At 46.9% G+C, this 72,089-nt stretch overlaps 1 protein-coding gene across 2 annotated transcripts; it reads left to right on the top strand.

Moving 5' to 3' along the window:
- The first annotated feature begins 12,518 nt into the window (after positions 1-12,518).
- MED17 (mediator complex subunit 17) lies at positions 12,519-64,388 on the top strand. 2 transcript variants are annotated; one of them, XM_073582992.1, is made up of 12 exons: positions 12,519-12,874; positions 21,776-21,942; positions 26,995-27,214; positions 28,017-28,153; positions 29,470-29,554; positions 29,874-30,026; positions 44,907-45,037; positions 45,133-45,317; positions 49,171-49,308; positions 49,825-49,942; positions 60,656-60,815; positions 64,101-64,388. In XM_073582992.1, the coding sequence occupies exons 1-12, from the start codon at positions 12,643-12,645 to the stop codon at positions 64,304-64,306; spliced, it is 1,932 nt and encodes a 643-aa protein (XP_073439093.1). In that variant the 5' UTR covers positions 12,519-12,642; the 3' UTR covers positions 64,307-64,388. The 2 variants fall into 2 exon arrangements, 1 of the variants encoding a protein (XP_073439093.1); XR_012233683.1 differs by lacking the exons at positions 12,519-12,874; positions 21,776-21,942; positions 26,995-27,214; ... (6 more) ...; positions 49,825-49,942; positions 64,101-64,388 and adding an exon at positions 54,622-59,319 and having other exon boundaries at positions 60,656-60,783.
- The last annotated feature ends 7,701 nt before the right edge of the window (positions 64,389-72,089 follow it).

The raw sequence follows: 72,089 nt of genomic DNA, 5'->3' as shown, positions 1-72,089 counted from the left end.
CATTTATATAACTTACATTCTGACCCGCAGACCCGTCAACCTACTCAGGTAGCAATCGATTCATATCTGCAATCAGTTAATTTACCGCGTGTATCCCAAGAACAATTATTATTGTTAAATGCCCCATTTAAAGAAGAGGAGATCAAAAAAACTATTATAAGCAGTAAGCTACACACCGCGCCTGGTCCGGATGGACTGTCAAATGAATATTATCGCACTTTTCAGGAACTTCTGGCCCCATATCTATTGAGGTTGTTTTCAAGTTGGCGGGATTCAGGCAAAGTTGCTGCCCTTAATTTGGAAGCTACTATTACCACTCTCCCTAAGCCAGACCCCTGATAGTCCTGGGAATTTTAGACCCATTGCTTTATTGAATTGTGATTTAAAGATATATACCAAATTGCTAGCCTCCCGCCTTCATTTGATAATCCCCTCTCTTGTCTCTCCTGACCAGGTCGGTTTTGTGGCTGGCCGGGAAACCACGGATGGTACCCGACGAATGTTGAATCTCATTAGGGTGGCGGAACTGTCGGGCCTTCCCAGTGCATTCCTGTCCTTGGACGCTGAGAAGGCCTTTGATAGGGTGCACTGGGGATATTTGGGAAGTGTTCTTAGGAAGTTTGGTTTGGAGGGCCCCATCCTTTCGGCGATTTTAGCCATATATTCCACCCCATCAGCCAGAGTCCTAGCCTCTGGGTTTGTATCTACCCCCTTTTGATCACTAACGGGACGCGACAGGGATGCCCACTATCCCCCATTATATTTTCATTATGCATGGAGCCACTTGCGGAGAAAATCCGTCTTAACTCTGGTATCTCAGGTCTGATGGTGGGCCCGGCTGCTCACAAGATCGGTCTTTACGCGGACGACGTTATCATAGCCTGTGTGGACCTGGAGCGGTCATTTTCGGCCGTCATGGTTGAACTAGAGGAGTTTGCGTCAGTATCCTATTACAAATTGAATGCATCCAAATCAATGGTATTCCCTGTCGCGGTCCCTTTGGTTACCAAAGCTGAATTAGAGAATAAGTTTCCCTTTCGTTGGACTGATCAGGTTATCCCTTACCTTGGTATAAAGCTTACACACTCTCAACATATCATAGAGGCGAACTATACTGCTTTATTCAGACAGATAAAGACCGAGCTGGACACCTTACATCTGTTTATGACCTCCTGGGTGGCTAGAATTAATATTTTCAAGATGAAAATTCTCCCCAAGATATTATATTATTTCAGATGTCTCCCTTTGAGGGTCCCAAGCAAAATTATAACAAACCTTCAGCGCTTAACAAATACATATGGGCCCACAAAACTCCTCGAGTGGCTAAGTCCCTTCTGTATTACCCTTATGATCTGGGGGGAATGGGATTGCCAAATTTGATGGTGTATTATAAGGCCTCAGTGGTAGCAGGGCTGCGGGATTGGTGGCAGCTAGATAAGGATCATAGATGGTTGCAAATCGAAAATTTCTATGCGACTAGAGGCTCCACCCAATTTATGTTAGAGGTTGAAGCCTTTGGGCAGCGGCCTTGTAATCTCCCTCTACCAACCATGTCTACTGCACTGCATTTTTGGAGACAGACGGTCCCGACTCTTATTAAAATCCCGTTAACTGAAGTGTCATTGAAGGCGCTAGAATTACATATCCCGTATATAGATTTACAGCCATGGGTACTGGCTGGGGTAAAATCACTTCATCAGCTGTGTGACGGCACAGCGATTAAGCCGTTTGACCTCCTAGTTGCAAAACACCCAGATATTCGACATAGATTTTATCAGTTTTTGCAACTAAGACATCTTATACACACTACACAACCGTCGTACTTCTTTAATTCTAACCTAGACCGTACAGTAAATGGCCTCTTCCTGATGCCCGGACCTAGTACTCACAATGTATCTATCTTGTATAGAGCCCTGAATGATCCTGACCCAGAGGTTAAACTGCAATTCATGAGACAATGGGAGGATGACTTGCAGGTCACCCTAGCGCCTGATGGGTGGCGGGAGGCGGTGTTAGAGGTTCGGAGAGTTTCCTCATGTTTAAACCAACTGGAACAATTGAAAAAAGTCCACTTACGCTGGTACTATTACCCAGTTAAAGTTGCTCACTTTGCCCTCAGTGCTCCCCATTGTGTTGGAGAGGCTGCGGTATGTTGGGGACACTTAGCCACATGTGGTGGTCGTGCCCGAAATTACTACATTTTTGGGCTAGCCTAGAGGACGTGATAGGTGAGGTAACTGGGATCCGGATGGCCTTACAACCCAGTATGGTTTTATTGCATATCGGTTTGGATGAGATCCTGTGTGTGTTCAGAGGAGTGTTCTCACATTTTATAGCCACTAGACTGGCAGTGGCATTCAAATGGAGAGTGGCCAGCGCTCCGACCATACAATTTGTGATTGACAGGATGAACCTTCATTGCCAATACGAAAGGGCTCTGGTATTATCTGCGTCATCTAAAAAGAAAAAGTCCCAGATTTGGGAACCATGGCTTGGTAGCCGTCTCTCCTTCAATCCACCGTGATGATGCTTGTGCTACTTCGATTCAGGGTCTGATATTCCCTGCCCGCGAGGAACCCTGCTATGTGTCTAGCTTATATGCCACTTTGATATTCAGGAACCTGCACTTTAGCAGGTCAGTTTCTGTTAAGACCTTTGATCTAAGTAATTTACAGTCGTATACTTAGGTGTACCTACCCCCTTTTCCCCCCTTATTCCTTGCCTCCTACGTTTGTACCTACCCCCTTTTCCCCCCTTATTCCTTGCCTCCTACGTTTGTACCTACCCCCTTTTCCCCCCTTATTCCTTGCCTCCTACGTTTGTATGTCTGTTTTCTTGATGTATTATTAATCTACTCTGCACTGTTTGCGGAATTGATGTGTTTTCCTGTTTAACTATGTAAAATTTCAATAAATATGATTTTGGAAAAAAAAGGTAATGGCGGACGTTGTATGTACAATAGAGGAACACACGGGGTTAACGCCACCTAGTGTGTACAGAGGCGGACTCTGTTACCTCACAGAGCCGACCGACCGCCAAACACAAATGCCGCAGCCTGTTTATGCTCACAGAGTTCGGCAATGTGAGCACTGGTGTATAGACACAGAACTCTACCCGAGACACTGGGTTAGAGTCCCTCTAGTCACACTAGTGCTCAACACCGCAACCGCGAAGCCTGACCAGACACATCTAGGATGCTGTGTCCTGTTAGAAGTCACAGGGTGCAGCTGAACGTTGCTTACCGCACAGCGCAGCTCTGGCGGACGCCACTGACCAGCCTAAACTCAGGCCTGGAAAGCGCATAGGACGCGCACGGCGCCACACTAACGGATGCTGCAGAACCTGCGGTAGCGTGGTGCCTTAGGTAGCTTGGCGCACACAGGCGCTAGCATGTGTGAGGAGCTGGGAGCACTGCGGCGATAGACAGTGCCACACAACACAGCGCTGACTCTGAACTCTAACCCTAATACCATGCGTATCAAAGGGAAGGGGTTTCATAATGAGTCATTCAGCGGTTCACAAGCATCCATCATCACACACATCTCTACCAAACACAGTGTATTTTAGCGCATGGCCGAGTGGCCATGCGAACCTTTTATAACAGCGTCCATCCGGGACCTTCCTGATGGTCCAATCCGAGCTGGAGAAGGACCTGAGCATGTGAACTCCGATCTCCAATGAGGGCATGCTCAGTAGACCGAAAGGAGGACTTAGTCCCTGGAGTAGTTCGCTGCTGACCAGCATGTGTTGCTATAGCTGGACCAGGGGTGGCAGCAGCAACCAAACCCACAGTGCTAGACTGAGCAAGATGCAGGGAATGTTCTGAGCAGGCTCCTCTGTGGCTGGAGAGGAATGGGAGACCGCAGAAAGCAAGGGTTGAGATTCCTCATGTGCAGAGGCAGGAACCCGACGCTTAACAGGGTGTCTATGATGCCCACAGTTATACTTTTAAAATATGTGGAACCCCAATGAGGAAATGTTTGTCAGCCTATGCACTGCGTGTATTGGCGTTCCAAGTCTAGGAGACACGCTCCTTTATATTGGGCAGAGGTTTTGATGAGGCCTTCATCAATGTCTCCTCATTCTTCGCCAGTAGATCACCAGGGTTAATGTTTTGTGTGCTGCTGCTATAGGCTATCCAATTTTTGGCAAGGGTGTCTCTGATGGCCATATTGTAGGATTAAAAAATGTACCCCCCATGGGGAAATGTTTGGCAGGCCATGCACTGCGTGTATGAGCATTACAAGTGTAGGAGAACCGCTCCTTTACATTGGGCCTAGTTTTTAATGAGGCCTTCCTTCATCAATGTCTCCTCCTTCTCCACCAATAGATGAACAGGGTTAACGCATTCTCTGCTGCTACAGGCAGTCCAGTTTTTGGCAAGGGTGTCTATGATGCCCATAGTATACTTTTTAAAAATGTGTACCCCCCCATGGGGAAATGTTTGTCAGCCCATGCACTCCATGTATGGGCGTTACAAATCTACAAGACCCCGTCCTTAACATTGGCCCTAGTTTTTAATGAGGCCTTCATCAATGTCACCTCCTTCTCCGCCAATAGATGACCAGAGTTGACGAGTTCTTTGCTGCTACAGGCTGTCCAATTTGTGGCAATAGTGTTTTTATGATGCCCTAGCATACGTATTAGGGGCCTTTTAGGCCCCCATGCTTACTTTTTTGCTATTATCTGCAAAATTACTTACGTTAGAATTTTGAAACTCCAGGTAATCCTCAAGTATGTCGTTGTTGGTAATATCCAGTTCATATAATTTTTTTCATAGGCATTTCGGTGTAACAATGCTTTTTTGGTGAAAACCACATCTGTACAGATTTGGGGCCTTTTTAGGCCCCCATGTATTTTTTATCATGTTCTCAGTAGTGTTTGTGTCTCAAGTTACTTTATTTGTACTCAGTAATGCTGGTGGAGGGGCCAGGGTGTGGATAATGCCATATGAGGATGTCATGTGATTTTTGGAGGGCGAGATAAGGCCATGACATCATCTCAGGTCCTTCTGAACACAGTAATGAGCTGTGTAGAGAGTAAGGCCTCTTTCACACTTCAGTTTTTTGCATCAGTTATAATCCGCCAAAAAGGCGGACAAGCGGATCCGTTCTCAACTGATGTGAACGGATGGCACAGGATCCGTTTTCAGACGGATCCTGAAAATGAAGAAATTTAAAGGAATCGCTGGCCGGGAAGGAGAGAGAGAGAGAGAGAGAGAGAGAGAATGTTTTTTTTTTGTCCGGCACCCAGGTTAAATCAGTGTTTTCAGGATCCGCCAGAGAAAAAAACGTTACAAGCTCCGTTTTGAAATTTTTGAGAATGGTGACGGACAGCAACTTTTGGCGGATCCTCACAAAAAACGGATGCAACGGACAGCAATCCGTCACAATCCGCCATTAATGCAAGTCAATGGGAAAAAAACGGATCCTCAAAAAAAATTTGAGGATCCGTTTTTTTTCAAAACCTGGCGGATTGTGACTGATTGTAAAAAACGGAAGTGTGAAAGAGGCCTAATGAGGACAGTATACACTGAGCTAATTGTGAAGGACCTGAGATAAGATAAGATGTTGGGAGGAAGTCTGATTCAGTTTCAGTTTCTACAGACATCCAGAGAATTGTATAACACCTAAAAGAAAGTATAAAAGGTAAGAGAAGGTGAGAGGAGGGAGGGGGCACTTTACACTTACAGTGTGTCACTCACAAGCAAAGAGTGGACAACCCTGTTTGTGTTCATTGTTTTTTCTTTTAGTTTGCTAACGTCTAGTCAGCAATGGCACAGTCTTCCTCCAAGCCTCTGAGTGACCAAGAGATTGAAGCAACTGTGTTTCAAAGTGATGATGAAAGTAAACTCTCTTTGTCCGATGACGAGTACCTGCCACCAGAGCATCAAACATCCTCAAGTGATTCTTCTTCTGATGATGAAGAAGTGAATACAGTGGATCCTCAAGAAGTGATAAGTAGTGTTATGAATGGCGGAACACGCTAAATAAAAATATAAATAAAGGGTGTTCGCCACTCGGGGTCCACCGTGCGGTGATGGAAAAACCGCAGCTAGAATAAGACAGAGCACTAAGGCGGTAATGTGCACGGGGTTAACTATCACCCAAGTGCACAAAGCAAGCTCTGTTGAAGTCACAGAGCTGCAAGTAGTAAATAACTACAATGGTGCTGAATCTGTTAACTGCACAGGTACTCAGCAACACACAAGCGGTAGATGAACAACGGAGTAGTTGTCTAACTGCACTACATCCACAAGGACCTACCGTATTAACTTGTGAGTAAAGCGTCGCAACTGTGAACGCACAAATAAGCTGCAACTGCAGCGCGGCGAGAATAGTGCCGCAGAGAGACACCGCTAAACGCAGGAGCGATATCAGATGCTAGCAGGTGATAATGGAGCATTGGCGCTGGCGCTAATACTGGCTATAGCTCATTCCCTCACACAGACGTAATAACCAAGGAAGGGAGCTTCAAATGAGTCATTCACCAGTCCATGCATCCATCAACAAACATACAGCAGCAAGCATGACTACACTAGCGCATGGCGGAACAGCCATGCGCACTTTTTATAGCAAACGGGACCTTCCGGAAGTCTCCAGAACTCTGAGCTAGACCAATGGAATCAGGAGCAGGACCGGAGCACCTGACTCCTGAACTCCAATGGGAGATCGTCCCACGAGCATGCTCAGAGGATGGGATGAAGGACTTAGCCTCCGGAGAGCGTTGCTGCAAAGCAATCTCCTCAGCAATCTCTTCTGCAGTGGACAGAGAGCAGGAGAATGCAGGATGTGAGGGTCTAGATTCCTGCATAGTCAGGGCAGAAATCTGACTCCTAACAAGTAGAACATCCAAAACGAATGTTTTTTGGGACAGTAATCCTACATTAGTTGGACGTTCTGCAATCCATAATATTGTGAGACAGGCTCAAGGAGCTGTGGGAAGTCCCAGTTACTTTTCCCCTAAAGACGTAGTTTGCACTTTTTTTATGACAATATTGCAGAAGAAGTCCTTTTATGTTCAAACCTAGAAGGAAGACGTATCGCTTCTGCAAAAAATAAGTCTTGGAAAAATATCTCAAAAGAGCAACTTTATGCATACATTGGAATTTTACTGCTGGCTGTGTGAAATTTGGAAAAAAAAAAATTTTGGGGGTGTTTTTGGTGAAAAATTATAATTAAAATTTTGTTTACTAATCATATTTTATTTAGCAGTTTAAAAATAAATTTGTAAAAGTTATATGTGTGTTTTTCCATATGATTTGCATGGGGGCCTAAAAGGCCCCCAATACGTTAATATGAAGATTTCTGATGTCACGCATACTAGGTTAATAATTTTAAGCCAAAATAAATGTTACTGCCCCCGGGGGAACATATTCTTCTAATTTATTCATTTATCCTGTGTTACATCCTCTTCTAACCGAGTGTATACCTCTCCAATATGAAAATAGACAAATCCTATTAGGTTACATTTGTATTTATATCCCTGTCTCTGAGCTGTTGCTAGGGCCAAACATATCTCGTTGAACACATTCTGGTTTCATATCTATGCACCTGTGTTCGCCCTACCCTTTTTAGTGTCTTTCATAGGTTGATTCATATTATTATTTTATCTGTTTGATTTGAGTATGATTTCTCATTGTCTCCTCATTAGCCACTACTAGATCACCATGGTTAACGCGTTCTTGCCTGCTACAGGCAGTTTAATTTTTTGCAAGGGTGTCCATGATGCCCATATTAGACTATAAAAAAATGTACCCCCCATGGGGAAATTTTTTTCGGCCCATGCACTGCGTGTATGGACATTACGAGTCTAGGAGACCAGCACCTTTGTAATGGGCCTTTATTTTTTTGGAGGCCCTCATCCATGTTTCATCCAAGGGGGGATTGTGGTGCGTGGACATTTGGGTCAAGGTGGCCCTTACATTCAAAGCATAAGGAAACTATATGGCAGGACCAACTGAAGACTGAAGTTGTTTATCATGTGGCCTTCCAGTATGTGCGTTCACAAGCTGATTGGAGTGCACGACTTGGTAGCAGGGCAGGCCTTGCTGTCAATGCATAAGGAAAGAGTACAGGAGTACAATATGCATAATGTGAGGTGGATTGTCCTGGGCCCTACCAGTATGTGGGTTCAAAGCCATATTGGAGTGCATATTACTTGGCAGCAGGGCAGGCCTGTCAATGCATAAAGAAAGAGTACAGGAAAACAAAATGCATAATGTGAGGAGGATTTTCCTGGGCCCTTCCAGTATGTGGGTTCAAAGTCATATTGGAGTGCCTATTACTAAGCAGCAGGGCAGGCCTTGCGGTCAGTGCATACAGAAAGAGTATGGCAGTACAAAATGCATAATGTGAGGTGGATTTTCCTGGGCCATTCAAGTATGTGGGTTCAAAGGCGTATTGGAGTGCATAATACTTGGCAGCAGGGCAGGCCTTGCGGTCAATGCATACAGAAAGTGTACAGGAGTACAAAATGCATAATGTGAGGTGAATTTTCATGGCCCCTTCCAGTATGTGGATTCCAAGGTGTATTGGGGTGCATATGACTTGGCAGCAGGGCAGGCCTTGCTGTCAATGCATAAAGAAAGAGTACGCGAGTATAAAATGCATAATGTGAGGTGGATTTTCCTGGGCCCATCCAGTTTGTGGGCTCCAAGGCATATGGGGGTGCAAATGACTTGGTAGCAGGGCAGGCCGTGCATTCAATGCAACATTTTTTATGGAGGCCCTCCTGGACATCTCGTGAAAGGGGTATTGGGGTGTGTCGTAATTCTTGGCAGCCCATCCACTCCCACGCACTGCATTGGCTGCAACAATTTAGGAGACCCACTCTTTAATAATGGCCCTTTAAGCAGATTAATGCTGCCTGATGTCCCTGTAAAAATAGGCTCTGTGACTTGGTCCCTCCTTCATAAATGAAACAAGATGTGTCTGCTTATGTGTCACACACCACATGGCCAGCTAGGGTTGGTAAATGTTACAATGACATTTCCCAGTGAATGCATTCGTTTTGGTTGAAAGCAATGTTAAAGTGGAAAAACGCTTCAAAAATGCTGCGTCTGAACATAGCCCAAGTGGGGGAGGAACATTTCGGTCAGGGGTTATTTATTTTGCCTTATATGCAAGTTAACCTGGACAGGATGTACCTTTCCCAGCAAAATCCATTTTGGTATGTTTTTTGGTGCACCGGTAAAAATGGCATGAAACAATTGGTTAAAGCTGTGAACTAGGAGCCAGAAACGCTTCCAGGGGCGATCCCCATGATGTCCTCGTGTCATTACAGCAGTGTTTCCATCATTTTCAGAAGTTTTTAGAGCTTAAAAGGACCCCCGGAGTAAAAATGCTCGGGTCTCCCATAGACTTACATTGGGCTCATTGTTCCTGAGTAGAGTTGAGCGACTTTGGTCGGATCGGGTTTCGTGAAACCCGAATGAAACAAAATAAGTTTCAGATGAAACTCATCCGACTAGAGCAAAACAAAGTCGGAGTTTCGTCCGAAACCCGACCCCAATGCAAGTCAATGGGAAATAAAAGTCGGACGAAACTCCGACTTTTTTTGCTCTAGTCGGACGAGTTTCATCTGAAACTTATTTTGTTTCATTCGGGTTTCACGAAACCCGATCCGACCAAAGTCGCTCAACTCTATTCCTGAGTATTTCAATTTGCTCGACCCGAACAACGAGCACCCGAGCATTTTAGTGCTCGCCCCATCACTATTCCTTGACATTGAAGAGGAGCTACATATAGACACAGCCAGCACTAAAATTGATTTTAAGCTATGGCCCAATTTATTCCATCAGTAGGGTACTTGTACATGTGAGTTTTACATTGTTAGGGCTAGCGGAATGCACAAATTAATATAAAGATGGTAAGGTGCGTTTGAAGCCCGGGGTCCACCATGGCGAGATGTTAACTGTTGCTCGGTAATTGCGGACACAAAATGGTGGTATCGCACTGCACACACGTGGGTTAAACGCCACCCGGTGTGTAGTTGCGACGAGCTACTTCACAGAGTCGCGGAACTGCAGAGCATATACCGTACCCTGTTTGCTGTCAAAGGGGACAGATGAATCAGCGCTAGTGTGCGGCCTCAAGACTCAGCCTCAAGGACGCGGGGTAAGAACCTCTCTACACCCACGAAGCGCACGGCGTCGCACCTTGTAGCTTAACGCCATGAATTAGCCGCCATGAATTAGCAGCACACGTCTGTGTACATTCTAACATCTTTGTTGGAAAGGCAGCTGTATTTTAACACCACGTCCTGTCTTGCATGACGTATGTATAGCGACACTTATGAGCATTATTCCTCATATATTATTTTTGTCAATTTGTCTTTCAGCCTGTCACTGCACTATTTCTAATATTTCCTTTCTAGTGTCTGTTTTTCATTAAAGATTATTAGCAAAATGCACCTAAACATAAAATGGTACAGACTAGTTCGCTCACAAAGTTCAACCACCTCTTATCCTGCTACACGTTTACGTACAGCAACATTTATGTGCTTTAGTCCCCCTTTTTCAGCTTCTGGTCCTGTCTCGTTTATGCTTTTTTTGTCTTATATTTCCTTTCTAAGGTGTCTGTTTTTAAAACAAAATCAAAAGCAGAACACACAAAGGGGCAAAAAAAATTCAGTTATGGTGGCACAAGCCTGAGAGAAACTGGTTCTAATCCCCAAAAAATGAGAAACAAAAGGCACCTTAAAAAGTATAAAGCCATTTTTTTTATAAAAAAAAATAGAGATGCTCACACTTTAGAGTGCGCATAAAGAATCAATTGAGTCACGCTCTAAAGACAAGCGCCTGTGCGGCACTGGAAGTTCAACATCATTTAATGTCCAGTACTAACTTTATTTGTAGAGTATTTTGTGAGGAATTGCACTTTTACACGCCTTGCATTTCTGATAAAGGGTTATATTCCCTTTATTATAGCTCTCAGTACTAATAATGGTTGCACTGGGTATTATTGTAATTGCTTTCTAACATTATGAATTAGCCGCATATGTCTGTGTACATTCTGACATCTTTGTTGGAGGGGAAGAAGAATTTTATATTAGCACTATGTTCCTTCTTGCTGGATATATACGTATGTTAGGGCTGGTGGAACGCACCAATTATAAAGATGGTAGTAAGGTGCGTTCGCTGCCCAGTGTCCACCGTGCAGAGATGTTAAAGGGAATCTGTCACCCTTTTTTTTTTGCCTATCAGCTGCCAGCATTGATATCAGGGGCTTATCTACAGCATTCTGCAATGCTGTAGATAAGCCTCCAATGTAACCTGAAAGAACGAGTTACGTTATGCTCACCGAGGTGGGTGGTCCAGTCCGGCGCCTCCCTTCTTCTTGCGATGCCGTCTTCTCCCCGTCCTGTAATGGCTCCGACGCAGGCGCACTGCTCTGCCCTGTTGAGGGCAGAGCAGAATACTGTAGTGCGCAGGCGTCGGGAGACGTCTGGTGCCTGCGCACTACAGTATTCTGCTCTGCCCTCAACAGGGCAGAGCAGTGCGCCTGCGTCGGAGCCATTACAGGACAGGGAGAAGAGGACGCCACCGCATGAAGCGTGGCGCCGCACCGTGACACTCATCGGACTGGACCTCCCACCCCGGTGAGTATAATATAACGCGTTTTTCTTCTCTTTCAGGTTACATCGGAGGCTTATCTACAGCATTACAGAATGATGAAGATAAGCCCCTGATGTCAGTGCTGGCAGCTGAAAGGCAAAAAAAAGGGTGACAGATTCACTTTAACTGCTGCACGGTAATGGCGGACACTAAATAACGTATCGCACTGGACACACATGGGTTTAACACCACCCAGTATGTTGTAGTGACGGGCTCTGTTGCTTCAGAGCCACGGTACCACATAACACAAAATGACGTACCGTTTACTGTCACAGGGCACAGCTGAGTCAGCGCTAGTGTACGGGCACAAGACTTTGCCCCAAGGACGCGGGGCAAGAGCCTCTCTAGACCCACTAAGCGCACGGCGTCTCACCTGCGAACACCACTAATAGACACTGGCTACTCCTACTTGGCGTTGATGCTAGCCCCTGACTCTGCCTCCTACCTGCACTATCAGCCTAGGCTCTAACTGGCAAGGCTGAACACAACACATGCGTACCAAGGGTAGGGGTTTCATAATGAGTCAGTCACCAGAGACATTCATACCTGCACACACCACTCACTCCATAGTGTCTATATTAGCGTGTGGAACTAGTTCAGCACACAAGGCTGAGAGGAAATATGGCGAAAGAGCCTGGGGCGCCAAACCAGGTGAGCTCCAAAAACAAGGCGGCCTGGAGTGCAGCGGCTCACTAACAAGCAACAGTCAGTGAGCGATATTATTTTTTGTGCCTCATTTTCCAGTCTCCGCAGGTGCCATTATGCAGTCACATGGCGCTGCTTCCCCTCCCTTGTACCCAATCCTATCCCTTGTGCTGCCCCCGAGAAAATGGCGATAAGCGCGCTTCCCCGGGTGTATATATACCCTATTCGGATCACGTGGTCCACTAGCGGTCACGAGGGACGCCGGCGCTCACGTGGTGCAGTGACGTCACTACGGCCGGTCACATGACTGTGATGTCATCAGTGGGCGCCGATTCTTCTTTACAGCGCTCATATCTGTATGTATATGTACCGGGTGGAGCATGTCCGGGGGGCCGCCTGTGCAGATCAGCATCGAGTCTTCCGCAGAGAAGCAGGTGCAGGAGGTGGGGCTGGATGGCTCGGAGACGTACGTGCAGCCGCTGTCTATGTCGCAGAACCTGGCCCGTCTGGCGCAGAGAATAGACTTCGGCCAGGACTCTGATGAAGAAGGGATCGGAGATGGCCTCCTTCCCCGGGAGAACGACTGGGGGGAGCAGCCGGAGGAGGAGGAAGGTGAGTACGCTGAGATCGGCCGATGTGACCGGGCATTTGACTTCTTCCCAGTGGCGTAACTACAGAGTTATGGGCCCCAGTGCAAACTTTCAAATGGGCCCCCCCATGCCAAAATACACAGACGTCTCCGCTCACATTGTACCCGCGCCTCCGGCAGCTTTATCGTTTTCCTCGTCCATGAGCCGTCACTAGCTGTGTGCGCAGGCTCAGTATTGTGTGCGCAGAAGTTTCTGCATCATTTCTTGGCAGCAAAAAAACAAAGCCTCTAAAATGTTGTGTTTTTCAGTGCATTTAGGCCGGGTGCCAACGATCCGGATGTGGCAGCGCTTTGGACACAGAGCATGTTCACTGCATCCAGAGCGTTGCCATTTATTGAACGCAGGTGACTCATCTGTGATCACTGAACCGGGCGGCTTCATCACCTCATGAGGAAGCTCTGCCGCTGTGCAATGATGGTGGTGATGAGGCTCTGCCGCTGTGCAATGATGGTGGTGATGAGGCTCTGCCGCTGTGCAATGATGGTGGTGATGAGACTCTGCCGCTGTGCAATGATGGTGGTGATGAGGCTCTGCCGCTGTGCAATGATGGTGGTGATGAGACTCTGCCGCTGTGCAATGATGGTGGTGATGAGGCTCTGCCGCTGTGCAATGATGGTGGTGATGAGGCTCTGCCATGATGGTGGTGATGAGGCTCTGCCGCTGTGCAATGATGGTGGTGATGAGGCTCTGCCGCTGTGCAATGATGGTGGTGATGAGGCTCTGCCGCTGTGCAATGATGGTGGTGATGAGGCTCTGCCGCTGTGCAATGATGGTGGTGATGAGACTCTGCCGCTGTGCAATGATGATGGTGGTGATGAGGAGGCTCTGCTGCTGTGCAATGATGATGGTGGTGATGAGGCTCTGCCGCTGTGCAATGATGGTGGTGAGGAGGTTCTGCCGCTGTGCAATGATGGTGGTGAGGAGGCACTGCCGCTGTGCAATGATGGTGGTGAGGAGGCACTGCCGCTGTGCAATGATGGTGGTGAGGAGGCACTGCCGCTGTGCAATGATGGTGGTGAGGAGGCACTGCCGCTGTGCAATGATGGTGGTGAGGAGGCACTGCCGCTGTGCAATGATGGTGGTGATGAGGCTCTGCCGCTGTGCAATGATGGTGGTGATGAGGCTCTGCCGCTGTGCAATGATGGTGGTGATGAGGCTCTGCCGCTGTGCAATGATGGTGGTGATGAGGCTCTGCCGCTGTGCAATGATCGTATGAGGAGGCTCTGCCGCGGTGCAATGATGGTGGTGATGAGGCTCTGCCGCTGTGCAATGATGGTGGTGATGAGGCTCTGCCGCTGTGCAATGATGGTGGTGATGAGGCTCTGCCGCTGTGCAATGATGGTGGTGATGAGGCTCTGCCGCTGTGCAATGATGGTGGTGATGAGACTCTGCCGCTGTGCAATGATGATGGTGGTGATGAGGAGGCTCTGCTGCTGTGCAATGATGATGGTGGTGAGGAGGCTCTGCTGCTGTGCAATGATGATGGTGGTGATGAGGCTCTGCCGCTGTGCAATGATGGTGGTGAGGAGGCACTGCCGCTGTGCAATGATGGTGGTGAGGAGGCACTGCCGCTGTGCAATGATGGTGGTGAGGAGGCACTGCCGCTGTGCAATGATGGTGGTGAGGAGGCACTGCCGCTGTGCAATGATGGTGGTGAGGAGGCACTGCCGCTGTGCAATGATGGTGGTGAGGAGGCACTGCCGCTGTGCAATGATGGTGGTGAGGAGGCTCTGCCGCTGTGCAATGATGGTGGTGATGAGGCTCTGCCGCTGTGCAATGATGGTGGTGATGAGGCTCTGCCGCTGTGCAATGATGGTGGTGATGAGGCTCTGCCGCTGTGCAATGATCGTATGAGGAGGCTCTGCCGCGGTGCAATGATGGTGGTGATGATGAGGCACTGCCACTGTGTAGTGATGGTGGTGATGAGGCTCTGCCGCTGTGCAATGATGGTGAAGATGAGGAGGCTCTGCCGCTGGATGATGATGGTGGTGGTGATGAGGAGGCCCTGCCTTTAGATGATGGTGGTGATGAGGAGGCTCTGCCGCTGAATGATGATGGTGGTGGTGGTGATGAGGAGGCCCTGCCTTTAGATGGTGGTGGTGATGAGGAGGCTCTGCTGCTGGATGATGGTGGTGATGAGAAGGTTCTAACTTTAGGTGGTGGTGATGAGGAGGCTCTGCCGCTGGATGGTGGTGGTGATGAGGAGGCTCTGCCGCTGGATGATGATATTCGGCTTATGAGCTGTAGTTTTATTGGCATCAGTTTTGCAACATTTTCCTGACTTATAATTCCAGTTTTGGAGGCTCTGCCCCTGTGCAATGATGGTGGTGATGAGCCTCTGCCCCTGTGCAGTGATGGTGGTGATGAGCCTCTGCCCCTGTGCAGTGATGGTGGTGATGAGCCTCTGCCCCTGTGCAGTGATGGTGGTGATGAGACTCTGCCCCTGTGCAGTGATGGTGGTGATGAGCCTCTGCCCCTGTGCAGTGATGGTGGTGATGAGCCTCTGCCCCTGTGCAGTGATGGTGGTGATGAGACTCTGCCCCTGTGCAGTGATGGTGGTGATGAGACTCTGCCGCTGTGCAATGATGGTACGAGGAGGCTCTGCCGCTGTGCAATGATGGTGGTGATGAGGAGGCTCTGCCACTGTGCAATGATGGTGAAGATGAGGATGATGATGGTGGTGATGAGGCTCTGCCGCTGTGCAATGATTGTGGTGATGAGGCTCTGCCGCTGTGCAATGATTGTGGTGATGGGGCTCTGCCGCTGTGCAATGATGGTGATGATGAGGCTCTGCCGCTGTGCATTGATGCTGGTGATGAGGCTCTGCCGCTGTGCATTGATGCTGGTGATGAGGCTCTGCCGCTCTGCAGTGATGGTATGAGGAGGCTCTGCCGCTGTGCAATGATGGCACGAGGAGGCTCTGCCGCTGTGCAATGATGGTGGTGATGAGGGTCTGCCGCTGTGCAATGATGGTGGTGATGAGGCTCTGCAGCTGTGCAATTATGGTGGTGATGAGGCTCTGCCGCTGTGCAATGATGGTGGTGATGAGGCTCTGCCGCTGTGCAGTGATGGTGGTGATGAGGCTCTGCCGCTGTGCAATGATGGTGGTGATGAGGCTCTGCCGCTGTGCAATGATGGTGGTGATGAGGCTCTGCCGCTATGCAATGATGGTGGTGATGAGGCTCTGCCGCTGTGCAATGATGGTGGTGATGGGGCTCTGCCGCTGTGCAATGATTGTGGTGATGGGGCTCTGCCGCTGTGCAATGATGGTGGTGATGAGGAGGCTCTGCCACTGTGCAATGATGGTGAAGATGAGGATGAAGATGGTGGTGATGAGGCTCTGCCGCTGTGCAATGATTGTGGTGATGAGGCTCTGCCGCTGTGCAATGATTGTGGTGATGGGGCTCTGCCGCTGTGCAATGATGGTGATGATGAGGCTCTGCCGCTGTGCATTGATGCTGGTGATGAGGCTCTGCCGCTGTGCATTGATGCTGGTGATGAGGCTCTGCCGCTCTGCAGTGATGGTATGAGGAGGCTCTGCCGCTGTGCAATGATGGCACGAGGAGGCTCTGCCGCTGTGCAATGATGGTGGTGATGAGGGTCTGCCGCTGTGCAATGATGGTGGTGATGAGGCTCTGCAGCTGTGCAATGATGGTGGTGATGAGGCTCTGCCGCTGTGCAATGATGGTGGTGATGAGGCTCTGCCGCTGTGCAGTGATGGTGGTGATGAGGCTCTGCCGCTGTGCAATGATGGTGGTGATGAGGCTCTGCCGCTGTGCAATGATGGTGGTGATGAGGCTCTGCCGCTGTGCAATGATGGTGGTGATGAGGCTCTGCCGCTGTGCAATGATGGTGGTGATGAGGCTCTGCCGCTGTGCAATGATGGTGGTGATGAGGCTCTGCCGCTGTGCAATGATGGTGGTGATGGGGCTCTGCCGCTGTGCAATGATTGTGGTGATGGGGCTCTGCCGCTGTGCAATGATGGTGATGATGAGGCTCTGCCACTGTGCAATGATGGTACGAGGAGGCTCTGCCACTGTGCAATGATGGTGAAGATGAGGAGGCCCTGCCGCTGGATGATGGTGGTGATGAGGCTCTGCTGCTAGATGATGATGATGTTGGTGGTGATGAGGAGGCTCTGCCTCTGGATGATGATGGTGGTGATGAGGAGGCCCTGCCACTGGATGGTGGTTGTGGTGATGAGGAGGCTCTGCCGCGGGAGGATGATGGTGGTGATGAGGAGGCTCTGCCGCTGGATGATGATGGTGGTGGTGATGAGGAGGTTCTGCCGCTGGATGGTGGTGATGGTGATGAGGCTCTGCTGCTGGATGATGATGGTGGTGGTGATGAGGTTCTGCTGCTGGATAATGATGGTGGTGGTGGTGGTGGTGATGAGGAGGCTCTGCCTCTGGATGATGATGGTGGTGGTGATGAGGAGGCCCTGCCACTGGATGGTGGTTGTGGTGATGAGGAGGCTCTGCCTCTGGATGATGATGATGGTGGTGGTGATGAGGAGCCTCTGCCGCTGGATAATGATGGTGATGAGGAGGGTCTGCCGCTGGATGAGAATGATGGTGATGAGAAGGGTCTGCTGCTGGATGATAATGATGGGATGAGGAGGGTCTGCCGCTGGATCATGATGGTGATGATGATGGTGGTAATGAGGAGGCTCTGCCGCTGGATGATAATGTGGTAATGAGGAGGCTCTGCCGCTGGATGATAATGATGGTGATGAGGAAGCTCTGCCGCTGGATGATGATGGTGGTGAGGAGGCTCTGCCGCTGGATGATGATGGTGGTGAGGAGGCTCTGCCGCTGGATGATGATGATGGTGGTGAGGAGGCTCTGCCGCTGGATGATGATGGTGGTGAGGAGGAGGCTCTGCCGCTGGATGACGGTGGTGATGAGGAGGCCCTGCCGCTGGATGGTGGTGGTGATGAGGAGGCTCTACTTTTAGATGGTGGTGGTGATGAGGAGGCTCTGCCGCTGGATGATGATATTCGTCTTATGATCTGTAGTTTTATTGGTATCAGTTTTGCAACATTTTCCTGACTTATAATTCCAGTTTTGGGGGCAGGTGCAGTGTTTTGTTTTGTTTTTTTTGTTTTTTTTTTCCCATTTAAAGGATTTCATAATTTTATACTTTTATGGACCTGGAGATACAAAATGTTTTTGTTTTGTTATTTTGCACTGGGAAAAGCATGATTCAAACTAGGGTCTTTGTTGCAGGTCCGTGATCTGTTTATTCTGTTTTTCAATTTACTGTTTGTATAAGAAATGTTTTGTTTTTGTTTGTTTTGAATACATACATACAAAAAAAAAAAAAAAAAAAAAAAAAAATCTGTCTTTTTCCCTCTCATGACACTCGGGGACTTTCATGACTTGCACCATATACTGTGATATTACAGCATTGCAATATCTTGTGCAATTACCGACCTCCAATGATCAGGATGCTCTGTCCGTCATTGACAACGGTGCTTACACTGTGTGCAGTGGCCTCCGCTCCTGATCCATGTACCAGCTCAATATGTGCACGGTGGATGATGGGAGGGGTTAAATCGGTGCACTTCATCGTAAGTATTTAGCTGCAGAATCTTCCCAGCAGAGGAGCGGCCGCCTCCGATCTCAGAATCAATGGGTGTTTTTTAGGGAATCTGTCACCTCATTCATTCTCCCCAAACCACAGGGCGCAGATCCCAGCAGCACCATCGGAGCCGGGTGTATTCGTTTCTGACATCCTCCAGTGGTTCAGGCAAAATATAGTTATTAGATAGGGTCGAGGCCTATAAGGCAGAGACCAGTACTGGTCCAGCTGATTGACAAGTGTGTCGCTATACAGTTGTGGCCAAAACTATTGACACCCCTGTAATTCTGTCAGATAATACTCAGTTTCTTCCTGAAAATGATTGCAAACACAAATTCTTTGGTATTATCTTCATTTAATTTGTCTTAAATGAAAAAACACAAAAAGAATTGTCCTAAAGCCAAATTGGATATAATTCCACACCAAACATAAAAAAGAGGGTGGACAAAAGTATTGGCACTGTTCGGAAAATCATGTGATGCTTCTCTAATTTGTGTAATTAACAGCACCTGTAACTTACCTGTGGCACCTAACAGGTGTTGGCAATAACTAAATCACACTTGCAGCCAGTTGACATGGATTAAGGTTGACTCAACCTCTGTCCTGTGTCCTTGTGTGTACCACATTGAGCATGGAGAAAAGAAAGAAGACCAAAGAACTGTCTGAGGACTTGAGAAACCAAATTGTGAGGAAGCATGAGCAATCTCAAGGCTACAAGTCCATCTCCAAAGACCTGAATGTTCCTGTGTCTACCGTGCGCAGTGTCATCAAGAAGTTTAAAGCCCATGGCACTGTGGCTAACCTCCCTAGATGTGGACGGAAAAGAAAAATTGACAAGATGTTTGGATGTTGGATAAAGAGCCTCGACTAACATCCAAACAAGTTCAAGCTGCCCTGCAGTCCGAGGGTACAACAGTGTCAACCCGTACTATCCGTCGGCGTCTGAATGAAAAGGGACTGTATGGTAGGAGACCCAGGAAGACCCCACTTCTTACCCCGAGACATAAAAAAGCCAGGCTGGAGTTTTCCAAAACTTACCTGAAAAAGCCTAAAACGTTTTGAAAGAATGTTCTCTGGTCAGATGAGACAAAAGTAAAGCTTTTTGGGCAAAGGCATCAACATAGAGTTTACAGGAGAAAAAAAGAGGCATTCAAAGAAAAGAACACGGTCCCTACAGTCAAACATGGCGGAGGTTCCCTGATGTTTTGGGGTTGCTTTGCTGCCTGTGGCACTGGACTGCTTGACCGTGTGCATGGCAAATGAAGTCTGAAGGCTACCAACAAATTTTGCAGCATAATGTAGGGCCCAGTGTGAGAAAGCTGGGTCTCCCTCAGAGGTCATGGGTCTTCCAGCAGGACAATGACCCAAAACACACTTCAAAAAGCACTAGAAAATGGTTTGAGAGAAAGCACTGGAGACTTCTAAGGTGGCCAGCAATGCGTACAGACCTGAATCCCATAGAACACCTGTGGAGAGATCTAAAAATGGCAGTTTGGAGAAGGCACCCTTCAAATATCAGGGACCTGGAGCAGTTTGCCAAAGAAGAATGGTCTAAAATTCCAGCAGAGCATTGTAAGAAACGCATTGATGGTTACCGGAAGGATCAACTTTATTCTCATTTGCACAAGGAAAGACTAGAAGCAATGGGATGAAACTGAATGGGAGGAGACACAGATTAGATATTAGAAAAAACTTTTTGACAGTTAGAGTGATCAATGAGTGGAACAGGCTGCCACGAGAAGTGGTGAGTTCTCCTTCAATGGAAGTCTTCAAACAGAGGCTGGACAGACATCTGACTGGGATGATTTAGCGAATCCTGCTTTGAGCAGGGGGTTGGACCAGATGGCCCAGGAGGTCCCTTCCAACTCTACGATTCTATGATTCTATGATTCTATGATTCTATGAAGCGGTTGGTCGCAGTTATTTTGGCTAAAGGTTGTGCAACCAAGTATTAGGCTGAGGGTGCCAATACTTCTGTCTGGCCCATTTTTGGAGTTTTGTGTGAAATGATCAATGTTTTGCTTTTTGCTTCATTCTCTTTTGTGTTTTTTCATTCAAGACAAATTAAATGAAGATAATAATACCAAAGAATTTGTGTTTGCAATCATTTTCAGGAAGAAACTGAGTATTATCTGACAGAATTGCAGGGGTGTCAATACTTTTGGCCACAACTGTAGAAGAGATCTGCTAATAACGGATTAGAGCAATGAGGGAAGAAGCCGGACCCTTTTATAAATGATATTTTCCTGAAATCCTGGACATTTTTAGAAATGAATATACCCGGGTGCAATGGTGCAGCCCTGCTCTAAGTTATGCTGCCCGCATTTTGGGCAAAAATCATAGAAAAAATCCTAAAATCAATACTTTATTATTAAAAGACCTGAAAAGGTCACACCACAGGGTGAACACAAGACCAAACAAAAAACCGTGTCCAATTATATATAACATATAATAGGGGAATTCTAGGGGTCCCTAATGCAGTCTAATGCTCACTCCTTCCTTGCCGCGGAGGTTGGCACCCTAGGGGGGACGTTGTGGCGCCCCCGCTCAACGATGTCTATCCCTAGAGACCCTATTATACCTTGCAGCCACTAGGGGATCCTTTCCCCGATAATAAAGGGACCCCTAACATTAGACAGAGACAAACCTACAATAAGGAGGACCCTAATCCCCAAAAGGATTAAAAACATAAGGAACACATTAATATGATTTTATTATGGTGACAAGTATTGATTTTAGGGTTTTTTTCTATGATTTTTGGTTTGAGACCCTTGGACATTGACACTGATTTCTGCCCGCCTTTTGGGCAACATGAATCAGGTGAGAGGTTCCCTTTTCAGTGGTCGCTGTTAGTGCTACAAATGATATAAATCGCTGTACAGGTGACTATAAAAAAAACTTTGTAGAAATCTGCTGCTTTCTCCACTGCTGAGCCACTTCATTCCCTGCATTCTGAACTCACCACCCACTCTAGGGAACAAAAAACTGCTTAAATGTTTCTTGGGTGTAATAGGACAGACTGTCAGCTCACTGAGGGATGTGATTACAGCTGAGGGGTTGTGTCAGCGTTGAACTTCATGGGTGTATTCCTCCCACACGTCCCAGATTTCTGCTTGATCGACAGTTTGGACAAGCAGTAACGTCGGCCTCTTGCGCTATGGCAGCGCATTGGTATCACACGTTAATGAATCAGATTAGTTGCGTTGTATTCGTGTGTTCTGGATGAAATGGTTAATTATGATTTCTGTTGCACTAATTATGGCCGTCATTCCCCTGTCAGGCCTGGTCAAATTCCAGCCATCGCTCTGGCCGTGGGACTCTGTGCGGAACCATCTTCGAGGCTCGCTGACGGAGATGTGTGTATTGTACGATGTGCTGACCGTGGTGAAAGACAAGCGGTACATGCACCTGGACCCTGTGTCCCAGGAGTCCCTGACCCCAAAGCAGGTAAGGACGCCCCAGGGGCCACTGGGGTGGTCAGTAGGCTCATTCTGTGTCTGCTTGCACGGAACAGAGACCCCTACGTGCACACCCCCAGGAAGGAAGAAACGCACGTCAGGGTCTCTGTTCCCTGCTCTCCAGGCCACTTTACAGGTTATAGTTATCTATTATTCATGGCTATTTTGCACATCAGCCACTAGAGGGCGTCTATCTCACACTTGCCTTTATTCTGCTCACTAATTTGCATTTTCTATCCATGTTAAACTTTTTTTTAACCCCTTCATGACCCAGCCTATTTTGACCTTAATGACCTGGCCATTTTTTGCAATCCTGACCAGTGTCCCTTTATGAGGTAATAACTCTGGAACGCATCCTAGCGATTCTGAGATTGTTTTCTCGTGACATATTGGGCTTCATGTTAGTGGTAAATTTAGGTCGATAATTTTTGCGTTTATTTGTGAAAAAAAACTGAAATTTTGCAAAAACTTTGGAAATGTTGCAATTTTCAAATTTTGAATGTTTATTCTGTTAAACCAGAGAGTTATGTGACACAAAATAGTTAATAAATAACATTTCCCACCTGTTTACTTTACATCAGCACAATTTTGGCAACAACATTTTTTTTTTGTTAGGAAGTTGTAAGGGTTAAAAGTTGACCAGCGATTTCTCATTTTTACAACAAAATTTATAAAACCATTTTTTTTAGGGACCACCTCACATTTGAAGTCGCTTTGAGGGGTCTATATGGCAGAAAATACCCAAAAGTGACACCATTCTAAAAACTGCACCCCTAAAGGTGCTCAAAACTACATTCAAGAAGATTATTAACCGTTCAGTTGCTTCACAGGAACTAAAGCAACGTGGAAGGAAAAAATGGACATTTTTAATTTTTCCAACAAAAATTTTGATTTAGCATCAGTTTTTTTCCTTTTCACATGGGCAACAGGATAAAATGGATCCTAAAGTTTGTTGGGCAATTTCTCCTGAGTACACCAATACCTCATATGTGGTCATAAACCACTGTTTGGGCGCACGGCAGGGTCCGGAAGAGAAGGAGCGCCATTTGACTTCTTGAGCGGAAAATTAGCTCCAATCGTTAGCGGACACCATGTTGCATTTGGAGAGCCCCTGTGTGCCTAAACATTGGAGCTCCCCCACAAGTGACCCCATTTTGGAACCTAGAAACCCCCCCCCCTCCCAAGGAACTTATCTAGATGTGTGGCGAGCACTTTCAACCCCCAAGTGCTTCACAGAAGTTTATAACGCAGAGCCGTGAAAATAAAAAATCATTTTTTTTCCTCACAAATGATTTTTTAGCCCGCTATTTTTTATTTTTACATGGCTAACAGGAGAAATTGGACAACAAAAGTTGTTGTGCAATTTGTCCTGAGTACACCGATACCCCATATGTGGGGGGAACCACTGTTTGGGCGCATGGGAGAGCTCAGAAAGGAAGGAGCGCCATTTTGGAATGCAGACTTTGATGGAATGTTCTGCGGGCGTCACGTTTAAAGAGCCTCTGATGGGCCTAAACAGTAGAAACCCCCCCACAAGCGACCCCATTTTGGAAACTAGACCCCTCCCCCCAAGGAGCTTATCTAGATGTGTGGTGAGCACTTTGAGCCCCCAAGGGCTTCACAGAAGTTTATAAACGCAGAGCCATGAAAATAAAAAATAATTTTTCTTCCTCAAAAATGATTTTTTTAGCCCGCTATTTTTTTATTTTCCCAAGCGTAACAGGATAAATTGGACCACAAAAGTTGTTATCCTGAGTACGCTGGTACACCATATGTGGTGGGGAACCACTGTTTGGGCGCCCGGCAGAGCTCACAAGGGAAGGAGCGCCATTTGACTTTTTGAATAGAAAATTAGCTCCAATCATTAGCGGACACCATGTCGTGTTTGGAGATCCCCTGTGTGCCTAAACTTTGGAGCTCCCCCACAAATGACCCCATTTTTGAAACTAGACCCTCTAAGGAACTTATCTAGATTCATAATGAGCACTTTGAACCCCCAGGTGCTTCACAGAAGTGTATAACAGAGCCGTGAAAATAAAAAATCATTTTTTTCCTCAAAAAATTATTTTTTAGCCCACAATTTTTTATTTTCACCAGGGTAACAGGAGAAATTGGACCCCAAAAGTTGTTATACAATTCTGAGTACGCTGGTACCCCGTATGTGGGGGGGAACCACTGTTCGTTCACACGTTGGGGCTCGGAAGGGAAGTAGTGATGTTTTGAAATGTCGACTTTGATGGAATGGTCTGCGGGCATCATGTACGTCTGCAGAGCCCCTGATGTGCCTAAACAGTAGAAATCCCCCACAAGTGACCCCATTTTGGAAACTAGACCCCCCCAAGGAACTTAGCTAGATGTGTGTTGCGCACTTTGAACCCCCACGTGCTTCACCGAAGTTTATAACGCAGAGCTGTGAAAATAAAAAAAAATAATTTTTTTTCCTCAGATTTTTAGCCCACGATTTTTTTTATTTTCACAAGGGTAACAGGATAAGTTGGACCCCAAAAGTTGTTGTCCAGCTTGTCCTGAGTATGCTGATACCCCATATGTGGGGGTAAACCACTGTTTGGGCACACATCGGGGCTCGGAATGGAGGGAGCACTGTTTGACTTTTTGAACGCAAAATTGGCTGGAATAAATGGTGGCGCCATGTCGCGCTTGGAGACCCTGTGATGTGCCTAAACAGTGGAAACCCCTCAATTCTATCTCCAACACTAACCCCAACACACCCCTATCCCTAATCCCAACAACCCCAACACACCCCTATCCCTAATCCCAACCCTAATCATAACCCTAACCCCAACACACTCCCAACTCTAACCCTAACCACAAGCCTAACCCTAATCCCAACCCACCCCTAGCCCACCCCTAATTTCACCCCTAGCCCTAATTCCAATCCTAATGGAATAATAAAAATATTTTTTTTTTATTATTTGTGCCTGCCTATGGGGGTGATAAAGGGGGGGTGTATTTACTTTTTTTTATTTTGATCACTGTGCGAGTTTATCACAATGATCAATATGAAAAAATGAATCTGCAGCCGGCAAATTCCGGCGGGCGCACTGCTCATGCGCCTGCCATTTTCCAAGATGGCGGCGCCCATGATCCGAGACGGCCAGAGGGACTTTGTAGGTACCGTGGGGGGAGCGGAGGGAAGGGGGAGGGGAGCTGATGGTAATGGCGGTGGCAGATAGCCACCGTCCGTCAGTGGTGGGGGCTGATCGCCCCCGCCAGTCGGTGGGGGAGGGGGTCGAGTCTCGGTCTCCAGCCATGGCCGATGCTATTGCAGCATCGGCCATGGCTGGATTGTAATATTTCACCAAATTTCATTGGTGAAATATTACAAATCGCTCTGATTGCCTGTTTCACTTTTAACAGCCAATCAAAGCGATCGTAGGCATGTCGAGGCTGTCATGCCCCCTGGGGTTAACTATAAAGGGTCCTCTGTGGGTGGGTTGGGTGACCTTTCAGTGACCCCGGTCACCCGACCCACAGGGAAGGGGGGGCAGTCAATTCGTGATGCCACATAGACGTCATGGGTCGTATTGGCACGACTTTTCATGACGCCTATGTGGCGTCAAAGGTCGGGAAGAGGTTAATACACTGGGTAATTCCCCATTATATTTATTCTTGCTCTTTTGTTTATTTCCTAAATTTTACCCCTGATACGTTTTGACTGGCTCTGCTCTCTATACCCCACTTTGGGCTTATTGGTCTTACCAGATGTACCGATTGCTATTTTTTCTTCTTCTTGCATATAGGTTTTACCATTACAAATCTATGTATGTATTATGGTTCTGGAGTAAAGGGATTTCTGTTGTCCAGTCTCCCTTTATGTATTTGTTTTATTCCAATAAAGTTTAGATTTCGGTTTCTATATGGGCTGTTTGGCTTCCCATTACTTTGGTTACTGAGTATTAATATTTTATAGTAATGGTATCACTTACTACTGAACAGAATTGATATTGACTCTCTGCTCACTGCTAATTCATGATGTAATGGGTCTGATTGTAATGTGTATTGTCATCAGTAACGGCGAATCAAAACTATATAATATAATGCTTTCTATAGAGTGTGTCAATCATTTGCCCCTGATATTCAGCCATTGTGCCTCCCCAGCTTCCCCACATGCGGTATGACGGCCCCCTTGGGCACACACGCATTCCTCCTCTCGCTCCCTTCCCTCCTGCGCTCTGGTCTTAGCTCTGTGCACCGAGGCTCCACAGAGCAGACGCGACGTAGTGATGTCAGCGCATCTGCTGAGTCTCCCAGGGTCAGATGTGACCCTGGGCGGCGCTTTTCCCAGGTATGAACTAGCCCATTCAACTGGCTGAATCAGTGTGAGCTCGTGGATGACATTTATGTGGCATATTTTTGTTGTGTAGAAAAACTGGACCCCACAGTTTGGCGTAAAAGGACCCTTTTATTCCCTATGGAGTAGCCAGAAAAAGCAGAGTGCAGTTTTCACAAGTCAGCCAAGGAACTAATAGGGTGGCAGTCAATTATTTGCACAGCTGTCCCATTGTGCAGGGGTTAAATTCTAAAGACATACTGATGGGGCTCACAATCTAAATTCCCTATCGGGGACAGTGCCAATAATGTCTGTAAAGCGCTGTGGAATTAATAGCGCTATATAAGTGAGTAAAATTAAGAAAAGTGCTCCTTGTGCCTATCCATGTGGGACTCGGTGGTCGAACGCACCACAATCAGTAAGATATCATCTGTTCAGAGGATTGGTGAAATTGTATCTTCACTAGACTCTTTTTAATATTAGACTGGCTCCCATCGATCAGCTGTTTTCAACTGCTGCCAGATGTGGATTAAGCGGAGTAGCTCTTCTCCTATCATTGAGTGACGGCCGGTCTTAGGTGCTGCAGGACACCTCCTACTGAAGTGAATGTATCGGAGGTTCTTGGTCACAGTGTACGGAGCTGTGCCGCTCCAGCTCTGCAATATATGTAACAGCACAGCCTGATGCTGATGATCCACGCTGAGGATATATAGTATATGTCGTAATTGAGTGATTGTCTTTTCTTTTCAGAGTCAGCCTGGTTTACTGTTGGTTTCTAAGCGGAAATCTCTCCTGGGCGCTGCCCAGATCCTATTGAAAGGTGGTGAGCGTCTGTCTAAGTCTGTGGCGGAGAACCAGGAGAACAAGAGGCAGCGCGACTTTAACTCCGAGCTGCTGAGATTACGCCAGCACTGGAAGCTGAGGAAGCTGGGGGATAAGATCCTGGGGGACTTGAGCTACAGGAGTGCAGGTAGGAAGCTTTCATCTTGCATCCTCCTATGTGGGGGAAGCCATATTGGTTTTCACATTGCTTTCCGAGAAATAGGTGAAAATAGTCATCCAAATAATAGAACATGAGATAAGTCTGTGATTGGGACAAAGTGAGTCCAAGAGCTGGAGTGTAACCAAATCCCTCGTACCTGATGGACCGAAAGAGCAAAAGCCGCACAGCCACAAGTTTAGGTGCAGAGATGATTGGTAAAGGGGAATAGGACTGCATGCAGTGTTTTTTTTTTTTAACTGCCAAATCGATAGAGACCTTTTCAGAACCCGACAGCCTCCATTACAGGGTCTGATGTAAAGCTGTCCATACACTTAGATGTGGATCCACTGAACTCCTGTGTACAACCTAATGCTCAACCTAAACAATTATGCACATGTTTTAGTAGGGCTAGTGGAGGATCACATGTGGCAGTGACTTATCCCCCCAAGAAAAGAACATGATTGAGCAGAGAAATTCAACATGTCCAATCCCTCTATCTCCCAAACATTGTTTTCTGCGTGAGAGTTAGGAGGCCTCCATATACGTCACATGGTCTACAGGTTCCCATCGCTTTACTCCGTTGCGTGTCTGGGTAAATCGCTTACGTAGATGCTAGTAAATGTTGAACATAAAGTGATCACATATAGTTCATCGATGTCAGATATTTGTCCCCCCTTCATAACTTGCCATCCCTGTATAATATGGGATGCCCCGCTATCCGCCGGTCGTCAGGTAGAATCGGGTCTCTCTGTTCCTGTTCTGACGTCTCCCCTTTTTCCTATTGTTATAGGGTCGCTCTTTCCTCACCAGGGAACATTTGAAGTCATAAAGAACACGGACATCGACTTGGATAAGAAAATCCCTGAAGATTACTGCCCGCTAGATGTGCAGATCCCCAGCGATCTGGAGGGATCGGCTTATCTGAAGGTGTGACGTTTATATTTTTATTATCTTTAGTTATTAATAGGAGCCGGTCAGCGCAGAATATGTAGGCATGTCGGAAATTATTCAGTATAAATTGTTTGGGGTTTTTTTTTTTTTTTTCATTAAAATCCCTGGTGTTTTTCTGTATAGGAGGAGTCCAGTGGGCGATCCTACTAATGGTTAACGGCTATCCATGCATGCATAAAGGGAAGACTGTCAATCACTAGTTGGACCGCCCATTGGACTCATATACACACAACACCAAGGATTTCAATGAATAAAATACAAGTTATACTGAAATTGATCCCACAGATGTCTATCAATCTGATCAGCTCCTTCCTGCGTGCGGATCGGAGACCATTTGTAATAGGACAGGATTCTGTTAAGAATATTCAAAGCCTGAAAAGTGCCTGCAGTTCGCCCCAATGTCCTAAACTAAGGGCCCCGTTACACGCTTCAATGTCCCAGCGATCCAACCAACGATCCGACGTGGATGGGATCGCTGGGACATAGTTAGCTGATCGCTGGTGAGCTGTCACATAGACAGACTCACCAGTGATCAGGACCAGCGAGCAAGCTGGTATCCAAGGTAAACGGGGTATCTAAGAGCCGCGTGGCTCTTAGATACCTGCTGTTTACCTTGGATACCAGCTCCCAGCGTCACTGATCATTGGTCTCTCGCTGTCACACGCAGCGATGTGTGCTGGCCAGCGGGAGACCAGCGATCAAAAAACCGCCCTGGACGTTCGAGCACGATCAGCGATACCCGGCGGGGTGGTTGGTCGCTGATGTGTGTCACACACAGCGATATCGCTGGCGAGATCGCTATGGCGTCATAAAATCAGCGATCTCGCTAGCGATCTTGCTGTGTGTGACGGGGCCCTAACCCCCCCCTTCATGTCAGGCAGATGGTGGTCCAGGAAGCTAACGGGTTACTTCCTTACTGACCTCCCCCTTCTGACTTGTGACTGTCATAGCTGGGGACCATGCTGAGAAGACAGAGGCCATTTCTAACACCTTCTGCCTTCTGTGTTTCGGGCTACAGATGCACTGAGTACGCACAATGCAGTGAATGGAAGCAGCGGCAGTGCTGACGCTTCTGTAGGACCCGGTGGCCAGATGACCGCCGGGGATTTGCCCGACACAGCAGAGCTGAGGAGCCTTGTAGATTGGCATTGCCAGTGATTTGGGCACAGCAGGAGGCTTCCCCTCCACCTTTTGTGGGTGTTTTGATTTTTTTTTTTTTCCCCTGTTCTATGCCATGAGCTTTATCTTATAACCTATTGATTAATCGGAGAACCGAATTCGTTTGGTTGCAGGTTTCCATTCAGAAGCAGTCGTCAGATATCGGGGACCTCGGTACGGTGAATCTGTTCAGAAGGACCTTACCCAAAGCCAAGCCCGGTAAGTTTTGTAGAACGGCTTTTGCTCCATAGTGGAGTTGCTGACAGCAAGCGAAGATCCTGATCATGAAAAATAAAGTATATTGGACACACAACTTTTCTTACACGGGAATTGGGAATCTGTAAAAGTGAGAGAATGACATCACAGTGGGGGGAGGGCTGCGCTCATCCATTACTAGCAGTAGCTGCAGCTCCCACCTCTTTGCTTCTTATTTATGATATGTGTCACGTGTGCCAGGACAACCGTTCTGTGGTGCCATCTGTTGAGGATCCTTCCAGCACACTCAATATTTAATTGCCCCCTTGCTTCCTGATTGCAGGGACGCCACATTGGCAGACGAGGCTGGAAGCCGCACAGAACGTCCTGCTCTGCAAAGAAATATTTGCGCAGTTGTCTCGTGAAGCCGTCCAGATCAAATCCCAAATTCCTCACATCGTCGTCAAGAACCAGATCATCTCCCAGCCATTTCCTGGTAAGAAATACATTCCCTACAGTAGGGGTCTGCACCCTGTGGCGGTCCGGCAGTTGTGAAACTACAACTCCCAGCATGGCTTGGGGGGCCATCGAGTAACCTGGAGTGCCAAAGGTTGCTGATCCCTATTCTACAGACTTTTTTTTTTTTTTGTCATGTGTATTAATGATGAACGAGCCTGTTCGGATAAGGTGTTACTAATCAAGTATTTTCAGTGTGCACGAGTCTGTTCGACAGCCGCAACATGTGGGGGGGGGATGCCTGTTTTTTAGGCAATCCCTGCATGTGTGTCAGCCGCGGCGACTCGAGCATAGTATTAGAGCACACCAAAATGCTCAATTCAGGACCTCTTTCTCACTCTCTCGCAATCTTGCCTTCCTCGGCCTTGCAGAAACATGGCTGACACCACCTTCCCTGCTGTACTGTGTTACGGTGGCCTCCACTTCACCCACACTCCTCACCCCGGCAACAGACACGGTGGAGGAGTGAGTCGTCTTTATTCTAACTTCACCTTTAACCCAATCCCACCTCTACCCTTCCTTATCCTCCCCTCTTTTGTTGTCCACTCTGTCCGCATCTACTCTCCCTCCAACATCCAAGTGGCCATCATATACCGACCTCCGGGCCCGACCATTGCCTTCATTGACCAATTCTCTACCTGGCTTCTTCACTTTCTTTCCACTGACATCCCCACTATCATCATAGACACTTCAACATCCCCACTGATACCCTTCAGTCAACAGCCTCCAAACTCTTGTCCATTACTTCATCTTTTGGACTTGCTCAGTGGTCCTCCTCAGCAACCCACACAGACGGACATGCATTAGACTGGTCTATCTAACTTCACAACCTCCCCTCTCCCTCTATCTGACCACCATCTACTTACTTTCTTATCCCTGTCCTCCTCACCTATCACCCATGTCCAGCAACATGCACACCCCCGCAGAAACCTCACACACCTAGACACCCACATGCTCTCTGACTCTATTCTACCACTGGATTCCATATCCTCACTCCATGATACAGACAGGGCCACTGCTTTCTACAATGCCACTCTCGCATCAGCTTTTGATACGGTCGCCCCTCTCGTTCATGGCAGAGTGCGACGTATCAACAGACAACCCTGGCACAATAACATCACTAAAAAGCTCCGGCAAGTGTCCAGGGTTGCAGAGCGACATTGGAAGAAAACAAATTCGCAAGATGACTTCACTGCATTCAAACAGGCAACATTCGGTTTCAAATCTGCCCTCACTTCATCTAAACAGGCCAACTTCACATCCCTTGTATCTACTCTATCCTACAATCCCAAACAGTTATTCAAAACTTTTAACTCCCTCCTCCGCCCCCCACTGCTCCCTCATCTCTGCTGAAGACTTAGCCACACACTTCAAAAATAAGATCGACCAAACAAGGCAAGCCTTTATTGTTCAACCACCAAAACCCCTTTGTATACCAGACCAATGCCCAAACCCCATAACCTCCCTCTCCAACATCACTGAAGGGGAGCTTGTCTCTACAAATCACACCTCACCTCTCGTGCACTAGACCCCATCCCACCTCCTCCCCAACCTCACCTCCACACTTATCCCATCCCTAACCCACCTCTTCAACCTATCACTAACTTCTGGTACTTTCCTTTCTGCTTTCAAACATGCCACAATCACGCCTATCCTTAAAAAGCCAACCCTTGACCCAATGGCTACGTCCAGCTATCGCCCAATATCACTGCTCCCATTCGCTTCCAAACTCCTGTAGCATCACGTCCACGCTGAACGTTCCTCCCACCTCTCATCTAACTTGCTCTTTGACAATCTACAATCTAGTTTCCATCCCCATCATTCCACTGAGACTGCCCTGACCAAAATTACTAACGACCTACTTACATCCAAAGCGAACGGACAATACTCTATACTCCTTCTAGACCTGTCCTTTGCTTTCGACACATTTGACCACTGCCTCCTACCACAGAGTCTCTCTTCCTTTGACATCAAAGACCTCGCCCTACCCTGGATCTCCTCATACCTTTCCAACCGCACATTCAGCGTCTCCCACACTAACTCCTCATCCCACCTTCTCTCTGTTGGAGTTCCCCAAGGCTCTGTTCTAGGACCCCTACACTTCTCATTCTATATATTTGTCTAATGGATTCCAGTACCACCTTAATGCCGATGATACTCAGATCTACCTCTCTGGCCCAGACGTCACCTCTCTGCTGTCCAGAATCCCGGAGTGTCTATCAGCCATATCCTCCTTCTCCTCCCGCTTCCTCAAGCTCGAGGTGGACAAATCTGAACTCATCATCTTTCCCCCATCTCACAGATCTTCATTACATGATCTATCTATCACAATAAATGACATCACGCTTTCCCCCATACCGGAAGTCCGCTTCCTCGGAGTAACCCTTGACTCTGCCCTGTACTTCAAACTGCACATCCAAGCTCTCTCCACCTCCTGTCGCCTCCAGCTCAAAAATATTTCCAGAATCCGTCCTTTCCTCAACCCTCAATCTACTAAAATGCTTGTGCATGCCCTCATCATCTCCCGCCTCAACTACTGCAACATCCTTTTCTGTAGCCTCCCTGCTAACACCCTCACACCTCTCCAGTCCATCCTTAACTCTGCTGCCTGACTAATTCATCTCTCTCCTCGCTACTCCCTCTGCTTCTCCCCTCTGCAAATCTCTTCACTGCTTCACATTCCCTCAGCGTATCCAGTTCAAATTACTAATACTGACCTACAAGGCCATCTACAACCTGACTGCTCCATATATCTCTGAACTAATCTCCCGATATCTTCCCTCACGTAATCTCCGGTCCTCCCAAGACCTCCTTCTCTCCTTCACACTTATTCGCTCCTCTTCTAACCGCCTCAAAGACGTCTCCCGAATAGCCCCCAGTCTCTGGAATTCTTTGCCCCAACACGTTTGACTATCATCCACACTCGGCTCCTTCAGACGGAACCTGAAAACCCATCTCCTCAAGAAAGCCTACAGCCTGCAATGATCCCCGCTGCCTCCTCACCACTACCGGAGATATCACCTCAACCAACTAACAATGTAGTACAAAAACTTGGCACTCAAAAGAAAAATTGATTTGACAGTTCCTTTATTGTAAAAGGCATCCAGTTAAATATACTTCTTTTACTTCTTTAAACGTTTTCGGTCATACAATTGACCTTCATCAGAAACAGAATTTTTTTCACAGTTGGTTTTAACTGGGTATATTCATTAATAATGTGGAGAAGCAGACGTCTGGGAAGCAGCAGCTACTGAGGATGAAGGGACACCATTCATGTAGGAAACCACCAGACCCACGGGTTTGACACCTTGGGTTATACAGGGACCGGTAGATCCAATAATTGGTGTGGGTGTCCAGAAATTTGTACTGTAATATATTCAGGAAACTATCCTGTATTGTTTGTGACAGGCATGAATGTCCACAACTGGGTGCTGTGATTATCCAAATGGTCTGTCCTGTCCAGGGAGGCAAATGTGACACAGGGAGAGTGAACGCACTGTTCAGGAGAAGCACTGAGGGTGCAGAGGAATAGCGCTTGGTCTGTGGCTGGACGCATGTGTTGCTGGTATGAGAGACGCTGCTGCAACCCCCCAACCTACTGTCTCCTTCCCCACCATCCTGTGGAATGTAAGCCCGAAAGGGCAGGGTCCTCTCCCCTCTGTATCAGTCTGTGATTTTTAGCTTGTTTACTGTAAGTGATATCTGTAATTTGTATGTAACCCCTTCTCATGTACAGCACCATGGAACCAATGGTGCTTTATAAATAATAATTAGCACTCGAGCATGCCCAGAGAACACTTTATCAGAGCACGCTCACTCATCACTAATGTCCATCGGTGTGTACCTATCATTATTGCGTGTAATTACCCCCTGGGGAATAGGGGGCTCCCATACCAGCATGCAGCATTTATCCCCATCATGCAGAACATACTCCTGATATTGGGGCAGTGATGTTCCCAACCCATGAACAGTTACCACTCCGTTCCACCACTCCAGAACTAAACTCTCAATCCCCACATACGTATTGATATTTTAAATAAAACTACAGATTTAATAATTTGGTCTTTGCTTAATAAAAAAATACATATATATAATCTCAAATTATGATTACATCTGTAATGATATATTATACATAATCCTATTTACTGTATATACTCGTGTATAAGCCGAGACCCCCTAATTTTGCCACAAAAAACTGGGAAAGCCTATTGACTCGACTATAAGCCGAGGGTGGTGCTGCACAAGGGTTAATGGTGGCCCAAGAAGTTGTTCCATAGATAAATACCTCCCCATATATTGCTGCTACTGCTTCAATTAAGAAAAAAAAAAATAACATACTCACCTCTCGTCGCTGGGGGCTAGGTGCCGGTGTCCTGAGCAGGTGGGGACACCGGTGCGCTATGTGGGACAGGTGCCAGTGTCACCGCTGTCTCAGGCCCCCGGCACTGGCGATATTCACCTGTCCTCGTTCCATCGCCGTGCGCCGCTCTGTCTCCCGGGTCTCTGCAGTGACGTTTAGCACAGGGCGCGCACTAACTACGTCTTTGCGCCCTCTGACCTGAACGTCAGTCAGAGGATGCGGAGGACAGAGCGGCGCGGCGGTGGAACGGGGACAGGTGAATATTGCACTACTCCCCCACCTCCCCCGTCATACTTGCCCCCTCTTGGCGCATGGTCTCTGCAGCCCCTGCTCCTTCCATGTTCTTGGCGCCGCAGCTCTTCCAGGTTTCAGCAGTCACGTGGTACCGCTCATTAAAGTCATGAATATGTGCATACTCATGACTTTAACCCCTTTCCTTCACTGGACGTAATATTCCGCCCATGTGCCCTGGGCCCTAATTACCATGGACGGAATATTACGTCATAGCGATAAGCGGCGCCGACGTGGTGAGCGTCGCTTATTGCGGACGGGTGTCAGCTAATTATCATAGCTGACACCCGGCACAATGTGTCAGGGGTGGTCACGGACCGCCCCCGACACGTTAACCCCTTGTACACCGCGATCAAACACGATTACGATTGTAAACTATTTTTACAATAAAAAGCGTCTTTTAGCGTGTGACAGCTGCCAAATATAAAAACCGCCATAAATAGTAAATCAAACCCCCTGTTATCACCCCCTTAGTTGGGGAAAAATAATAAAATAAAAAGTATTTATTTACATTTTCCCATTATGGTTAGGGTTAGGGCTGAGATTAGGGTTAGGGGTGTGTTGGGGTTAGGGTTGGAGTTAGAATTGGGGGTTTCCACTGTTTGAGCACATCAGGTGCTCTCCAAACGCAACATGGCGTCTGATCTCAATTCCAGCCAATTCTGCGTTGAAAAAGTCAAATGGTGCTCCTTCCCTTCCAAGCTCTGCCACTTTTGCAGTCCAATTTCTCCTGTTACCCTTGGTAAAATAAAAAAAAATTGAACCTGAAGTATTTTTTTTGTGAAAAAAAGTTAAATGTTCATTATTTTTTTTTTTTTTAATATTCAAAAAATTCCTGTGAAGCACCTGAAGAGTTAATAAACTTCTTGAATGTGGTTTTGAGCACCTTGAGGGGTGCAGTTTTTAGAATGGTGTCACTTTTGGGTATTTTCTGGGTATTTTCTATCATATAGACCCCTCAAAGTGACTTCAAATGTGATGTGGTCCGTAAAAATAAAATGGTGTTGCAAAAATGAGAAATCGCTGGTCAACGTTTAACCCTTATAACTTCCTAACAAAAAAAAATTTTGGTTCCAAAATTGTGCTGATGTAAAGTAAACATGTGGGAAATGTTACTTATTAAGTTTTTTGTGTGCCATATCTCTGTGATTTAAGGGCATAAAAATTCAAAGTTGGAAAATTGCGAAATTTTCGCCAAATTTCCTTTTTTTTCACAAATAAACGCAAGTTATTTGAATTAAATTTTACCACTAACATGAAGTACAATATGTCACGAGAAAACAATGGCAGAATCACCGGGATCCATGGAAGCGTTCCAGAGTTATGGCCTCATAAAAGGACAGTGGTCAGAATTGTAAAAATTGGCCCGGGAGTTAACGTGCAAACCACCCTTGGTAGTGAAGGGGTTAATGAGTGGTACCACGTGAACGCAGGGGCGCAGAGACCATGGAAAGAGCAGGAGGACTGCAGAGACCGCACCAGGAGGGGGTGAGTATGATCTCTAACACTCGCGCTCCCCCGCCGACCCCCAGTATAAGCCGAGAGGGGGACTTTCAGCCTTAAAAAATGGGCTGAAATTCTCAGTTTATACTTGAGTATATACGGTATTTTGATTTTTTTATTTTTTCCTATTTTTGCTAAAAGTCATAAAATTAAAAAGTAAAGTTTTATATACTTATTACACACAACCTTAAACACAATTTTTTACATTTTCTATTATTTAAAATGTACTATTTTAATTGTTTTTATACAGTGGTCTGCATTCTACTTCGATGTTCTGAAATGTCACTGCATAGATCAGCTGCACAAGATCATGTGGGAGCGAGGAGCCGGTTGAAAGCTAAAGCCAGGCTCCCCATAGAGAAGGCAGAGACGGTTTATCACCACGTCTGCTCTCTCTATGGCTGTGTACATAGACCTGTGATCGCTGGGTTTTGCGAGGGAGCAGGAGCTGCTGGAACCTAGGAGATCCAGACAACTCTGCTATGCACCCACAAGATTGCATTTACTCAGAGACATAAAATAAAAAAAATACATATCTATTGTTGGAATGCCCCACCCCTTAGCGACAGAGCCAGTTTGCAGCTTAATGACCAGGCCAATTTTTACAATTCTGACCACTGTCCCTTTATGAGGTTATAACTCTGGAACGCTTTAATGGATCCCGCTGATTCTAAGACTGTTTTTTCGTGACATATTGTACTTCATGTTAGTGGTAAAATTTCTTCAATAAGTCTTGTGTTTATTTATGAAAAAAACGGAAATATGGCGAAAATTTAGAAAATTTTGCAATTTTAAAACTTTAAATTTTTATGCCCTTAAATCAGAGAGATGTGTCACACAAATTTCTTAATAAATAACATTTCCCACGTCTACTTTACATCAGCACAATTTTGGAAGCAAAATTTTTTTTTGTTAGGAAGTTATAAGGGTTAAAAGTTGACCAGCGATTTCTCATTTTTACAACAAAATTTACAAAACCATTTTTTTTAGGGACCACATCATATTTAAAGTCATTTTGAGGGGTGTACATGACAGAAAATACCCAAAAGTGGCACCATTCTAAACACTAGACCCCTCAAGGTGCTCAAAACCACATTCAAGAAGTTTATTAACCCTTTAAGTGCTTCACAGGAACTAAAGCAATGTGGAAGGAAAAAATTAACATTGTACTTTTTTTTTGCAAAAAATTTACTTCAGAACCAATTTTTTTTATTTTCACAAGTGTTAAAAGAGAAAATCAACCACAAAATTTGTTGTACAATTTCTCCTGAATACGCCGATACCCCATATGTGGGGGTAAACCACTTTTTCACCACACGGCAGAGCTCGCAAGGGATGAAGCGCCGTTTGACTTTTTCAACGCAGAATTGGCTGGAATTGAGATCGGATGCCATGTTGCGTTCGGAGACCCCTTAATGTGCCTAAACAGTGGAAAACTCCAACAAGTGACCCCATTTTGGAAATTACACCCCCTAAGGAACTTATCTAGATGTGTGGTGAGCACTTTGAACCTTCAAGTGCTTCACAGAAGTTTATAACGTAGAGCCGAGAAAATAAAAAATCCATTTTTTCCCACAAAAATGATCTTTTCGCCCCCAAATTTTTATTTTTACAAGGGTAGCAGGAGAAATCATACCCGCACAGTTGTTGTGTGATTTGTCCTGAGTATGCTGATACCCCATATGTGGGGGGAACCACTGTTTGGGTGCATGGGAGAGCTCGGAAGGGAAGGAGTGCCATTTTGGAATGCAGACTTTGATGGAATGGTCTGCGGGCATCATGTTGCGTGTGCAGAGCCCCTGATGGGCCTAAACAGTGGAAGACCCCCACAAGTGACCCCATTTTGGAAATTAGACCCCCTAAGGAACTTATCTAGATGTGTGGTGAGCACTTTGAACCCCCAAGCACTTCACAAAAGTTTATAAACGCAGAGCCGTGAAAATAAAAAGTCTTTATTTCCACAAAAGTGATTTTTTTTTTTTAGACCCCAATTTTTAGACCCCCAAAGTTGGTAAATAGTGGAAACCCCTCAATTCTTGTTCCAACCCTAACCCCAACACACCCCTAACCCTAGTCCCAACCCTAATCCTAATTCTAACCCTAATCCTAGTTCGCCCTAACCCTAATTTTAACCCTAGCCGTGACCCGAGCCCTAACCCTAGCCCAAACCCTAACCCTAGCCCAAACCCTAACCCTAGCCCAACCCTAGCCCTAACTCTACCCTAACCCTAGCCCAACCCTAACCCTAATGGAAAACTGAAAAAAAAAATATTTTCTTTATTTCATTATATTTGCCTATATAAGGGGGTGATAAACGGGGGGGGGGTTATGTACTATTTTTTTTTATTTTGATCACTATGATCGTTTATCATAGTGATCAAAATAATGAATGGAATCTGCCAGCCGGAGCCGGCAGATTCCCGGCGGGCGCACTACGCATGCGCCCGCCATTTTCAAGATGGCGGCGCCCATCGGAGGACGCCGGCGGGACGTGGGACCACCGGGAGGGGACGGAGGGCCATGGAGAGGTACCGGGGGGGGGGATCGGGGACCCTATTTCTCTCTCCTCTGATGTGCGATCACATCAGAGGAGAGAGAAATTAAATGTAAAATCGCGGCTTTTTTTTTTTTTTTTGCGGTCGCCGTTATAGGGTTAATAACGGCGATCGCAAAAGCGGGGTCGGTAAAAACCGACCGATTCATGTTCTCTGGGGTCTTGGCTACCCCTGGCAGCCGAGACCCCGGAGAAAATCCGACACTGGAAGGCGCTATTCACTTAAATCACAGCGCCGTGAATTAACGGCGCTGTGGTTTTAGTACCCTTAACTACCGCCGTTAAAAGGCGTATCGGCGGTCGTTAAGGGGTTAAAGAGGACTTTTCATCAACTTTTTCATGTTGATTTAGACAAACAATGCAGTAGAGGCTGCAGAGATGAAATATAAACATTTGTATGTTTTGTTTTTTTTTATAGTTTTGCCTTTCCTTTGTGGAGATAATTGGCAATCAATTTCTGTGCCAAGAAGCAGCTACAATGGGGACAGAAGTAAAAATCTTGTACCCCTTTAAAATGTGGCGGTCACATCAATAGTCCATGGCTGCAGGCCCAGAGTCCTGTGATCCTCCTACGGCATGCTGGGGTCACTGTGCAGCACGACGCACGCATGGTGGCACGCATGGTGGCACGCCAGGTCTACTAATCAGAAGAGGCGTGGGGGATCTCAACAGGTAGAAGGAGGGTTCTCGGGACTCTGGTGCTCCGCTCTAGTGATCATCTATGGAGAAGTCATAACTTGCATATTGCTGGGACCCGCACCAAGTTTGAGAACTGGGTTTTGCTTTGTCCCATCTGGATTGTGTGCACAGTAGTGATGAGTGAACGTACTCGGATACCATCTTTTCTGAGCATGCTGGGGCGTTTTCCTGTTATTGTGTAGTGCTTGTCTATTATGTTCAAGTTCCCGCTGCTGCATGATTTGCAACTGTTAGACAGCCTCAGCATGTGTGGGGACTCCCTAACAAACAGTAAAAATCCACATGTGTGTTCAGGCTGTGTAACAGCCTCAAATCGTGCAGCAACAGGGACTCGAACATAATATACGAGCACTACAAAATACTAGGATAACGCCCCAGCATGCTCAGGTAAGACGTTATCTGAGTGCGTTCGCTCATCACTAGTGCACAGCCCCAGTCATTGTCTATGGGACTGCCGGAGATCGCTGAGGACAGAGGTTGGCTCTTTCCAGCCATCCCATAAACTGGGATCCCTGTATTCAGCAAGTTCTTTTCTCCCTATATACAGTTAGGTCCGTATATATTTGGACAGAGACAACATTTTTCTAATTTTGGTTCTAGACATTACCACAATGAATTTTAAACAAAACTATTCAGATGCAGTTGAAGTTCAGACTTTCAGCTTTCATTTGAGGGTATCCACATTAAAATTGGATGAAGGGTTTAGGAGTTTCAGCTCCTTAACATGTGCCACCCTGTTTTTAAAGGGACCAAAAGTAATTGGACAATTGACTCCAAGGCTATTTCATGGACAGGTGTGGGCAATCCCTTCATTATGTCACTCAATTAAGCAGATAAAAGACCTGGAGTTGATTTGAGGTGTGGTGCTTGCATTTTGAACTTTTTGCTGTGAAGGAAACATGGCGGTCAAAGGAGCTCTCCATGCAGGTGAAACAAGCCATCCTTAAGCTCCAAAAACAGAAAAAACCCATCCGAGAAATTGCTACAACATTAGGAGTGGCAAAATCTACAGTTTGGTACATCCTGAGAAAGAAAGAAAGCACTGGTGAACTCATCAATACAAAAAGACCTGGGCGCCCACGGAAGACAACAGTGGTGGATGATCGCAGAATAGTCTCCATGGTGAAGAGAAACCCCTTCACAACAGCCAACCAAGTGAACAACACTCTCCAGGAGGTAGGCGTATCAATATCCAAATCTACCACAAAGAGAAGACTGCATGAAAGTAATTACAGAGGGTTCACTGCACGGTGCAAGCCACTCATAAGCATCAAGAATCAAAAGGCTAGACTGGACTTTGCTAAAAAAACATCTAAAAAAGCCAGCACAGTTCTGGAAGAACATTCTTTGGACAGATGAAACCAAGATCAACCTCTACCAGAATGATGGAAAGAGAAAAGTATGGCGAAGGCGTGGTACAGCTCATGATCCAAAGCATACCACATCATCTGTAAAACACGGCGGAGGCAGTGTGATGGCTTGGGCATGCATGGCTGCCAGTGGCACTGGGTCACTAGTGTTTATTGATGATGTGACACAGGACAGAAGCAGCCAAATGAACTCTGAGGTATTCAGAGCCATACTGTGTGCTCAGATCCAGCCAAATGCAGCCAAACTGATTGGTTGTCGTTTCATACTACAGATGGACAATGACCCAAAACATAAAGCCAAAGCAACCCAGGAGTTTATTAAAGCAAAGAAGTGGAATATTCTTGAATGGCCAAGTCAGTCACCTGATCTCAACCCAATTGAGCATGCATTTCACTTGTTAAAGACTAAACTTCAGACAGAAAGGCCCACAAACAAACAGCAACTGAAAACCACCGCAGTGAAGGCCTGGCAGAGCATCAAAAAGGAGGAAACACAGCGTCTGGTGATGTCCATGAGTTCAGGACTTCAGGCAGTTATTGCCAACAAAGGGTTTTCAACCAAGTACTAGAAATGGCAATTCTTCCGGGCATGCTCAGTATTAAAAAGTGGATCCGTTGCCGGATTCCGTCAAATAACGGTTGGCAACGGATCCGCCGCCCATAGGCGGCCATTATGACAAATGGCGGATAGCGGCGGATCCGTTGCTATCCGCTGTTTTGACGCTGACATAAAACGTTTCATTGTCCGTCCACTCAACACAGCGGACGTCAAAATTATGGCGGATCCGTCCAAAAACGGATCCAACGGATGAACATTCGTCAAAATCCGCCACTAATGCAAGTCATTGGGGAAAAAAACGGATCCGTCATAAAAATGACGGATCCGTTTTTTTTTTTGTTTTTTTTTGCAAAACGGCGGATTTTAACTGATGGCAACAAACGGAAATGTGAAACAGGCCTATTGCGTGCATATGATGCCGATACAGCCATATAGTGCTGAGCTAGAAACAGTCAGCATGTATGTGGGACAGGAATCTAGTATTCAGATCTTTTAAAAATAGAATGCGCTTTATCCATAGAAAAAAATCATAATCTAAGCCACAGATTGAAATGTTACTCATTGACCGACTGCGGCGGAGCAGAATTTAACATGAAGGTTCATCACGGCGAGTCTGTGGGTCTTCAGCCTGTTTTGCAAAGCTCTGTGCGACGACCACCTGAACCACAACACCGCGCCACTGGGGCAGCGCCTTTTTTTTTTTTTTTTTTTTTTTTTTTTTTTTTTTTTTTAATATATATATAATTATGGCTCACATCTGCCCATTTTTAATATCCTAGTATGTTGTGGAGAATCCCTATTTAATCAATTAGCTATCTGTACTCCAAAAAAGGTGATAAATACAGATCGTGCCTCAGAAATCGTCTCATGTTGTCACATTGATTGAGCGTTTTGGTGATTAATTAATTTAGAATAAGTAAATAATTTCTTTATTTTTTGTGGCTTTTTGTACACAGCTGTGATTTATTAGTTACCCTTCCTCCCATTATTTATCAGTAACCCTTCCTCCCATTATTTGGTTGTAACCCTTCCCTTGCATCATGGCTTGTGTCCGGACGTCAGCAGAGTGGCAGTGCAGGGGTTAAGTGTGCCGTTTCGCGGCATCTGATGTTCCTCTGCTCTTTGTTCCCGTTTTTCGCTGTTATAAATGAGCTTTCTTTGTGCTCCTGGAAGGAAAATCCAACAGATAAAAGGAGACCCAGCGGAGGCCTCAATGGCTGCTCCAACGCCTCGTGTTTGTGCCGCGCTGCAGTCATTAAACGCAGTAACAAAGCGTCTCCGGGAGCGCGATACAATGTCCTTAAAATATCCACTTTTCCGTGTTAACGAGCCGGTTGTTGCTGTAGCTGCGGCGCCCCCCGCAGGCTGCTCTTTGTGCGCATCGATAGAGCTGTGATTGTTTCGGGCTCCTCGGCATAAAGAGGCTCAGCCAGAGAGCTGCACGCCGTGCCGTTTCCTTGGTTGCCTTTGTGCTGCGCGCATCCATCGTGGGCTGAGCTCGGGCCGTTCTCTGGCGCTGCGCACGGCCTCTGTGTGTACGGGGCTTTGTATGCAGCTCACTGGGGTTACTGGTAATCGTCCCACCACAACAGATAAAGACCCCTCGTCTACCCAGCCAGGACACTGAGATGGTAGACATAGAGGAGGTGGCTACCTCCAGTAGGGGGCGCTTTAGAACCACCCTTATCTTTTCTGCAGGAGAGCTGCATTCTTTTTATTTTTTTTTTTTTATTGGGAGCATTTCCTGACCAAAGTCTTCCTGCTCCAGCAAGAAGTGCCCCCATAAATCACCATCCATGGTCTCTCATCCAGTATCCTGTTCTGCACTGTCCCCAAAAACATCCGTGTGTCCCTTTCTATTGGTTTGGCTTGTGTCCTTGGTCATTAAGCTTTTCAAGTGCTATGAAGTAAATACCAGTCAAGGAGCCGCGAAGACTTCACGCAGGAGAGATTCTAGATTTATTACACAGCCAACACCTGCTTCTGACAGCAGCGATTAGAGCAGTTTAGCCTCTTAAAGGGGTCACCTGGCCTTAAGCTACAAGTATGCAGTCACATTGCGTGCACTGCTATTAGGCGTCAGGTTTCTCGCTCTGCACAGGAGGAATCCCGAGCCTTGCCTTCTGCGGTCTCTCATTCTTCCCCAGCCGCAGAGGAGGCTGCTCAGCAGAGGCGTCGATCCCTGCGTCTTGCTCAGGCTAGCACTGTCGGTTTGGTTGCTGCTGCCACCTCTGGTCCAGCTATAGCAGCCTGCACTAGGCAGCGGCAAGCAGCTCCTGGGACTAAGTCCTTCTTTCGGTCCGCTGAGCATGCCCTTGGGACGACCTCTCATTGGAGGTCGGAGGTCACATGGTCAGGTCCTGTTGCTCCGATTGGACCGCTAGGAAGGTCCTGGAAGGTTGCAACTATAAAAGCCTCGCATGGCAGCCCAGCCATGCGCTAGTATACCGTAGAATTATGTTCGTGTGTGTGATGATGGATGCATGTTTCTGGTGACTGACTCATTATATATTCCCTGCCTTTGGTTGTGTATGTGGTAGGGACTTTGAGTTAACTAGCGCCAGACCGTGCCATCCAGCACTAGGCACGTGTATACTGCGTCTAATTAGCAGCTACTGCCAGTTGCAGCGCCGTGCTCTATACATGCACTTTCCAAGCCCTAGTTAGGGTGGTAAGTGGCGTCTGCCAGAGTGGTGCTACACGCTAGTAGTGCGCTAAGTCTATTAGCGTAGTCTCTCCTTGGTGCCTCAGTTGTGGCGCCGCGCATTGGTGGGTTTAGAGGGACTCTAACCCTGTGTCTTTGGGGCAGAGTCCTGTGACTGCACTCCAGCACTCACCTTGCAGAGGTCTGTGAGCGTTAACGGGCTACGGCGTTTATGTTCCACGTTATCGAGACTCTGTGAAGCAAAAGAGTCCGCCTCTACACACCGGGTGACAGTAACCCGCGTTTGTTCATCTGTTATACTGCCATTACCGAGCAGCAGGTAACATCTCTGCACGGTGGACCCCAGGCTGCGAACGCACCTTTTACCATCTTTATTGTTCGGTGTGTTCCGCAAGCCCCTAACAACTGCACACAGGATTTTCCAGTGACGGTCATTTGACCAAAATTATGCAATTTCCATACCTACAGCCACATCCAGACTAGACGTGTCCGGCCTCTCTCCATAAACTTACATTGAGCGAGGCCACACATGTCTAGTCAGCACATACCTGCAGTCACATAGCTGCTGCTCCTGGCGCTGGAGAATCCTCACAGCGCTCAGGATTTATTCCCTCCATTTCCCCAGCAAACCTGCTGTGACTGCTGGGGAAACGGTTGGAAGACCGGTAGCCACTAAGTGGTAACAGGGCTGACCCTGCAAGTAGTCACAATGCAGGGACCATACACAAGGTTTGTTTGTAGTCTGTTCCTAAGGGAAATAAAGCTCCCTTTTGTACAGTTGATCTGTTTTTAGAATAATATCGTAGTAATTTATTATTTTATATATATAATATTTTTATTTTCTTTTGTATTCCCTCAGGCCTCCAGCTTTCCATCTCATTCTGTCACTCCACAAATGACAAGAAGTCTCAAAAGTCGTCTTCCGATAAGGTAAACCCAGAAGATCATCTTTACGTCCTGGAGCACAACCTGCACCAGCTCATGAGAGAGGTGAGACATCAGGAGGGATGGGGAGGACCCTCGAGTTACTACTCCTGGCACAGAATTCAGGGCTGACTTCTCCTATCTCCCCTTTATCTGCTCAGTTCCACAAGCAGACAATAAGTAACATCGTGATGCCCCATCCAGCCAGCGCTCCGTTTGGTCACAAGCGGATGCGACTCGCAGGACCGCAGGCGTTTGACAAGAATGATATTAATGCCATGCAGCAGAGCGAAGGCCTCCTGGAGAAGATCATCAAACAGGCGAAGCACATATTCTTGAGAAGCAGGTGAGCGCGCACATGGAAGATCAGCGGGTTTCCTTCCATGATCGCAATGTACCATTAACCCCTTAACAACTTGAGAGGTAGATTTTCATTATAGGTTGTTGAGGATGCTATGACGCGGGCTCAGGAGCTGATCCTGCTACAGACGTCTGCTGTGTTAAGAAGCTGGAATCTGCCTGTCACTGCAGCAACTAGTGCCTGCTCAGATCGCTGCACTTTAACCATATATAGAGGTTGGCCACTACTTGGACAACCCCTTCTCAATCCCTGTGTTTCCCCTGCGTAAAATAATAACGCTCATACTCCTCTCCGGTGTTGTTGCCATTCCAACGCTGTCGGCAATGGCTCTCCCTGGGAGTATGTGACATGTCACGCAATCCCTGCAGCCAGTCAACGCTGGCTTCACCCTCCTCCTTCGGATAAATCAAGACATTTGGAGGAAGTGACAGATCAGAAGCATCTCTGACTTCCTCCAGATGTCAACTATAGCCGTAGGAGAGGAGAAAGAAGCCAACGCTGGTTGGCCTTGGGGATTGCTTAACGTAATGTCATGCCATCCCTGGAGAGCCAGTGCCGACAGCACTGGAATGGCACCAGCAACGGAGATGAGTTTAGGTGTTTTTATTTTACTGGGGAAAACACAGGAATTCAGAAGGGGTTGTTCAAATAGTGGATACCCTCTTTAAATGTTATGTTCAATCCCTAACAGCGTCATTTAAATGACTTCATTACACTACACAATCATAGGGGAACTGATGAAACCTACTGAAGACCCCTTTAACAACCAGGTTAGTTCTCATGAATGTTCATCACAGGCAGAGCTCTGTAGGAGAACTGCGATATCGCTATATACACAAATCTGAGGTTCAAGTTCTCTAGGAGGACTAAAAGAAAAAATAAACTAATAATGGGGGAGGGGGTGTTTTGCACAATATAAAAATTCCAGTCTTCCCCAGTTTCCGCTATTAAAAATACAGAAATAAGAAGCATAAAAAAATAAGCAAACATATTGGGTATTGTCCAAAAAATCTGATCTATCAAAATATAAGATTGTAAAATTATTTATACTATTCGTTAGATGCCAAAAAGGAAAAAAATGTCAATTTCCAGTTGCCGCACTTCCCGATGCAAAAACTACAATTAAAGGTGATCACAGTGTCATATTCAGCCCAAAATGATTGTCACGCTGGCGATTTGCACGGACTCTTAGCGCCACCCTACTCACTGCGATTCCTTCTCTGCTCTCCCTGTTGTGGGCTGTCTCGTTGAGCTGCCTCTTGTAGCATTTCAAACACTGCTGCATCTTCCTGCTATTAAGTCTCCACCTACACCTCGTATCAGTGTCTCTGACCCTCCGGTCAGCTACTGCAGACCAAGGACTGTCCTGGAGAGGCGCTTGGTGACTTCCGGCAGCCCAGCTTATCCTCACCATCAGAGGCTGTAGTGAATACCCATTAGTCACTTATTATGCCCCTCCAGGGTAAGCCGAGTCCATGGCGCAATGGGTCCACACTCACCAGCCTTACAAAGATATCAAACATCAGCTCAAGTCGCAAAAATACAAGCCCTTATACCGGTCGTGGGCATTACAGGTTCCCGTTCATTTGATAGCTCCAAACTGGCCAAGACGGGCTTGGTATGCGAAGCTGGTGAACATGCTCATGGACATCCCCTGGAGACTTCCAGATCGTCCAGATCTTCTCTCACAAGGCCCCCTCTTCCACCAGAGTTCTCAGTTTCTGAGTTTAACGGCATGGCCATTGAGGCCGCAGTCCTGAAGGAAGCTGGGTTTTCTCACAAGGTCATCCAGACCATGATTAGAGCGAGAAAGCCAGCATCCTCACGCATCTACCACAGATGTTGGAAGGCCTTCTTCCAGTGGTGTGAGGAGAACAGTTTGTTCACAATGTCCTTTTCCCTTCCTTCCGTCATTGGTTTTTTTCAAGCGGGTCTCGACTCAGGCCTTTCGCTCAGTACCCTTAAAGGTCAGGTGTCCGCTCTGTCAGTTCTCTTCCAGAGAGATCTGGCTTCTCTTTCCCAGGTGAAGACTTTACTTCATGGTGTCACCCACCTGGCGCCACCTTACCATCTCTCTCCAGTCATGGAAAGTGGCCTTCCTAATTGCCATCACGTCTATCAGGAGGGTTTCCGAGCAGGCAGCATTGTCTTGTCGTTTTCCTTTCCTGATCCTGCACCAGGACAAAGTAGTTCTCCGACCCGTTCCTCCTTTTCTGCCCAAGGTAGTTTCTGCTTTTCGCCTCACCTGTGTCTCCCAATGAAGCGATAAAGAAAGAGGGATTTTTGGTACTTACCATAAAATCTCTTTCTTGAAGCCCTCAATGGGGGACACAGCACCCTCCCTGTATGTTTTTTTTACCGTGTTGGCCTACGTGCCTTTGTTTTTGGGTTGGTACATATGTTGAGCTTCTCCTACTGCTTTATCACCAACTGAGAAAACAAAAAGCACAAATATCCTGAAATAAAAAGTAAAAAATAAGCTGCAAATAAAGCATAAAGGTAATAATAATAATAATTAATAATAATAATAAGGGTATTTAGTAAACATAATTTTGATCAAAATAATGTACAAGCCATCCCGCCATGTCACGGCAACCCTTGTGGGACAGTCCCTACTCTAGTATTTAAAACCTTTTCACTTGCCAAGTGACGTGAATGTGAACAAGGATCGAGCGGCTGAACCACTAGTAAAAGCTTAGGCCAGACAGGATGGCTTTCCCAGCTCAGAAAGAGGGCGGTCACACCCATATATGCACTGAATGCACAATGAAATGAATAAAAAACGAATCTGAACTGAGAAAAGTAAGTTAATGTGTATGCACAATTTGAGTGCATATTAACACATGACCATTAACCAGAGAAAACAGAAAGCAAAAAGCACAAATATCCTGAAATAAAAAGTAAAAAATAAATTGCAAATTTTTTTTTTAGCACCGAGTTGCTTTGTGCTTGTCGGTGGGTGTATACTGCTGAGGAGGAGCTATTGTTTTGCATAGTGTCGGCCTCCTAGCGACAGCAGCATACACCCCATAGTTACCTGTGTCCCCCAATGAAGGCTCCAAGAAAGACATTTTATGGTTAGTGCCAAAATGCCTCTTTTCCTTTCCTTGTTTATTTTGCGATTTAAAAAAAAAAAAAAGTTGTAAATACAAACCCCCAAAAACAGTTTGTTTTGTTTTTTATTGGCAATTTCATCGTACTTTGAAAAGTTTTACTTATGTTTTAGTACATTGTACAGTAAAATTAATAAACCACACTCAACCCAGAAAAGAAAAATCAAGCCTTTGTACAACTATGTCGACAGAAAAATATTTTTTTTAAAAATGTCTTTTTGGAACCGGGGAGGAGAAAATGAGAAATTGTCATTTAAAGGGGAATTCCCAGTTGTTAAAGTGATGCCCAATCTTTAGGACGTGCAGTCCCTTTATGATTAGTGAGGATTCTTCCTGGAGGTCATCACTTGGGACAATTGATTTCCCTGCCAGGGACAAAAAACGAATATTGCAGTTGCATACCATCTCCAGCAGGGAGTGTCTGTACACTAGCAAGATCAGCGGTTCTATACTGCATGATCATTGCCAGATTTGATCCTGGGGGGTTTAACCTTTTTATTGACCATGGTACCTAAGGGGGGGTGGAGTTAGGCTGGGGGCAGAGGTAGCAGGAGATCTCCTTCTCCACCCAGAGCCCTCCCAGCATCATTTCTAGTGTAGGGGGAGTTTTTCAGTTTAATAATTTTTCAGGAAGGATCCAAATGAGATTCTGTAAATGCAGGTAAACGTTCTGAGCATACATTTCTAATGCACATTGAATCTATTTTTTTTTCTTGTCATTGTAGGACGGCCCGCACTATAGACACCCTGGCCAGCAGAATCGAAGACCCTCAAATCCAGGCCCACTGGTCCAATATCAACGACGTCTACGAGTCCAGCGTGAAGGTCTTAATAACTTCCCAAGGTTATGAACAGATCTGCAAGTGAGTGGCGGTGTCTGTATACAGGCTATGCCTGCCTGATCCCAACCATTAGCCAAAATTTGAGTTTCCAGCTCGTGCAAAACTACAAATCCCAGCATGCTCGTCATGTTTAGAGTTGCAGCAGTTAGAGGCTGTAATTGTAGACTTTTGGGTCTATTCAAAAGCAATTCATTTATGTTACTTTAGCAAAGCATTGCACACTGATAAAGGCACGATCAGTTTCCTGGAGCCATATTATTACGGGTAGCCTGGTGGTCAGAAATTATCAAAAATGTCTACAGGGTGGGCCATTTATATGGATACACCTAAGTAAAATGTGAATGGTTGGTGATATCAACTTCCTGTTTGTGGCACATTAGTATATGGGAGGGGGAAACTTTTCAAGATGGGTGGTGACCATGACGGCCATTTTGAAGTCGGCCATTTTGGATCCAACTTTATAAATCGCCCACCCATGTGTACCCATATAAATTATTTCCCTTTAGATTACTTTCTTTGTGATTTTTCTTCCTCCAGGTCAATTCAGTTGCAGCTGAACATCGGGGTGGATCAAATAAGAGTCGTCCACAGAGATGGCAGAGTGATCACCCTGTCCCATCAGGAGCAAGAGCTGCAGGACTTCCTGCTGTCCCAGGTGAGCCTCCATCTTCAACCTGCACTCCAGCAATATTCAACTCTGTTACCCTCTGACAGTTGCATTTTGGACACTTGTGTTATGTGATCCCAGTCTGACAACTGGGTGCTAACTGAGGCTCTATGCTGCAGGCACAGTCTTGTGACATCATCGCTGAGACTCGGACAGACTGGCTCACTGTTTCACCATTGTATTCAGCTGTTTCTGCAGAGGCTACACCACTGCCTCCACTCCCCACAAAGCTCTGCCCTCTTCTTTATGTCCTCCCGTGCAGCTGAAGATATAATTTCTTGGTAGAGCAGATGAGACCATATAATGATTAGTTGCAGTTTTAGTAGATTCTGTACATGGCGTTGACAGGAATACCTCCTGCTTGTAAAAGCTGACATAAAGAAACCTATCACGAGCAGGAGGCAGGGAGATTTAAGTTGCATTAAACAGGATACTGTGAGAGTCGTGGGACCCGAAAGGGGTATGCGAGGGCTGGGCTGTAGTCGCTACTCACAGTGCCATATAAATTGGCTAAACTGCCACGTTCAATGTTATCTCAGATAGCATATATAGTCGACTATCAGCTACAGCAATGCTGGTATATTACGGTGGTCTTAAAGGTTGGACCCCACCAGTTATAGTGATGGCATATCCTAGCGATAATCCAACATTTTATAATAAGGAAAAACGTCTTAACCTGTACTGCCTCGGACAATTTCTGGTTTTATGCTTTTGGAAGAAGGTGAGGAAGAAATAAATAACAAGACTCCTCACCTCGTGTTTGTGTCTCGTTAGCAGTTTTGGGGCTTGTTTGCTGTAGTTTGGAATACCAGCATTCATGTCACCACACAATGAAATGAAAATCAGGAAAATAAGTCAAGTGCTGTGAAAATAAACCACAATTCTGCCATTGTATATTGGGTTCCGTTTTTATGGCATTCATTGTGCTGTAGAAATAACTAACTATTAAGTGGTTTGTTTTGGGTTTTTTAATTTGAGCTAACTTTTTTATCATTTGGTTTCTTGTTTCACCATTTTTTAAGACTTTTTAATTTTTTTTTGTCTATGAAGGTATGTCAGGGCTTGTTAATTTTCATTTTTTTTGTGCGCTAAGCTGCCCATTTTATTGGTACCATCTTGAGTTACATTTCAGTTCGGATGGGGGGGTTCTGTTTTTTTCTTCTTGTTTTTTTTTTCACTTTTATAGGTTACATTAATTTTATATTGTGATCAGACTTTTGCAGACATGGTGACACTGTATATGTTTACTTTTACCGTATATACGCCAAGTTTTTCAGCCCCTTTTTGGGACTGAAAAAGACCCTCTCGGCTTATACACGAGTCATATGCCATGAAGCGGAGGGGAGCGGGGGAGCAGGAGACATCATACTCACCCTCTTGGCGTCTGCATATCAGGCTCTGCTACATCTCAGTCCCGGCGTCTGCATCTCTCTTCCTGTCTTCTTCCTGTGCGGTAATGTGACACCGCTCATTAAAGTCGTCCACTCCCATAGGGGTGGAGAGCATATTCATTACTTTAATGAGCGGTACCTGTGCTGTTCCATGCATGTTTCTAGTTAAAGAAATGTATTTATGTTTTTTCGCTTGTCTCTGCTGCCATCTACTGGCCAGACCATTTAGTTCCTCGGTCTTTCCTTGTTCAGCCTATGGGGAGGGGCTTCTCTTCAGCCTCTTCTCTTCCTGTTTGCTCAGTCATCGGCAGACATCTTACCTGAGAGAACTGTTCTCCCTCATGAGCTGAGGAAGCAAAGTCTTTTGACCCGCAAGTAGCGACTCCAGAGACAAGCTCCATGCAAGAGACTCAGTGTAATGTTTGAATCGTTATCTACAGAATAAACCAACATTGTTCTTCATCACAACGCGTGTATGCTTATCTGAGAAGCTGCTAAGGGTCATGTCTGCCTCGCTTATTGGATACACAAAGGTAGGAACTTCTCTCACTTACATGTCTGCATACCTTTAATCGCCATTAAGTGGGGACAGAACAGTCAAAAGACTAGCTTGTCGGCCCATACAAGTCAGAAGACTACTTTTAAAGCTCATAAGCAGCTAGAAAACCTCCTTATAGCCCAGCACCCCAGCTACAGATCTCCATCTGCCCCGTCTCCCTATGTGTAATCTGCCCAGCAACAAGCCTCGCACACCAGTCTGCCTGCAGCAGTGCACGTCTGGACAAGCCTAGAAGTAGCTCCACCACCTGCCACATCTTGCAATAACTCTGCTCGTACTGTTAATGAGGACTGTCTATGCACCTGCTGTTTCCTTCTGGCCACATCGCTCCTAAAGGCCTGCAGTACTCCATACCTCATTACCGCGCATCAGCGATCCGCGAACCCCCAAGTTTCGCCAAAGCCACTCTGGGAATCTCATCCGGGACCTCCCGCAGAGCCGCACAGCGATTTTCGGACCCCGATTCAAAAGTTGAATTTTTTAAAGAGACAGTACACCTTTATTCAAAATGGCCGAAAAAGACCTCGGACAGGTCCCTACTGATGAAACAGTGCAAATACAACCTGATACCGTCCACGATGAAGCCCAGGAGGCAGACCCCACATCTCAAGCAGACCAAGTCACCCGACCAAAACGTTCTGCCAAACCAACTATAAAGGTGCTTGAAAACTATCACAATATGAAAGATGAGCTATGTGATCACCTGGAAGAACAGTGGGAATGCGTCACCTCTTATATGTCAAGACTCGAATCCTCATCAGGCAACGCCGCAAGCTTGCAATCCGTCATGGAGCGGCTGAACACCGCCCGTGAAAGGTACAAGAGACTATCAGCAAAGTACATCGCTCTTCTAAAAGATTTTAATTCTGATGAAGCTCTTCCAGACCTCAGTGAGGCGCTAGAGACGGACAAGGAGAGAGACGCCAAGGTCCAACATGCCATAAACAAGGCTGAACACCGTATCTCTCACCTGCAAGAAACCAGGTCACACCGATCGACCTCATCTAAACGTTCCTCTCGGTCATCCAGGGCATCGTCCTCAAGAAGTTCAACCATGAGCGACAGGATACTAGAGGCCCGCATAAAGGCAGAGGAATCCAGAGTGAGACGTTCTTTCACTGAGAGAGAAGCTAAGGCAGAGGCAAAAAGGGCAGAAGCAGACATGGAAGCAAAAAGGGCAGAAGTGGAAGCAAAAAGGGCAGAAGTGGAAGCAAAAAGGGCAGAAGTGGAAGCCAAGAGAGCAGAAGCAGAAGCGGAGGCTCAGCTGAAGATTCTTCGGTCACAGATGGAAGAGGAGGTCGCACTAGCTAAAGTGAGACTACTTGAGCAGGCGTTGATCCAAGGTCCTGATGCAGCTAACTTGCCACCACTGGAATCAGACGATCCAGTCAATCGCACGAAAGACTATGTACTAAACCAGCTACCTGTAGCAACCCCGGTCTACAGTACCGTCCAAGTCGACGACACCAAAACCTCCAACGTACTCCCAGAGATACCTTCTCAAACACAGTCACCACAAGATGGCAACCAAGTGTTTCCTGACCCACCTTTACAGCTCAAGCGGTATTCGTCAGATTCTTCAAGGGCTAAACCACAGCTCAACCCTGCAGCAACATCATTCTATCCGGGAACAGCTCATCCATTCACACCAGGCGGCCCATACGCCCCAGGGGCATCACGAGTCGTCGTGGCAACGAGTGGTGAGAAGTCGGATATGTCCGAGTTCGCCAGGTTCATGGTGAGCAGAGAGCTAATCAACACCAGTCTTACGAAGTTTGATGATCGTGCAGAGAGCTACAGGGCCTGGAAAGCAACCTTTAAGGCAGCCATCGCCAATCTCAACCTAACTGAAGAACAGGAACTTGACCTCCTGATAAAGTGGTTAGGTCCAAGCTCTTCAACCCGCGTCAGGAGCCTCAGAGCGGTCCACGTGGGACAAGCAGAAGCAGGTCTCGCTGCCGCATGGCAAAGGCTGGAACGCACCTTTGGCAGCGCAGAGGCAATAGAGAAAGCCCTATTCAAGAGACTGCAGGATTTCCAAAAGATCAACCTTAAAGACGTCCACAAGCTGCAAGACCTAAGTGACCTGCTAATGGAGCTGGAGCTCGCCAAAAGAGACCCTCGTCTGTCTGGGCTGTGCTATCTGGATTCAGCCCATGGAGTAAACCCGATCGTGGTGAAGCTGCCATACAGCCTGCAGGAAAAGTGGGCAATGTCAGTATCAAGATACAAAGGAGTGAACGACGTTACCTTCCCTCCATTCATCCACTTCTGCAGGTTCATCGATGAACAGGCCCAGATGAGGAATGACCCCAGCCTCGACTTCCTAGAGTCCAACGCTTCGACAGCCGCACCAACTCCTGCGCCAAGGTATGAAAACACCACATACAAACGCAGAGACACTAAGAGAGCTGTGAGCGTTAGGAAGACCGAGCTACCGTCACCTGCAACGCCCACAGACGAACAGAACATCGTCTCAACACGAGATAAATCCTTTAATCGTGAATGTCCCATCCACAAGAAGCCACACTCGTTGACCAAGTGCAAAGGGTTTAGATCCAAAACCCTACAGGAGCGCAAGGAGATCCTCACAGAGCTCGGGGTTTGCTTCAAATGCTGCGCATCACTTGAGCACATGGCCAAGGACTGCAAATCCACAGTCAAGTGTGGGGAGTGCCACAGCGAAAAGCATGTTTCAGCCATGCACTCAACCCGAATAGCTAGAGACACACCGGCTGCAGTCACCACTGCTCCCGCTCCAAGTCATGGCGGGGAGCCACAGAATCAGACCGACACCGCCACAACTGTCTCCTGCTCATGCTCAGAAGTATGTGGAGAGGGCCGCATGGAGAAATGTTGCGCCCGAATATGCCTCATCAAGGTTTACCCCGAAGGACATCCAGAAAAGGCAATGAAGGTGTATGCCATCATAGACGACCAAAGCAACCGGTCCCTGGCAGGAGCCAAATTCTTTGAAGCCTTCGGAATTAGTGGACCATCAGAGCCCTACACCTTGAACACCTGCTCAGGCCGCATAGAGACTAGCGGCAGAAGAGCCCAGGGATTCATCGCTTCTCCTATCAACGGGAAGACTGAAATACCTCTGCCAACGCTAGTTGAATGTAACCAAATACCCAGCCATAGGAGTGAAATTCCTACCCCAGAAGCTGTACTTCATCAGCCGCACCTGAAGCACCTCGCAAGCGTCATCCCACCTATGGACAACAACGCGGAGATTCTACTCCTGCTCGGCAGAGACAACCTGAGGGTACACAAGGTGCGACAACAGTGCAACGGACCTGACTACGCACCATACGCCCAGAGACTGGACCTCGGATGGGTAGTCATAGGAAACGTGTGCGTTGATCGATCAGAAATCGACTCCTTCAGGACCTACGTCCATGGAGACGGACGCACAACCTGCCTAAGGCCATGTCCTCATCACTATGAAGTGAAAGAGAAGCCCCCAGACTCAATACAGCTGCCTGACATCGCTTCTTCTCTGCGTACCGACAACTTGGGAAGATCAGTCTTTCACATCACCAAGGACGACGATAAAGTAGCCTTGTCAGTGGAGGACAGAGAATTCATCGACATAATGGACCGTGAGTTCTCTAAGGACAAAACCGACCACTGGGTCTCTCCATTACCCTTCCGATCCACCAGGGTAAGACTGCCAAACAACCGAGACCAAGCTCAGAACAGATTCAACTCTCTTCAACGTTCAATGAACCACAAACCTGAAATGAGGGAGCACATTGTCGCCTTTATGGACAGAATATTTCGCAACAACCACGCGGAACCCGCTCCTCCCGTGAAGAAGAACGAAGAGTGCTGGTATCTGCCTTCATTTGGTGTCTACCACCCACGGAAACCGAACCAAATCAGGGTTGTCTTTGACTCCAGCGCCAAACATGGAGGCGTATCACTCAACGATGTCCTCCTCACAGGTCCCAACCTGACGAACAACTTAGTAGGAGTGTTGCTGAGGTTCAGGAAAGAACTCGTCGCCATCACTGCCGATATCGAACAGATGTTCCACTGTTTCCTAGTCAGGGAGGACCACCGGAACTTCCTCAGATTCCTGTGGTTCAAGGACAACGACACCAACAAAGAGATGGTGGAATACCGTATGAGAGTCCATGTCTTCGGGAACAGCCCTTCACCCGCAGTAGCAACCTACGGTCTCCGAAGGACCGCATCAGAGGGAGAGTCTGAGTATGGCACAGACGCAAGAGACTTCGTTGAAAGAGACTTCTATGTAGACGACGGGCTCAAATCACTGCCCACTGAAGAAGCAGCCATTGATTTGCTCAAGAGGACCCAAGGTATGCTGGCCCAGGCAAGGCTCAGGCTTCATAAAATCGCTTCAAACAGCCCGACCGTAATGAGAGCCTTTGATTCGGGTGATCACGCCCCTGGATTCAAGGACATTGACTTGGGGCTAGACAGCCCACCCGTGCAGAGGAGCCTAGGCATCAGATGGGATCTCGCAGCCGACTCCTTCGGGTTTCAAGTGAATTGCTCGGACAAACCGTTCACAAAACGTGGTGTCCTCTCCATAGTGAACAACTTATTTGACCCGCTGGGGTTCGTGGCGCCCATCACCATACAAGGCAAATCCTTGTTGAGACAACTATCTGAAACTGTCAAGGATTGGGATACCCCGCTCCCCTCCGACAAAGAGAAAAAATGGGAAACTTGGAAACAGTCGTTGTGCGGATTGAACAATATTCACATCCCGAGATGCTACACCAAAATCTCCCTTGCCTCTAGCGGAAGGAAAGAACTCCACGTCTTTTCAGACGCCTCCACAGAAGCCATAGCGGCGGTTGCATACCTGAAGGTGATGGACGCCAGCGGGCAAAGCTACGTCGGATTGGTGTTCGGCAAGGCGAAGCTAGCCCCGAAGCCCGACCACACCATCCCCAGACTCGAACTCTGTGGAGCCGTCTTGGCAGTGGAAATTGCTGACTTCATACTACAAGAACTGTGTATCGAAATAGATGAGGTCCAATTCTACACCGACAGCAAGGTCGTTTTGGGTTACATCTACAATACATCGAGACGATTCTACGTGTATGTCAGTAACCGCATCGAAAGGATCAGGAGATCCTCCAAACCGGAACAATGGCGTTACGTACCATCGGAGCTGAATCCAGCAGATCTTGCAACCAGACCCATGTCTATATCTTCTTTCGTTAACTCTTCTTGGCTTACAGGTCCAGAGTTCCTGCTGAGACGGTCAGAAGAAGGTGTCCAGGAAGACTTCAGCATCCTAGATCCAGACAACGATCCAGATGTCCGAACTGAGGTCCATACCCTGACCACCAGTGCTGAGAAAACATCCTACCTCGGCTGCCAACATTTTGAACGTTTCTCCAGCTGGTTAAGACTCGTCAGGACTGTTGCCAGGTTAGTGCACATCGCCAGATGTTATCGTGCAGACTTTAAAGGCAAGGACTGTCATCGCTGGCATGTATGCCACAGACCTCTTTCTGCTGAGGACATCTCCCGTAGTGAGTCCCTCATTATACGCCACCTCCAACAGAGCGAATTCGCCACCGAATGGAAGTGCTTAAATAACAAACAGCAGATTCCATTAAGAAGCCCCCTCGCCAATTTAAACCCAGTAATGGACAGCTTCGGCTTACTGAGGGTTGGCGGTCGTTTAAGCCAGGCTCGTTTCGGTGTCGCAGAGCAAAATCCTCTCATCATTCCCAACAAACACCACGTTACAGTCTTACTGATCCGTCATCATCATGAAAGGGCTGAACACCAAGGCAGGCAAATTACAGAGGGCACTCTACGGTCTGCAGGCCTCTGGATTGTCGGGATGAAGAGACGTGTAGCACAAATACTTTACGATTGTGTGCACTGTCGCAAAGTGAGAGGAAAGCAACTGTGCCAACAAATGGCCGACCTACCTACAGATAGACTTTCCATGGAACCACCTTTCACCTATGTGGGCCTAGACGTTTTCGGACCATGGATGGTATCCACACGCAGAACTCTTAGCAGCCGTGCGGACAGTAAGCGGTGGGCTGTGCTATTCACCTGCTTGAGCATCCGAGCCGTTCACATCGAGGTGTTAGAGTCCATGGATACCTCCTGCCTGATTAACACCTTGAGAAGATTCCTCGCCATCAGAGGACCAGTAAAGCAGCTGAGGTCCGACCGCGGCAGCAACTTCGTCGGTGCATGTAGAGAGCTGAACATCGACACCAAGCCAATCCAAGACCAGCTGGCAGACAAGGGTTGCACCTGGATCTTCAATTCTCCTCACAGTTCTCACATGGGAGGCTCCTGGGAGAGGATGATCGGAATCTCACGCAACATCCTGAACTCCATGCTAAAGGACGTCAACTCCTCGAGACTCACGCACGAGACTCTAGTGACTCTTTTAGCCGAAGTCTCAGCCATCATCAACTCGAGATCCCTTGTGCCGGTGTCAATGGATCCAGAGGTACCAACCATGTTGACTCCCAACATCCTTCTTACTCAGAAGATCGACAACGCGGTAATTCCCAGCGGAGACTTCACTCATGCCAACACCTACCAAAGACACTGGAAACGAGTCCAATATTTGGCCGACTACTTCTGGAACCGATGGAGGAAGGAATACCTTACCATTCTTCAAGGGAGAAGGAAGTGGCGACATCCCAAGCCGAATATCAAGGAAGGAGATCTGGTCCTCATGAAAGACCAGACCACTGAAAGGACTGACTGGCCTCTGGGACTTGTTACCAGGACACTGCCTAGCCAGGACGGCAACGTGCGGAAGGTGGAGCTGAGGGTCTTTAGGAAGGGTGAGACGAAGATCTTTGCGAGGCCAATCCATGAACTCGTCCTCTTACTGCCTATCGAGAGCGCCACTACGGGATGAGCGTTCTGCACCCGAAGTTTGGCCGTTTTTCTGATTTTTTTGAACTTTAATTGTTGCATTTAACATGCCCTTTCTTTTAGGTTTATTATTATTATGGACAATAGTGGAATCCCCATAGTGAATTCCAGACGGGGAGTGTGCTGTTCCATGCATGTTTCTAGTTAAAGAAATGTATTTATGTTTTTTCGCTTGTCTCTGCTGCCATCTACTGGCCAGACCATTTAGTTCCTCGGTCTTTCCTTGTTCAGCCTATGGGGAGGGGCTTCTCTTCAGCCTCTTCTCTTCCTGTTTGCTCAGTCATCGGCAGACATCTTACCTGAGAGAACTGTTCTCCCTCATGAGCTGAGGAAGCAAAGTCTTTTGACCCGCAAGTAGCGACTCCAGAGACAAGCTCCATGCAAGAGACTCAGTGTAATGTTTGAATCGTTATCTACGGAATAAACCAACATTGTTCTTCATCACAACGCGTGTATGCTTATCTGAGAAGCTGCTAAGGGTCATGTCTGCCTCGCTTATTGGATACACAAAGGTAGGAACTTCTCTCACTTACATGTCTGCATACCTTTAATCGCCATTAAGTGGGGACAGAACAGTACCATGTGACCGCACAGGAAGAAGACAGGAAGAGAGATGCAGCAGAGCCTGATATGCAGACGCCAGGAGGAGTGAGTAGCACTAGGGGAGGGTTAGCCATGCCATATTCACCTGTCCCCGTTCCATCGCTGCGCTCAGTGTCCCAGGTCCTCTGGCTGTGACGTTCAGGTCAGAGGGTGCGATGACGTGTTTAGTGCGCGCTCTCTACCTCAACAGTCACTGCAGAGAGCCGGCGACACTGAGGAGCAGCGGGCAGCAACGAGAGGTGAGTATGTCATTTTTTTTTTTATTTAATCGCATGTGATGGGGCCACCATTAACCTTTGTGCAGCATTATATGAGGCGTATTTTAATATGGAGCATCTTATGGGAGTAAAAAGAAGTGAAGGATGGCACTCACCGTTCTAATATTGAAGACTTAATTAAGTGATAAAATCATTGGCACAGGAGCAATGTGCTAGGTGCGGTATACGGCCATTTCGCGCTACTGCGCTTCTACGGGTCCTGATCAGAACCCGCAGAAGCATGAAACGGCCATGGTTCGCACCTAGCACATTGCTCCTGTGCCGATGATTTTTATCACTTAATAAAGTCTTCAATATTAGAGCGGTGAGTGCCATCCTTCACTTCTTTTTACTTGTTTGTTTCATGGATTGAGCACCAGTTCTTTGTGAGTATAAGGCGTTTTTATCATGTGTGTGACATGACCTCTAAGCATACTGCTGAGGTTGTAGTGGTGCAGCAGTGCCAAGTCTTTTTTCTATTTATTGACATCTTATGGGGCCACCATTAAACTTAGTGCAGCATTATATAGGACATATGTTACTATGGAGTATCTTATGGGGCCACCATTTTACTTTTATTAGTAGCTATTTTTGTTTTTGAAATTTACCAGTAGCTGCTGCATTTCCCACCCTCATCTTATACTCGAATCAATAAGTTTTCCCATTTTTTTTTTGTGGCAAAAATTAGGGGGCCTAATACTCATAATACTAGCTTATACTCATGTCGGCTTATTCTTGAGTATATAGGGTGTATTGGGAAAAGGAGACTTGGGCTTTTATGGGTTTTTGGGTTGTTTATTTTTTTGTTTTTTGCCTTCACGCCACTCCTAAGGGACTTGAACTTGCGATCGTGACTTTTAATATCTACTGCAATACTGAAGTGGTGAAACAATGTCCTATGGAGCGAAGCCTCCGGCTGGAGCACAAGCAGTCCCTTTATGAGCAGGACATACATTTATATTCTCCATTGCCTCCTGTGTGTTCTCAGATGTCTCAGCACCAGATCCTCGCTGTTCAGCAGTTGGCCAAAGTAATGGGTTGGCACGTCCTTAGCTTCAGCAACCATGTCGGTCTGGGCCCAGTAGAGAGTATCGGCAACGCGTCATCCATCACTGTGGCGTCTCCCAATGGGGATTATTCCGTCTCAGGTATGTGGAGCTGTTCTCTCTGGTCTCTCCGTTACTTTCCCTCCCTCGTCAGATCATTAAATAAGAAATGCAAAAAAAAGAGAGAGGACAGCACCTCCAAAAATCATACAGTGATCTAATGCCACTAGGCAAAAATATATATAACATGAGGTTCTTGGTTTAACATTCTGATTGGACTGTATGAAGCCCGAGGTTTGCCGTGACGTAGCAGTGGGCTTCATACAGTCTGATCAGAAAGTTAAACCAAGAACCTCATGTTATATATATTTTTGCCTAGTGGCATTAGATCACTGTATGATTTTTGGAGGTGCGGTTCATGCTCTTTCTTTGGTCATTAAATAAAAAGTTTGCTCTATAGATTGACTTTACAGCAGAAAAGGGAAGAAGAGCACAACCTACTGTAGCATAAGTAATGTATGTACGCAGTGACTGCACCAGCAGAATAGTGGGTGCAGCTCTGGGGTATAACACAGGATGTAACTCAGGATCAGTAATGTATGTACACAGTGACTGCACCAGCAGAATAGTGAGTGCAGCTCTGGGGTATAATACAGGATGTAACTCAGGATCAGTAATGTAATGTATGTACACAGTGACTGCACCAGCAGAATAGTGGGTGCAGCTCTGGGGTATAATACAGGATGTAACTCAGGATCAGTAATGTAATGTATGTACACAGTGACTGCACCAGCAGAATAGTGGGTGCAGCTCTGGGGTATAATACAGGATGTAACTCAGGATCAGTAATGTAATGCATGTACACAGTGACTGCACCAGCAGAATAGTGAGTGCAGCTCTGGGGTATAATACAGGATGTAACTCAGGATCAGTAATGTATGTACACAGTGACTGCACCAGCAGAATAGTGAGTGCAGCTCTGGAGTATAATACAGGATGTAACTCAGGATCAGTAATGTAATGTATGTACACAGTGACTGCACCAGCAGAATAGTGAGTGCAGCTCTGGGGTATAATACAGGATGTAACTCAGGATCAGTAATGTATGTACACAGTGACTGCACCAGCAGAATAGTGAGTGCAGCTCTGGGGTATAATACAGGATGTAACTCAGGATCAGTAATGTATGTACACAGTGACTGCACGAGCAGAATAGCGAGTGCAGCTCTGGGGTATGTATAATACAGGATGTAACTCAGGATCAGTAATGTAATGTATGTACACAGTGACTCCACCCGCAGAATAGTGAGTGCAGCTCTGGGGTATGTATAATACAGGAGGTAACTCAGGATCAGTAATGTATGTACACAGTGACTCCACCCGCAGAATAGTGAATGCAGCTCTGGGGTATAATACAGGATGTAATTCAGGATCAGTAATGTAATGTATGTACACAGTGACTACACCAGCAGAATAGTGAATGCAGCTCTGGGGTATAATACAGGATGTAACTCAGGATCAGTGATGTAATGTATGTACACAGTGACTGTACCAGCAGAATATTGGGTGCAGCTCTGGGGTATCATACAGGATGTAACTCAGGATCAGTAATGTAATGTATGTACACAGTGACTGCACCAGCAGAATAGTGAGTGCAGCTCTGGGGTATAATACAGGATGTAACTCAGGATCAGTAATGTATGTACACAGTGACTGCACCAGCAGAATAGTGAGTGCAGCTCTGGGGTATAATACAGGATGTAACTCAGGATCAGTAATGTATGTACACAGTGACTGCACGAGCAGAATAGCGAGTGCAGCTCTGGGGTATGTATAATACAGGATGTAACTCAGGATCAGTAATGTAATGTATGTACACAGTGACTACGCCAGCAGAATAGTGACTGCAGCTCTGGGGTATAATACAGGATGTAACTCAGGATCAGTAATGTAATGTATGTACACAGTGACTCCACCCGCAGAATAGTGAGTGCAGCTCTGGGGTATGTATAATACAGGAGGTAACTCAGGATCAGTAATGTATGTACACAGTGACTCCACCCGCAGAATAGTGAATGCAGCTCTGGGGTATAATACAGGATGTAACTCAGGATCAGTAATGTAATGTATGTACACAGTGACTGTACCAGCAGAATAGTGAGTGCAGCTCTGGGGTATCATACAGGATGTAACTCAGGATCAGTAATGTAATGCATGTACACAGTGAAGGGATTACAGAGAACCTGTCATCTGATTTATGCTTCTCAAACAGCATGCAGCATGAATCAGAGCCTGGATGCACAATTGAAGCAAGGTATATTTGTCTCTGAAATACTCCAGCATTTCAGAGAAAATAAACTTTAAAGGGGTATTCCCATTGCCAATAATCCTATCAAAAAATGTAGTAGGCATAAAAATAATATTAGCAAATCCCTCCAATTATAAATGTAGTTTAGTTTTTCTGATTTCCTATGTATCTTTTGTCTTGTGCAGACATTGCAGGACCTTAAGTATCAATGGATATGACCATTAGCAACTAGCTGTCATTTCATCAGTAGATGTAACCATGTTTTCAATCAGGCTCTCTGCCCCTACATTATGCTGTTCTCCGAATAAATCACAAAAACCTGCTGGCAGATTCCCTTTAATCGGAATATTGGTCCGCTAATTATTATACTATATAAGGTTTAATCTAGATTATTTATTTGATTCTGATCTATTTATCTCCTCTGTATCGTGTACATCCATCGCACATCGAGTACAATTCCCCTCGTCTAGGTTATGTATCAGAGTGTCGGCTGCATTTACCAATCTCATATCTAATGATTGTATCTATCAATCACACATTGAGATCCCCCACTCAGCATTTTTCTCTTTTTAATCCACCCCCACAGATCCTGCATTCAGAGAACAACTCCTATCACGTATCTGGCACCCAGACTTTTTACCCCCACAGATCCCGCAATCACTGATTACACCCTCTGCGGATCCTGCATGGAGTGATCGACTCCTCTCATATACACGTCCTGCACCCAGCAATTTCTCTGGCCTCTCGTTTGCTGATCGTTGTCTTTGGCGTACTTGAAAAATATGTTAGACAGTCGCATCACCTGCAGGGAGAGCGTAACAGTCAGTCAATACCTGTATGTGTTGTGGTTGTCGAACAGCTGTGGGGATTCGAACATATTTTCTGAGCACGCCAAAGTCACCTGGTTAGCACCCGAGCATGCTCAGATAACACCTTATAGGACCATGTTCGCTCATCACTGGTGATGTTCCTTTTTTCAGAGGAGTAGTTTTGTATTGCCGACTGGCTCAGTGCTGCGCTCCTATTGATTAGACCGGTACTCCTGTATAATATGGATTTTCTGTATATATCCCTTGCAGTTCGTAACGGACCGGAGAGCGGCAGCAAAGTCATGGTACAGTTCCCCCGATGTCAGAGTAAAGAGCTCCCCAAGAGCGACGTCCTGCAGGACACCAAGTGGAATTACCTGCGAGGAACCTTTAAAGAAATCCAGTGGAATAAAATGGAGGGGCGCAACTTTGTATATAAAATGGAATTACTAATGGCTGCACTGACGCCGTGCTAAACTGTGTAAATAGTCACTATATTCCCAGCACACAAGCAGGGGATCACCTAAATTGCTTTAATAAACAAGATCTTTTTTTATAGTTTTTTGTTTTCTTTCCTATTTTAATAAAAGGTTGTCTGACTTCAATAGTGATCTGCTGTGATCGCTGAGGTGGTGCTGCTGCCAGCCACACATTCTCCCTACAGTGGCCTCTACAGGTCAACAGTAGAATTACATGGTAGCTGTCCAAAGTAAATTGCGGTGCATTAGAGAGGAACAAAAATATATACGCAGGACCCGGATCTGTTGTTCACATTGGCACTTCATGGCAAACTGACTAGTGTCCTGTGAATTTCCTTGTCCAGAACTTGAATGAGAATTTCCTTGGCACCTCTGGTATCTACTAGGTCCCTGTAAATTCATGACTGTGCAATGCTCTCCATGACATCACTGGGACCTTCCAGAGGTGCCAAAGATGCTGCCATTCGAGTGCCAGCCAAGGAAATTTGCAGAACTTTGGTCCATATGCTAGAGTTACCGACATGGATGCCAATTCATATTTTTTGCTAATCTCTACCGTCCATGTAATGCACAGACTCGCTGTGTCCCTGGGGAACCAGTTTCTATAAAGTTCATAGCTTGGGAACCAAAAGTTGCAACGTTTTGCACAAATTATAGTTGCACAAAAAACGTTTCAACTTTTGGTGTTTCTCCGACTGTCCGGGCCTGTTCTGTCACCTTTCTGAAAAACGGAAGGCGCTTCACGTTGCCTAACAGGACAGACTCTAAAAGATCATAATTTTTCTGCAAATGTTTTCAAATTTGTTTCAAGACAGAATTTTGGAGCAGAGTTGCCCTAAAAAATCGTTCAAAAAAAAAAAATGCCGCTCTATTCAGTTTTATGTTTTTTATATATATTTTTTTTTTTAAGCGGCTCCTAATGGAATCTGTTCCAAGCATATCTTAAAAACATTGAGGAAATTAAAATCCTCAAAAACAAAAGCTACAAAGAATGGGTATGTGCGCACATTGTCTTTTAAACTCGAGCGAACCTTACTATTTGTCAAGCAGAAAACTCTATTATATAGGAATCTGGTTTTTTTTTTGTTTGTTTGTTTTGCTTTTTTCTTTTGGGGGGGTTCTTCCTGAGCATTTTCTCTTTCGTCTCATTGGGGGACACAGGAACCGTGGATGTATGCTGCTGTCACTAGGAGGTTGACACTATGCATGAAAAAAATGTTAACTCCGCCTCCGCAGTATACACCCCTCTGACCGGCTGTAGGACAATCAGTTTTGCTTAGTGTCTGCAGGAGGTGGACAGGGGTCTCTTGTAGACCCATGCCTACCTCAATGTGCGTAGTTCCTTTTCATGTAACCATGGAGGGATACAGAGTAGATTTGCTACATCTGTGTTCCCACACCGGGGTCATGAGTACGGCGTGTACTGCCACCCCGTATCCTCATGATTCCCACGGGCAGGACCCTATCCCCTAACACAGGACTCGTGTTCAGGTGGCCGCTCGTGGTCCTGACCTTCGTCTCCCATCACTCTCCCACCAGAGCCTGATGATCGAGAGAGACGCCCTGCAGAAAAGGTTTGGGACAACAATCTTTTCATGCAGATAAACAGAGATAAGAGGCTGCAGCGTTGTATGATCTGCTCACCAGCCGCTCTGGCTGAGGTGACCGCTGTAATTAGCACTCGAGCTTACAGCACAGGGCTCTATTCTTATCTTAAGAGCCAACACTTACTATTAAGCAGTGCGGTTCCAGCATCCTCCCGTGGTAGCGTGATGGCCTGGGCTCCAGCAGGAGCCCAGCATGGCCGACGATAGATTCCGGCTCCTGGCAGGCTCCGCTCCCCCGGCTTCCTCTTCCTGTACCAGCGCCATCTTGGTGCTCCAGGAGGCTAGAGCAGGGCCCCACCCACCGCTTCCGGGCGGGGATTTCCTAAGGCTTTTAAGCAGCGGCAGGGCTGTTCACCTCGCTCTCCCTCATCAGCCTATGGGCGGCAGCTGTGGCGGGGACACAGGTCGTGGGTATGTGCGTACTGCCCTACAGGTTGCTCCCTCACTCCACTCTCTACCCTCGACGGTCGGCACCAGGTAAAACTTCTCAGTATGCCCAAGGGAGAGCAGTCCCGCTCCTCATCCGCTTCAGTGACCCTGGTCAAATATTTTGTATGTACCAAATGCAATGTCAGGCTTCCTTCAGGTCAGTCCTCGCCACTCTGCTCAGATTGCAGCAGACCTACGGTGTCCCCTACGCTAGAGAGCAGGTGCAGCCCCCCCGTTTTGCCTTTCAGAGCTTCCACATTACCCCTGGAGCAGGAGGAAGCCACCTTGCCTGCCGCCCAGGGGCCATCCATCGCCACGGGAGACTGAGTGTCCAGGATGGGCCCTCTTCCTTATCTAAGTCCGTGACCGACCTTACCCAAGGTATCACAGACCTTGGTAACGGTGCTTGACAGATTGCCACTTCAGACTCCAGAGGACACAGAAGCACCAAAGGAGCCTCCTTTTGGGCCTTCTAGAGGCCGTAAAAGGTTTAGACAGGACCACCAACCCAGGTCCCCTTCTCACTCCATCTCACCGCCAGAATTCCTCTGGCTGTCTGCCTGCTCCCGGTCCTCAACCCCGGAATCAGGCGAGGCATTATCAGAGACACACTCAGAGGAGGGTTCTGAGTACGGGCCAGAACAGTTCCAGAGCGTTAAGGATATGGTTCAGTGCCTCATTGCCGCAGTCAATGAGACCTTTAGCATTGGGGACGCCACATCAAAACCGAATGATCAGGTTTTTTTCATTTAAGCATTATAAGTATCCCCTCTAGGGTCTTTGCCTCCCACAAGGATTTTGAGGAAGTGCTGGCCAGGGAAAGGGAAAACCCAGCCAGGCGGTTTCAGAGAGAAAGTCGTTTTGGGATTCTATACCCCTTCCCTCCAAATCTCACCGCCAACTGGACCGCCTCCCCTTCGGTGGATCCACCAGTGTCCAGACTCGCTACCAATACAGTCCTCCCACTCGCCAGTGGGGCAGCCCTAAAGGATACCAATGAAAAGAGGATAGAATCCCTGGCAAAATCCGCCTTTGAGGCAGCAGCCACTACATTGTGTCCAGCCTTTGCCTCAGCCTGGGTAGCTAAGTCTGTTACAGAATGGGCCAAACAGCTTAGACAGGGCATATTGGCCGGGGCACCACCAACGGACCTGGCGGAGTTCGCAGATCCAATCTAACATGCCGGGAGGTATATGGTATCAGCAGCCCTGGATGCCGCGTCTTGCACAGCTCAAGCATACAGTAACATGGTAGCCGTCCAGCGGACGGTCTGGCTAAAGGCTTGGCAGGCTGATTTGTCCTCAAAGAAATCTGTTTCAGGGCACCCGGCTCTTTGGGTCAATGTTAGATCAAATCATTAAGGATGCATCGGGGGGTACAAGCTTCCTTCTCCCTCAGGCCAAACCTCGTCGATATGTTTTCAAACGTAGGGCTCAGCCCTTTCGCCGTACCCCAGCGACATGCACTTATGCTCGGGACCCGCAGAGGTCGCAAGCACCGAGAGACAGGAGGAAGGTATCATTTTGGGCCACCCCGTCATGGCATTCCCGCAGTTCCAACAGCAGACCTACCAGGTCAGGGCCGGGCAGAGATACTTCAGCCTGACGCCAGCAGGGAGTCCAACTCCCCAGTACCCCTCCCAGACTAGGAGGCCGCCTTCTCCTCTGCAGAGATGTCTTGCAGAGTTCAGTAGAGGATATCTGGGTAAAGGAGGTAGTATCAACAATCAACAGGATGCAAGATAGACTTCAATGTACTTCCACGAGATCGCTTCTTTCTATCGCAGCCACCAAAAGACGCTGCTATGGCTATAATTTTTTTTTGCGGCAATCGACTCTCCTCAACGCAGGAGTAATTGTCCCCGTTCCCGAGCAAGAACGTTTTACCGGCTTTTACTCAAACCTGTTTGTGATACCAAAAAAGAATGGCTCAGTTCGTCCCATACTAGACCTCAAAAAGCTAAACAGATGGGTCCGCTTACGCCATTTCAGGATGGAATCGATTCGGTCGGTAATTGCGTCTATGGAGGATCAGGAATTACTATGTTCCATAGATATCCGGGACACCTACCTGCACGTCCCCATTTTTCAGGGACATCAGAGGTTTCTGCGTTTTGCTGTCCAAAAGCAGCATTTCCAGTTTGTGGCCTTGCCATTTGGGCTGGCAACAGCCCCCAGAAATTTTGCAAAGATTATGGCAGCCATGGTAGCTATATTAAGGGTCAGAGGCATAATACTGGTACCATTTCTCGACAATATTCTCATCAAGGCGCCACCTTTGCTCAGGCCCAGGAAAATCTAGCAGTAGTTTTAAACACGCTGTCCCAGTTTGGTTGGATCATAAACGGGGAAAATTCCCACCTAACGCCAACACAACGCCTAGAATTCTTAGGTATGGTAATCGACACACGCCGCTCAAGGGTCTTTCTCCCAGAAAGAAAGTGGATTACCCTCCAGCAGGGAATTCGCTCTCTGATGAAATTCCGGCTTCTGTCCTTTCGCGCTGCCATGAGAGTCCTGGGAAGGATGGTGGCAGCTTCAGAGGCAATACCCTTTGCCCTGTTCCTTTCCAGGATACTGCAGTGGAACATCCTCCATCAGTGGGACAGGTCCATCTCTTCGCTGGATCGCCCCTTCCTCCCTTCCATTCAGACCAGGGAGTCCCTCAAGTGGTGGCTGACCTCCCCCCTTTTTCATCTGGGACGGCTTTTCCCCCCCCGTCCACTGGCAGGTAGTAATTACAGATGCCAGACTCCTGGGCTGGGGTGCGGTATTCCACCACCTGACGGTCCAGGGACGATGGTCGAGGCAAGAATCCTCACTATCAATCAACATTCTAAAACTGAGGGCGGTCTTTCTAGCACTTCTGCATTGGGAAAGATACCTCCACAACCAGCCAGTCCGGATTCAAACGGACAATGCCACGGCGGTGGCATACATCAATCACCAAGGGGGATCCAGAAATCCCCGGGCACTCGCCGAGGTATCCAGAATCTTCAACTGAGCAGAAACCGCAATTTCGGCAGTTTACATTCCCGGCACAGACAACACGGCTGCCGACTTTCTCAGTCGGGAGGGGCTCGCGGCAGGAGAATGGTCCTTACACCAGCACGTGTTCCGTCAGATATGCCAGCTATGGGGGACTCCAGATGTGGACCTCCTGGCATCGCGACAGAACAGAAGGGTCCAACAGTTTGTCTCAAGATACCGCGATCCTCTAGCAATAGGGGTCGACGCGCTGGTCATTCCCTGGACACAGTCCAGACTCCCTTACCTGTTTCCACCCCTTCCTCTCCTGCCCAAACTGCTAAAGAAGATCAAGGCAGAAGGGGTGCCGGTCATATTGATCACCCCGTACTGGCTCAGGAGGGCCTAATTCGCAGAAATTATCAATCTTCTCACAGGCACCCCCTGGAGACTCCCCGACAGACCAGATCTCCTGGCTCAGGGGCCGTTTTACCACCCGAATTCTCGGTTGCTGAATTTGACGGCATGGCCGTTGAAACCACAATACTGAGAGCAGCGGGTTTTTCGGACCAAGTCATTAATACAATGATCCAGGTTAGGAAGCCATCCTCTTCCAGGGTCTATTATCGTGCCTGGAAGGCCTATTTTGGCTGGTGTGAGTCGAATAACATCACACCTATGCCCTGTTCCCTGCCATCTGTCCTAGCTTTTCTCCAGGCAGGGTTAGATGGCGGTCTGGCCCTGAGTTCCTTGAAGGGCCAGGTAACCGCTCTCTCTATTCTTTTTCAAAGAAATTTGGCCTCCCGCTTACAGGCTAAGACCTTTCTGCAAGGAGTGGCACATGCGGCCCCTCCTTACAGATCCCCTGTGGCTCCATGGGATCTTAACTTGGTCTTGAAAGCCTTGACAGGTTCACCCTTCAAACCCCTCAAGGAAGCTCCCATGTCTTTGTTGTCCAGGAAGGTGGTATTTCTCGTAGCCATCACCTCTATTAGGCGGGTTTCAGAATTAGCGGCATTGTCCTTTCGCCCTCCATTCCTAATTATGCACCAGGACAAGGTTGTTTTGCGGCCTCCTCCTAACTTTCTTCCCAAGGTGGTATTGGCCTTCCACCTGAACGAGGATATAATCCTTCCGTCATTTTGTCCCGCTCCAACCCATCCTCTGGAGCGTTCTTTGAATAAGCTAGACCTGGTCAGGGCGATAAGGATCTATCTGGCCAGGACCGCTCCCTTCAGGAAGGTGGACTCGCTCTTTGTTATCCCCAATGGGGTGAGAAGAGGCCTGCCGGCCTCTAAGGCAATAATTGCCTGCTGGATCAGAATGGCAATTCTGGAAGCTTACCGGGTGAAGGACAGGGTGTCCCTTGCTGGGGTCAAGGCCCATTCAACCCAGGCGGTGGGCGCCTCCTGGGCGGTACACAACAGGGCATCAGCCATGCAGTTCTGCAAGGCTGCCACATGGTCCGTGCATACCTTTTCGAGGTTCTATAAGGTCCTTACCTATGCTTTAGAGGATGCCAGCCTAGGCAGAAGAATCTTGCAGGCGGCAGTGGTGAGTTCTCCGACCTAAAGGAAGTTTCTGTCTTTTCCCACCCCAGGGACTGCTTTTGGATGTCCCACGGTTCCTGTGTCCCACAATGAGACAAGAGAAAACAGGATTTTGGTTGCTTACCGTAAAATCTGTTTCTCAGTCTTCATTGGGGGACACAGTGCCCTCCCATGATTTTATTTCATGTAATGAATATATGATGATTTACATGATAATGTCTCCTCTTACTGCTTTTTCACTAACTGATTGTCCTACAGCTGGTCGGAGGGGTGTATACTGTGGAGGCGGAGTTAACATTTTTTTCATGCATAGTGTCAACCTCCTAGTGACAGCAGCACACACCCACGGTTCCTGTGTCCCCCAATGAAGACTCTGAGAAACAGATTTTACGGTAAGCAACCAAAATCCTGTTTTTCTGATGGATTTGGAAAAACGATGTCAAAAGTCTCCAAAAGAAGTCCGATTGTCTTCTTAGCTTTCCCATTAACTTGTATGGTAAAGTACGGAGTGTCTACTGAGCGGAAAAAAATAACAGAATGGCACGTTACATTTTTTTTAGTTTTGTTTTTGGGGGGGTTTATTAACCTTTCGGCTTTTTTTTTTTTTTTTTTAAGAAACCTGAAACAATTAAAAGGCGTTCAAGAGACTGAACATATGTACAGCAAGTCTTTTTACATAGAAATACAGATGTTCAATCTTTTTATAGAATCCGCCTGAAAAAAAGATGTGTGCATATTGCCTGTGAGCGATTCCTGAAGCAATTCCTCTAAAAAGTCATCATTTTTGACCACCTTTTAAAAAAAAAAAAAAAAAAATCTCCGTGTGCACATAGCCTTAAAACGGTAAGCCCAAGAGCCATCGGTTCCCAGTGAATGGGTGTGTCAACACTGATTTTTTTTTGTGTGTGTGTGTTATCAGAGCAGAAACTCTCCAAAAAATAAAAGCAAAACTTCTCAAAAACTTGCAGTTTCTGCTCCGAAAACTCAGCAAAAAGAAGTTGTGTGCATATGGCTAGTGCTTGTTTTTCGCGGTTTGATAGCTATGGGAGATTATTGCCCTCTATGAAATGTCTACATGCTTTTTACTACCGCAGTATGTAAAGAAATGAAAATCTTTTGGAAGAACTTGAATTTCCAGTTTGTTTAGTTTGTATGAAAATTTAATCCTCTGCTAAATATAACGTGCAGATCAGCGGTGAACGTGCCCAGAGGCCTCCAAAAGATCTAG

Source organism: Dendrobates tinctorius, unplaced genomic scaffold (assembly GCF_039654945.1).
Source record: "Dendrobates tinctorius isolate UK_male_01 unplaced genomic scaffold, ASM3965494v1 ptg000075l, whole genome shotgun sequence".
Taxonomy (NCBI): Eukaryota; Metazoa; Chordata; class Amphibia; order Anura; family Dendrobatidae; genus Dendrobates; species Dendrobates tinctorius.
The sequence above is the reverse complement of the archived record's forward strand: the minus strand, read 5'-3'. Positions and strand labels throughout refer to the sequence as shown.

Excerpts from the sequence above, each read along its gene's own strand:
- MED17 (XM_073582992.1), top strand. The coding sequence starts at position 12,643 with ATGTCCGGGGGGCCGCCTGTGCAGATCAGCATCGAGTCTTCCGCAGAG. Across the intron at positions 30,027-44,906 it reads CATCTCCCAGCCATTTCCTG|GCCTCCAGCTTTCCATCTCA; the intron begins GTAAGAAATACA and ends GTATTCCCTCAG. Across the intron at positions 49,943-60,655 it reads AGGACTTCCTGCTGTCCCAG|ATGTCTCAGCACCAGATCCT; the intron begins GTGAGCCTCCAT and ends GTGTGTTCTCAG.